At 39.0% G+C, this 54374-nt stretch overlaps 1 protein-coding gene across 1 annotated transcript; it reads left to right on the forward strand.

Annotated features, from left to right (window-relative positions):
• The first annotated feature begins 407 nt into the window (after nt 1-407).
• On the forward strand, nt 408-47745 carry Blmh (bleomycin hydrolase). Its single transcript, XM_027924509.2, has 12 exons — nt 408-573; nt 874-1071; nt 3386-3495; nt 4596-4737; nt 5317-5405; nt 7896-7988; nt 19054-19209; nt 20030-20188; nt 20305-20372; nt 21597-21714; nt 26528-26597; nt 46684-47745. Exons 1-12 carry the CDS (start codon nt 561-563, stop codon nt 46833-46835), a joined length of 1368 nt encoding a protein of 455 aa, XP_027780310.1. The 5' UTR covers nt 408-560; the 3' UTR covers nt 46836-47745.
• The last annotated feature ends 6629 nt before the right edge of the window (nt 47746-54374 follow it).

Raw genomic sequence — 54374 nt, forward strand, 5'->3', positions numbered from 1 at the left:
CTTCCCACCGCCTCCAGCGCCCGTTCTGGCTTCTCAAAAGGCTTAATGAGGTCATTCCTCGGTGGTAGAATATTCAGGGTGTGGGCGCAGGGTGGAAGCCCTCAGCCTCCCTCCTCCGACTGGGACCGATCCCGGGAGGGAGCCCCTGTGGCCAGGAAGGGGAGACCTCAGATGGCCGTTTGTGCTGGCGCCGCCAGGCCTGACGGTGGGCAGTGCCGGCGACTGCGAGGCTGCAAGCAGGGGCCGCAGTAGCCTCTGGACCCGCCCGGGTGGGGGCGCCAGCCGCACCGCACGCGTCAGCGAGGCGGCCCCGTCGGCCCTCCCCCGGGCGGGGCCAGCCCCCGAAGGCGCTGACTCAGCAACGCGAGGGGGGAGTTTTGTCCCTCCGCGGACCCCGTTTCTCTGGGCCTCAGCCGCTACCGAGCGGGTTTCCTTTTTCCGGCGCTCCGGGTACAAGAGCCAGGTTGGGCCACCTAAGCAGCTGACCGTGGTGCAGTCCCAGTGCTCACCTGAAGACCCCTCCGAAAACTAACGTTACCCTGCTGGGCAGCGTGGGCACCATGAACAACGCGGGTGAGGCGCAGCTCTTCTCCGCCGAGTGCCTGGCGGAGTCCTCCCTGGGGGTTCCGCTGGACCCGTGAGGCCCGGCGGCGCGTAGGGCCAGAGGGCTGGGACCCGGGGCGATGCAGGGGATGGAGCTTTCCGGGCGGCCCCGAGCGGCCCGGAGAGAGACAGCATCTTGGAGGAGCATTGGGTAAAAGGCTTCCAGGCTTCAGTGGTCACCTCAGGATGCGCTTACAAAGTTAGACCCGGGACGTGGGAGCCTTGGATCAGCCCGTTTGGTGCTAAAAATCCCGTTTGGTCTCCCAACAGGACTGAATTCGGAGAAGGTAGCTGCTCTGATTCAGAAACTGAATTCTGACCCTCAGTTCGTACTCGCCCAAAATGTCGGGACCACCCACGACCTGCTGGACATCTGTCTGAAGAGGGCCACCGTACAGGGGGCTCAGCATGTGTTCCAGCACGTTGTGCCTCAGGAAGGCAAGCCGGTCACCAACCAGAAGAGCTCAGGTAAGGCTTTGAACTTCTTGCATACTTGACTTGACTTTTTTGACAGTGTCCCAATTTGGTGTCTTACTTCAGAATGGTCTTAGGAGGAGAGAAGTTTGCATTGAAAGAACATGAAAGTCCCTAGAGAATAGACACAGGTAAAAGGAGGCCTAACAATTACCTGTGAGACTTATTTTGGTGATCTGTGACTTCTTCCGTATATTTAGTTTCAGCACTAGAGTGACAAGTTTGGGGTCATCTGTTTGAGCACAGGTCACACTCTATTTTGATATTACCTGATTGCAGCTCCATGTCTTGCAGATGCCTCTGTGCCTTGGTCACAAAACAGACCATGCAAAAATGTTCATGTCCACAATTGCCTAAAAGTGTATATAAATACATGAAATAGAAAACACATAGAAATAGATTTTTAAATAAATTCCTCATAGTTAATGTGCTAATAGGGTCAGTTCTCACCAATAGGTGAGTTCGTAATACAGAAAAAAAAAATTCAGTTCTTCTGCTTTGCTTGTTAAAAAAAAATCTTGTTTTACAATCCCACACCACTCAGAAATAATAGCTCCAGTGAAATATTGGTTATCAAGGGATCTACATATGAACATTCTGACAACAAATGGAGAAAATTCTTTTCTCCATCCAGAAAACACTTTTTCTATCTATATTGACGTAAAGCATATTACTGCTTATCTAGAGTCAGTCAAAACTCATAAAATGCACATTTAACTAATACGGGTGTATTTTATTGTATGTAAATTATACCTCAGTAACACTGACTTTTTAATTTTAAGGGAAAAAAATCATGACCTTACAATAATTAATGTTTTGCTGTGGTAGAAAGTGTGTTAGGGTGATGTGTGCTGTCAGGCTACAAATGATCCAGTTAAATGTCACAGTAATCTTACATAGTTTAGCAGAAAGCCTGAAAATATTAATCTGGAACAAGTCAACAGGTCAGGTTTTATACATTGTGTCACTTTTACTTACAAATAGCACATGAACTATGTACTTTGTTTTCACATTGAATAGTTCATCTAGATTCTCTCTACTTGAAACGTGTATATTTTTATATATATATATATATATATTTATATTTATATATATATGGATATATAAGACATTCATGACTTTTGGAAATATGATTTAAATTTTTTCTTACAAAATTATTCTTGTTCAACATAGAAAATTTGCAAAATACCAACAGGAATTTTTTTTTCTTTTTTTTTTTCTCTGTAAATTTATCAGATCTTTATCCTATGTGTATTTTTAGTATGAGTTGATACCTCACACATTTTTAGATAACCTACCTGTTTTTCTCACTTATCCATATAATGTGAATATGGTTTCATATCTGTAAAAAGTTACAACCAAATAGAAGTCAAAGTTTTTTTCCCTCCAAATTTTCCTTTAGAAAAGAGTGTTAGCTGGGTACAGTGGTGCACACCTGTAATCTCAGAAACTTAGGAGGCTAAGAAAGGAGAATCGAAAGTTCTAAGCCATCCCAGGCAACTTAGCAAGACCTTGTCCCAAAATAAAAAATAAAAGGAGCTGGGATTATAGCTTAGTGGCAGAGTACTTCTAGGTTCAATGCCCAGTATCTCTCTCTCTCTCTCTCTCTTTTTCTCTCACACACACACATACACACACACACACACACACACACACACACACACACACAAAGAGAATTACCCTATATTCAAGTATTCAAAGACTTTCAGGATGTGCACACTATTAATTTATCTTTAAGTGAAGATATTACTCTCATTCCATGCCAGTTTGGGATGCTTAAATAGATCATTTGATTGAATCAGGTTTGGGGTTTCTTTTGTGTGTGTGGTACTGGGGATTGAACCCAGGGGTGCTCTACCACTGATCTACATCCTCATCCCTTTTTGTTTCTTCTTTTGAGACAGGTTTCACTAAGTTGTTTAAGGTTTCACTGCATTTCTAAGGCTGACCTCAAGCTTGCTGTTCTCCTGCTTCAGCCTCCCATGTCACTGAGATTACAGGCATGTGCCACTGTGCTTGGCTCTAGTGGTGTTTCTTTTAGGTGATTTGTAATAGTTTTTTTTTTCCAATTTTTTTTTTAGTTGTAGAACACAATACCTATGTATTTTTAAAAGATATTAAACCTTTACACACTTTGACATACGGTAATTGCTACCTGTCTTTTTGTTTTTAGTGTTTCTGCTCTTTGTGATTTAGTCTTAATTGTCCAAATCTTGTCATGGGTGCAGTGTAGTATTGGGAGATATATTTGAAGCAATATAATCTGTGAGCACTCATCATAATTTCTAGTTTTGCTTTCTTGTTTCAGGGCGATGCTGGATCTTTTCTTGTCTGAATGTTATGAGACTTCCATTCATGAAAAAATTTAATATTGAAGAATTTGAGTTTAGTCAATCTTACCTATTTTTCTGGGACAAGGTATGGGACTGATCTTGGAAGATTCTTTTTGTTTTGTTATCAACCTAGGTAGGGACTTTCTCTTCATTTCTTCCTTTTCCAGTTATAGTCTACCCTTTAATTATAGGTGAAACACCATTTATTCTGATTTCCAAAGAATAAAAGTTGACTCTTATTGAAGGGAGAAGTGTGTATGTGTGTGTGTATGTGTGTGTGTGTGTGTGTGTGTGTGTGTAGATATGGTTGGTGCTGTATATCAAATCCAGGACCTCACACATGCTAGGCAAGAGCTGTACTACTGAGCTATACCCCATCCCCCAGAACTGCTTTGGTTGGTAGGTGCCTTCTTATTGCCATGAAATGATAAATTCACTGGCTTATCTTACTACTTCCTATTTCTTTAAGATTTAAAATTGTGTTTTCCATCATTTCTCTTTTTGACTTCTTTAAGTTACTTGATCTTTTTAGGACCTCATTCTCCTTCTTTGGGTAGTACTGAAAAACAATCACGTTATTCCATTTAAAAATCTTTAAATTGTGTATTATATGTGTACATCAGATGTGTTTTGATTGAAGACTCTAAATTTCAGGTTTTATTTTAATATGAGAATGTATGCACAAACATACAATATGTTGGAATAATTATACAAGTATAAGAAGAGACTTCAAAAAAAAAAAAAGAAGAGACTTCATATATTCTTATGAAACTAGATGCTGATATTTAATTACCAAGTTTAGTGGGGTTTTTTTTCCCCCCTTATTTTTCTATTGGTGCATTATAGTTGTACATAATAGGGACTTTGTTGTTACCTATTCATATATACACAATATAACAATAGAATTTGACAAATATCATTCCCCCAGTATTTCCCCTTCTGTCCCCATCTCCCTCCCTGGATCCCTTTCCTCTACTCTACTGATCTCCCTTCAGTTGTCAACAGACACTACCCCCTACCCTGCCCCAATCTTTTTCTTCCTTTTTCTTCTCTAGCCCAACTTTAGTTTTAAAATACCTATTATGTTGGATCTGTGATAGTTCCATGATTCTTATTGTGTTGATAATGCCAATAAAGTTATTGCTTCTCTCTTTTTAAAATTTTATTTATCTTTCCTTACTCTAGGTTGAACGTTGTTATTTCTTCTTGAATGCTTTTGTGGACACAGCCCAGAAAAAAGAGCCTGAGGATGGGAGGCTAGTGCAGTATTTGCTTATGAATCCTACAAATGATGGTGGGCAATGGGATATGCTTGTCAATATTGTTGGTAAGAGCCTTTCTGTAATGAAACTAAACTAAAACTCAGCCTGATTGAGCTGAGTTGAGCTGAGTTTTAGTGTAGTAAGGAATAGACTGTTTCTTTGATGGTTATATACAAAGAAGAATTCATCTTTAAGAAGAGTATGTAGTTAGATATAAGAATCTTTATTTCACGTTCTCATCTATAAAGTGCCTTTCTTAAATGAGTGATAAGGAGATGGGAATGGTGCGTCAGGAAGAAAAAGGAAATGTTAAATAGAACTAACTTTGCATTAAAAATCTTTTGTCCATTGACATAATAAAAAAAAACACACACACACATTAAGCTGCAACTGTTTGACAGTGTCAAATGGATAAATCTCTTTGAGCTGGGCATTTTGCAAAGTATGATAGGCAAAAAGAATTAATTCTAAAACAGGTAGATGAATATGTACGTGGAAAATATGATTAATAATAAGCACTAGATTTTCTAGATTAGAACAGCAAAATATAGCCTGTTTTTAAAAGCAATAGAGAGTTTTGACAGAATGTCTAACACTAGAGTATACTTTTACTTTATTGAACACTAAAATTTGTTTACTTTTAGAAAAATATGGCGTTGTCCCTAAGAAATGCTTCCCTGAGTCTCATACAACAGAGGCAAGCAGACGCATGAATGATATTCTGAATCACAAGGTATGACATGTGGAGCAGGGTAGGATTGAGTTTAGTGTACTTACCTTAAAACTTTTCTACCTTACACACACATGTAATCTGAATTACTTGGGAGGCTAGGGCAGATGATGGCAAGTTGGAGACCATACCAAGCAATGGAGCACTTGTCTAGCCTGGGATCAGTCCCAAAAACAAAAACAAAAATATCTGGTCATGATGGTGCACACCTGAATCCCACAATTCGGGATACTAAGGCAGGAGGATGACAAGTTCAAGGCTAGCCTGGGCAACTAAGTGAGAACCTGTCTCAAATTTTTTAAAATTACTGCCCCCAACTTTGCCCCTTTTCAGCAGGAAGCAGTTTGGAGATATTGTCATCCCTTTTTCCATGGAAATGGAATGTAGAAATTGACAGTGGGGAAATGTGACAGTGGTCCACTTTATGCTTTGAATATAACCCTTGCTGTTCTGCCACTTCAACTTATTTTTAAAGTGGACATATCTTTCTCTTCCTCTCTCCCAGCTCCTGTCTAATCTCTCCCCCTCCTTAATCTCAGGGGAAATAGGATTACCTTTCTTCCCCATCCTAGGCAAGTTATCTGTCCCTGAGTACACCCTCACCATAGGAATGAAGTAATCCAGATGTTGGGATGCTACCAGAAGATCCCAGAAATAACTATCTCCCAAATTAACAGAGAACATGTGGAATGTAGCCTTTGAGTCACCTCTTTAAAAGCCCCCTGTTCTGTTCTCCTGCCTGTAATCCCAGAGGCTCTGGAGCCTGAGGCAGGAGGATCGCAAGTTCAAAGCCAGCCTCAGTAACTTAGCAAGGTGCTAAGCAACTCAGTAAGACTGTCTCTAAATAAAATACAAAACAGGGCTGGGGATGTGGCTCAGTGGTCGAGTGCCCCTGAGTTCAATCCCCAATACCTCCCGCCCCCCAAAAAAAGTCCCTATTCCTGCTGACAGGCAAGGCAGGAGTCCCTTGTGTTTCTCCTTTGCTGACAAAGCAATACACCTTTTTCCTTTTCCCTGCCAACAAAACAAAACAAAACTTTTTTTTTAAAGGGCTGGGGATGTGGTTCAGTGATTAAGCACTACTGGCTTCAATCCCTCATACCAAAAGAAAAAAATAAAGCCCCTAACTCATTTTTAAAAAGAGTTCTGGTTATTTCAGTGTACACAGTTTTTAAAAATAATTGAGATTTGGAAAAAAAATTTATATCTTTTATTTCTGTTGATTTTAATATTTTCTTATGGATATTCAGGGGGGAAAGTCTCATGCTCAATATGTGCCTCTTGCTTAGTTCTTATACAGATGGGTTGGGACAGCTTTATTTGCTAGTAAAACCAAAGAGAACTATTTGCAAGACTTCCTTAAAGAGTATGCTGAGTTCTTAGGCTTCCCCAGACCACATTAATATGATTTATCTGCCCACTAAAGATTTGATATAATCACAGTACTTTTTTTTTCTTTTAGTACTGGGAATTAGAGCCTCGCACATGTTAGGCAAATGCTCCACTACTGAGCTACATTCTCGTACCTTTTATCGTTTTATTTTGAGACAGGGTCTTGCGAAATTGCCCAGGCTGGCCTTAAACTTATAATCCTTCTCCCTCAGTCTCCAAAGTAGCTGAGATTAAAGATGTGTGCCACCACACCCAGCTTAAGCTGTTTTTTATTGTGTCGGTTATCTTAATGAATCATTTTTTTCTTCACATAACTCATTTTACAAAGAAAGGTTATAAATCCTATAAGGATGCTGCTCTGCTAGCCAGACATCTTTTTTGAGAATTGGGAATTAAGAGAATCTACTATCCTTGTCTCTGAGGCTAAAATTGGATCTGTCATGGGAAAAAGATGACATTTTAAAATAAATACAGATATTCCCCAATATTAGAAGTAAGCTATTTTCTACTGAGGAAACTGGAAATTCTTATCTAAAGGCTAAATGATCATTAGTAGCATAACTTTGGATTTCATTTTGAGTGTGAGGAAGATCCTCCTTAGCATGCTGTTAAATCTCAGACTCTCCTTTATTTTGGGCATCTCTCAAAATTTAAAGCAACAAAATTGAAAATTATATTGGAAGTTGACACAGCCATTTCATAGTGATTTGACAGAGAAGGTGATTTGAACAACTAATAAAATTCCAAATAAAAATATGTAAGTCTAGTGCCATAATCATTTGTTTCTTGCTTTTTCTAAGGGTGAAAGGCATTATGGAATCATGTTTTTCCCAAGTCCATACAAAGAGTACTGTCAATTATAGTGCAGAAACATCTAGTAGTCTTTGGGAATAATCCATGTCTTATGCAAAGTATTTTTTTGTTTGTTCGTTTGTTTTTGTTGTGTGTTTAAGTAGACTCATTGGGGAAAAACATTTGCTTCTGTACTTTTGCTCTGGTCTTGACCAAGTTATACTTAAAAATAGAACTAGCATTGGTCTTACATTAGGCTTATTCACAGTTTGGGTAACTATTGGAGTACTGAATAAGTTTCTATCATAGATGAGAGAATTCTGTATTCGACTACGGAACCTGGTACACAGTGGAGCAACCAAGGGAGAAATCTCAGCTACACAGGACGTCATGATGGAGGAGGTAATAATAATTATCTGGATTTTTATGATTCTTCTAAAGAACTCAGAACATTTGTTAAACTGATTAGAAAGTATAGTCATTACAGTAAATATTTAATTAAATGGAAACTACTTATTTTACACTAAAAAAAATTTGAGATTTAAACTTGATTTTATTTTAGTACAGCTCTTCATTCTTCATTTTTTAAATATTGAACACCTCTGTGAGTTTGGAATTGAGGAAACAAAGATGAGAAAGCCCATTTCTGCTCTTAAGGAGCTCAGTCTCTTGGGGGAAAAAAACCACATGAATTATTATAATAAATCCTGTGCTATAAATAAGTCCTATGCTGAAATATGTGAAAAAGGAATTGGTGGTCTTAGAGGAGGAGTGAATAATTCCTTGAGCTCAAGGTACCTAGGGAGATTTTGAAAGAGCAGTAAGAATTTACTAGGTAAATAATAGGGAAGACCATCTCAGGTAAAGGGAATTGTATACCCAGTGGCATGAGATGTGGGGAATCTTGGGTAGGTGCCAGAACTTTTGGGGTTTTGTAGGAATAAAGATGAGGAACTGTTGATGGTTATATCAGTTAAAATAATGTATTTGAAAACTTTTTGAAAAACTTAAAAAGCATCAAATATAAGGTAGTCAAAGTATTTATTGTCAAAGCAGTAAAGAAATTTTATTACTTAACACTGTCCATATCCAGAATGAATATACATGAAACTGAAATTGCTTTGAGAAAAGAACCTTTTTCAGCCATTGGGCCCATTAGTAGACCTCCTTTTAAGACTGTGAAGTTAAAATGGGTTAATTTTTTTTTTCACTGCAATGGAAAAAAAACTTATCCTTCACTAATGTTTTCCTTTAAATTTTAGAAGAGTAGTTGAAAGCATAGTCTCTGGAGTCAGACTGTGTGAATTTTAGTCTTCTCTTTACCTAAGAGCCATGTCTCCTGGGACTAGTTTCTTAAGCTCTCAGATCTCTGTTCAAGTGTAGTATGTTTAGCCCAGTACTTGACACAATAGCTTTTTCTTCTTACATTGTCTTTCAATTGAATGAATATGAGGTTTAATTTACCACAAGCATTTAAATTATCTCATATTTGCCTTTCTTCTTAAATGTTCCTATTACAGAAAGATGTCTTCGTGTAGCAAGAAAAAAACAGGCTTTGGAGTTAGATGTACGTGGATTTTAACTCTGATTCTATTATTTAACAGCCTATGCCCCATCAAAACACCTCTTCTGGTACCCTAGCCCCTCAGTCCCAGTTGATGACCTCTTTGTGCCCAGTGGCACGGGGCTGCCATGGTGCTTGGCAGGATCTGGGTACAGATTCACCCTCCCTCTCTATGATCTTGGGTAGCTCAGTTAATGTGAGATTGAATTTGAGATTTAAGATAGTTTCCTAATTGGGTTTTATGAGGTCGTATAAGGAATTAAATATAAGTATGCAAGGCACACAGCAGGAGTCTAGTAAATACTAGTTCTCTTCTCTTCACTGCTTGGAATGGTATCTCTTGCATAGGGCATATCTCTTACATAATCTTCCATCATTTATGCTTTAAGATAATGGGAGTACAGCAGGCATGAAAGTTCTGCAAACAGTTAGGGAAAGATCCAAGATAATACTTTTTATAGAACATAAGCTTTCTATTGGCTTGGGATATTTGTTTCAATGATCTTTGGACTAATAATGTATTTAAGATTCACGTCCTAATCGTAGGACTAGTGGAAGAGCAAGTGACTGATAAGAATTAAGGCAGATATATTTTACATTTTTTTCTCCTACTACCAAGTCCTGAGCATAGATGTTTTATAGGATTGTTTACATAATGATTCTCCCCAAACTGTTCACTACAGAATTCTGTGTGGTCGGTTTTTAAATCTTTACAGTTCCCCAAATGACTCTTCTTTATTGAGCCTGACTCTCTGGTAATGAAGAGTCTAGCTTCATTTAAAGCCACAAATTAGTACCTTTGATTTGTTTAGCCTTGTGGGCAAGTCAAAATGATGACTAAATGAACAACCATGAAGCTCAGATTGCTTTGAATGGAATGTTTATGCTGAAGGCATTCTTTCTGAGAGAAGGGCAGATTCTCTGTAGAGGTGATAGACAAGGCAGATCTGTTTTAGAAAAGTGTAGTCACCTCTATTGCAGTATTTTCTCAGTGTGTTCCTTTCCATCTCCAGATCCCTTTAGGATTATTAATGTATACTGTACCAAAACTCCATCTGTTAAAAACAAATCATAAAACAGAGACCAAAAATAATATTTGTCAGTGCTATGAAGGGTCATTTTGATTTGCTTAGGAAATTGTATAGTAGTGGCTCTTAGCTCTTAAAACAATATTTAGGCCTGACGGTAGTGCACACCTGTAATCCCAGCAACTTGGGAGGCTGAAGCGGGAGGAAGTTCAAGGCAAACCCTTGCAAGTTAGCAAGACTTTCTCAAAATAAAAAATTAGCTGTGTGTGGTGGCACATGCCTCAGAAGGCTGAGGCAGGAGGATTACAAATTCAAATCTGCATTTTATTCTAAATTTTTATTTCTAAATGAGGTAAGCATTGTGGGTTTTAAGCTAAGGTTTAATTTTTGCTTCAAGAATATTCACTCTGGGGCTAAGGTTGTGGCTCAGTGGCAGAGAGCTTGCCTAGCATGTATGAGGTGCTGTGTTTGATTCTCAGCACCACATATCAATAAGTAAAATAAAGGTCCATTGACAACTAAAAAAATATTTTAAAAAGAGAAAAAAAATGTTCACTCTGGGGGCCGGGGCTTAAGCTCAGCAGTAGAGTGCTTGCCTTGCACATGTGAGGCACTGGGTTTGATCCTCAGCACCACATAAAAATAAATAAACAAAATAAAGGAATTGTGTCCAACTACAACTAAAAAAAAAGTATGTTCATTCTGAATGTTTTGAGAATAGATGGTATAACAGCAGGATAGGAAGCGGGGAGACCAGATAGGAAGTTAATTCTAGTCACATAGATAAGAGGTTATAGTAGTTTGGGTAGGGTTGGTGAGAGTGAGAATGGAGAGAAGTGAATCAATTTCAGGGTGTATTTTGGAAATGAAACTGTCAAGACTTGCTGATGTGTTGAATGTGGAGGACAAGGAAGGTGGAATATCTGGGTAATGTGGCATGGGGATGTCTTGAATATGTGAAAGAATGCTGCTAGGCAGTTAGGGCAGTAGGGAACCAGTGTGTGGAAAAAATAACAAATGTGAATGAGAGAAATAATATTGAAGAGGAAGATTTCGGAGGAGGGAAAGAACGGATATGGTCTATTAAGTAGTGCTTTCAAACTTCAAGGTGCATATGAATCACCTGGGGATCTTATTAAAATGCAGATTGATAGAATAGGTCTGGAGTAGGGGCAGGATAGTGTGCACTTCTGTATCTTTGATTCAAATACTACTCTAGAAGCACTCTCAGGATCATTATTGAACTATTAATTTTCCACATGAGCACATTGCCTTTACCATCACAGAAAGGCATATACCATCTGGGTGTACCTTTACATGTCATTCTCTGTCAAAAATATATTTAATGCCCCAGAAAGTATCTACTTCTCTGTCTTCCTTTATGGGCTTAGGTGGTTTTTGTTTCATTTGTTTTTAAACAGATCCTTGCCCTTTTTTCATTCTCCACCAGGAAGCAGTAGAGAGCAGCCATTTCTTCACCCCTCATTCTCAGTGTTATCAGTCATCAAGGTCACTTACTCCTCTCCTGTAGCTGGTTCATTAACCATAGCATTTGATTGAATTGCCTTCAAAATTCTTCGATTTTCTGTGACCACTGTAGTGTCTTTGTGACTACTCTGTGATCAGTAAGTCATTTCACCTTTAAGCCTAGTCCCTCCATCAGTTTAAAAAAAAATTGGAATAAATGACTTAAGAGCTTTGTAGCTTTGCATTTTATAATAGAAAAACCTAGTATTTTTACAGTGCATCAGACTTTATTGAACTCTCTTAATAACCCAATATTGCCAGTAAAATGAATATTCTAAGATTCTGCACTTCTGTAGTGTTTCTAGCCACTGAAATCTTTTAGTTTTTCCAGTTTTGCTCCCTTATGGGTAGTTTGGTTATTTTTTAAAAATTATTGTTGTTATTATTATTATTTTTATTATTATTATTTTGTAGGCAGATACAATACCATTATTCTAGGTATTTATTTTTATGTGGCTCTAAGGTTCAAACCCAGTGCCTCATATGTGTTAGGCAAGCACTCAACCACTGAGCCATATCCCTAGCCCCTAGTTTGTTTTTTTTGTTATTTTGTTATTTTTTTTTTTTTTGGCACCAGGGATTGAACTCAGGGACACTGAACTACCAGCCACGTCTCCAGTCCTATTTTGTGTTTTATTTAGAGACAGGGTCTCACTGAGTTGCTCAGTGCCACACTTTTGCTGAGTCTGGCTTTGAATTTATAATCCTCCTGCCTCAGGCTCCTAAGCCACTTGGATTATAGGCATGTGCCACCTTGCCCAGCTAGTTTGTTTGGGCTATTTTTTTTAATATTTATTTTTTAATTTTAGGTGGACACAATACATTTATATTACTTGTTTATTGTTTATTTATTTATTTTTATTTATATATGACAGTGGAATGCATTACAAATTTTTCATATCTCTGGTTGTATATTCAGTATATTCACACCAATTCATGTCTTCATACATGTACTTTGTATAATAATGATGATCACATCCTACCATCATTAATAACCCCATGCTCCCTTCCTTCCCCTCCAACCCCTCTGCTCTATCTAGAGTTTGTCTATTCCTCCCATGTTCCCGTTTCCTATCCCACTATGAATCAGCCTCCTTATATCAAAGAAAACATTCAGCATTGATTTTTTGGGATTGGCTAATTTCGCTTAGCATTATCTTCTCTAACTCCATCCATGATTTTATTCTCTTTTATTGCTGAGTAATATTCCATTGTGTATATATGCCATATTTTTTTTTATCCATTCATCTATTGAGGGGCGTCTAGGTTGGTTCCACAGTTTAGGTATTATAAATTGTGCTGCTATTAACATTGATGTGGCTGTGTCCCTGTAGTATGCTGTTTTTAAGTCCTTTGGGTATAGACCAAGGAGAGGGATAGCTAGGTCAAACGGTGGTTCCATTCCCAATTTTCCAAAAAATCTCCATACTGCTTTCCATATTGGCTGCACCAATTTGCAGTCCCACCAGCAATGTATGAGTGTACCTCTTTCCCCACATCCTCGCCAACACTTATTGTTGTTTGTATGCCTAATAGCTGCCATTCTTACTGGAGTGAGATGAAATCTTAGAGTGGTTTTGATTTGCATTTCTCTAATTGCTAATGATGATGAACACTTTTTCACGTACTTGTTTATTTTTATGTGGTGCTGAGGATCAAACCCAGGGCCTCGCACATGCTAGGCAAGCACTCTATTGCTGAGCCACAACCCCAGCCCCATAGTTTGGTTATTTTGAAACTAACTTTCAACCTTTCCTCCTTTCTGATCTGCCTAACAAAATAACTCTTAAAGGTTCTCACACTTCTAAGTAGTGGTGACGGACTTTCACCTATTGCATCTTTTTCTTCTCACTTGACTCTCTTGTTTGTCTCCCGGATTTAGTCATGAGTATGGGAATTGACTCAGTCCCAGATTGCAAATTTATTTGTCTTTTTAAATTGGGATCGGTATATCCCCCCAACCCCGCCCCCGTGTTCTATGTCTTGTGCTTTGCCCTTTCCCTATCCTGATTCAGTTATTTATCATCTTAGACTTCCACGAATCATTTAAAATAAATCTCTCTGCTGGAGGAAAATATTTTTAGAGACCATTTCAGTATGGCTCCTTTATAAAATTAGATTTGAGAGTTAAGGCCTTTTTCTCTTATTTATATTCTGCCTTCTACAAGATGTATTTAAATAGAAACAGGAATTGCGTTTTTTTCGATACCAAGGGCAGCTTTTCTGATTGGTTTTAAGTTGGTAGAGATTGTTTTTAAATTGATTGTAATTCCTTGATAGAAAGGGATTACATATGCTTAGCTACATAGGACGATTAGTTTAAATTTCCAGTTAAATTAGCAAGAATATAAAATCTTAAAATCAGAAGCCATATGGCCCTAACAGGCAGGTATAGATGCAGTGTATCTCAGCATGGCTTTTCTTGAACCTACCTCCAGTCAAAAGTGCAAGAGAAGGATCTCAGTGAGTCAAAAAAATTAGAAGTTTTTCCAGTAATCTGTATTTAAAGGAATAATTACAAACATTGACTTCTTCTGTTTTAATTTTTTAAAAAAATTCAAAATCAGTAAGACCACATTTATAAGCTATATAAATAGATTGGGGAGTTGGGGGGAAAACAGTCAGTTCCCATTTGTCACCGTGCCATATATCTCTCTGCCTTCAGTATTTCAGCATTTTGGAAAGTTCATATTCCCTTAGTCTGCCCACTTTACTCTGTTTTAATACCTTTTTATTAGGTTGGGATTGACACTTTTGATCTGAAATCACAAGTCATACATTCAGTAAATATTCCACATGTACCTGGCACCGTTCTAGGCATTAGGGATTCAATACTGAACAAAACATTAAAATCCCCACCTTTGTGTAATTTACTTCCTAGTAGAGAGAGACAAAATATATAGGAAGAATAATATGCTCATATACTTTCATAAGTGTTATGGAAAAAAACAAAGTAAAGAGCTGGACACTGAGGCACATACTTGTAATCTCAGCACTTGGGAGGCTGAAGCAGGAGGATCACGAATTCGAGGGTAGACTTGGTAATTTGGCAAGGCCCTGACTCAAAATTTAAAAAGAAAGGGGTAACTGGGGATGTACCTCAGTAGTAAAGCATCACTTCACCAAAAAATAAAATTACAAATAAAGGAGAGGAAGATCAAAAGTATTCTGAGATTATGGTCATTCTGTTATTTTATTCAGTTCTCTATATTGACTTGTGTTCAATAGCCAGTATCTTTTGTTTTGTCCTGAATGCCAAGTGCATTTTGTGAGAAGCAGATGACATTCCTGTGTTACCCACTAGAGAGCAGACTTGTATATCTAAAGTGCACTGATGGTTTGTACCATTGAGAATAAGCAATGTTATTTCAGAACAGCAGTTTCTTTTCAAGAAAATGTAGTGCCAGGACCTTGGAGATTCTACTTTAGGAGATTTTTAATCAGAGTTTAGTTAACTAACTATATTTGAGGGTTGGGGATGTCATTCAATGGGGTGGAGTGCTTGCCTAGCATAAGTGAGGCTGTGGGTTCAATCCCTAGAGGGAAAAAAAAGAGTATTATTATTTGATTCATAGTTAAATATTCCTTCCAACGTGTTATACAAACTGATTTAAATATGAATGTTTGGATAATTTACAGTTATGGTAAACAAATAATATAAAACAAAGCCACATATTTCAAGTTACAGAGTTTTACCAGAATCTAAGAGGAAGGAATGTCACTCTTATCTTCACGTATATCTTAAATGTATATTTGATAAAATTCAGATTTATAAAGCATATGCAGTAGGGCTAAATGTTGTTTTGCAAAAGGATTCACCATAAAATTCATTAAATAGCAGAAACAAAATGTGAATTCCTCTAATGCTTTTTTTTTCTTTTTTCTTTTTTTTTTTATTAATGGTGCTAGAGCTAGAACCCAGGGCCTTGTGTACACTAGGCAAGCACTGTACTTCTGAGCTGCTTCCCCAGCCCCTCTGATGCTTTTTTTGAGAGAAGAAGGGGGTAACTTAATACTTTTTACCTAAAGCAGGGAGTCAAATACACAATAAGATACTATGAAAACTATAGTAGAAAACATTCATATCTATCTTTAAAGTATATTTAAAAGTAAACAGATAGATATTCACTTAGTTCTCTTAATCGTCATTGGGCCTGGCCTTAGATTCCCCCTTCTTTTGGTCAGGTCCTTGATTTACCATCCTTGGATAACTGAGAATTTATCAAAATGGTTTCATGAACAAATATACACATATGTATGTGACAATAATTAATAGTTGAAAAATACTATTAGTAGTATATAGTATTAGTCTATAAAACCTTCCTACTCTAAATATATTCTAACTATACACCTTCATTGTCACTGACCATAGTTACCAGAGTCAATGTCTTTCTCATAATAGCAGATTCCTAAAGTTCCCATTTGTAGCTTTGGTGCTAAGCAAATACAAAATGACTCTCTGGCCCAAGAGTAACTCAGTCACAGATGCTTATGTGCTACCTTGCCTCTTTCTGTATTAGCAACCAATCTGACAGTACAACATTAAAAGAGGTGATTTGTGGACCAGCTGTTCAGGCTTATAAAGCACATAGTAAATCCTAATAAAGGTTCTGTCTTAGAAAACAGAAGATGAAAGGCAAACATAACATCTTTTCTAAGTTAGTAAACATTTAGAATCATAGCCATAAAGTACAAATTGCTGGGCTGGGGTTGTGGCTCAGTGGCAGAGCGCTTGCCTTGCACATGTGAGGTACTGGGTTCAATCCTCAGCACCACATAAAAATGAATAAACAAAATAAAGATATTGTGTTCATGTATAACTAAAAAAAAAAAAAAAAAAGAACAAATTGCTGCACTAGGGGGCTGGGGATGTGGCTCAAATGGTAGTATGCTCGTCTGGCATGCGTAAGGCACTGGGTTCTATCCTCAGCACCACATAAAAAATAAAAAAATAAAGATATTGTGTCCACCTAAAACTAAAAAATTAAAAAATTGCTGCACTGGGGTTGTGGCTCAGTGGTAGAGCGCTTGCCTGGCATGTGTGAGGCCCTCGGTTCGATCCTCAGCACCACATAAAAATTAAAAAAGAAAAAAAAAGGCATTGTGTCCAACTACAACTAAAAAATAAAAAAGAACAAATTGCTAGCCAGGTACTTTAGTACACACCTGTAATCCCAGCAACTCAGAAGGCTGAGGCAGGAGGCTCTTCAAGTTCGAGGCTAGCCTCAACAACTAAGCAAGACCCTGTCTTAAAATAAAAAATAAGCAGGACTGAGCATATAGCTTAGTGTTAAAGTGTCCCTGGGATTAATCCCCAGTACCAACAAAACATATTGCTTAAACCCACAGCAACGTTGAGTGAATATCACAGATATGTCAGCCAACCAATTGAAGCCAGACACCAAAGAAACTATATGCTCTGTGATTCCATGTATACAAAGTTAAAGAATATGCAAAACTGATTCATGGTTAGCTGGGCATAGTGGTACCTGTAATCCCAGCTGCTATTTGCCCATCCTGGGGAACTTAGTGAGACCCTGTTTAAAAAAAAAGAAAAAAAAGGCTGGAGATATAGAGTATACCTATGTTCAATTTCCAGTACTGAGGGAAAACCTGATCCATGGTTATAGAAACCAAAGTGGGGTTTTTGGGAAAGTTGTGGATTATTTACTGCAAAGGAACCAAGAAGCCCTTTCCTATCTGTTCCATATATTGATTTGAATGATGGTTATAGGGTATATATGTACATTAAAGTTGAATTGAGGGCTGGGGTTGTAGCTCAGTGGTAGAGCTCTTGCCTAGCATGTGTGAGGCACTGGGTTTGATCCTCAGCACCACATAAAAATAAATAAAATGTCTAACAACAACTAAAAAAATTTTTTTAAAAATCAAATTGAGCTGTACACTTAAGATTAGTGCACTTTACATAACTACTGAAGATACATTGAAGGAAAAATGTAAGAAATTAAGTCATGGAGTTTGGATTTGTGGGAGATAATGGAGAAGTATTATGGGATTTTTCAATAGGGAAGTGACTTGAAGCAAGTGATGCTTCTAAAATTATTTATCATTATATGTAGAGAATAAACCAGACCTGCTGGGTTTTTTGGGGTTTTTTAGTTGTAATTGGACACAATACCTTTATTTTATTTTATTTTTTTAATGTGGTGCAGAGGATCGAACCTAGGGCCTTGTACATGGTAGGTGAGCACTCTATTGCTGAGCCATAACCCCAGCCCCCAGATTTGCTTATTTTATCCAGGTCATATATATAGCACTGTGCTAGATGCTAAAAGGAACACAAAATATCCATGATGGGTCTTTATTCTTAAGAAGTTTATATTCTTTTATAGGAGATAAGTTGTATGAAGCCCAGAAAACTATAGTAAGTGGTAAATTCATAGTTTTTTGGGGTTTTTTTTTTTTTTTTTTGAAACATCATTGAAATCCAACCTAAAGTTCAAATCCTAATTCTGCCATTTATTGGCTTTGTGACTTCAGGAAAGTTATTTATGTCCCTGAACCTTAGTTTTCTTATCTGTAAAATGGGGATATATTTATTACCTTGGTTGAAAGATGAAACAGCATCATACTACTAGACTGTTTTTTTGGTAGCAGGGATTGAACCCAGAGGTGCTTAACTGCTGAGTCATATCCCCAACATTTTAGTTTTTGTTTTTTGTTTGAGACAGGGTCTTGTTAAGTTTCTTAGGTCAAAAAAGTCACAATCAGAGGAAAGCCTCAATGCATAAAGAGAAGGAAATCCGGGCTGGGGATGTGGCTCAAGCAGTAGCGCGCTCGCCTGGCATGCGTGCGGCCTGGGTTCGATCCTCAGCACCACATACAAACAAAGATGTTGTGTCCGCCGAGAACTAAATAAATAAATACTAAAGTTTCTCTCTCTCTCTCTCTCTCTCTCTCTCTCTCTCTCTCGACTCTCTGTTTAAAAAAAAAAATGAGAAGGAAATCCATTATAAATTATTTTGTCACTTAAATTAATCAGTAGAAGAACTACTGAGATCCTATTGGGTATCAATGGTGGGCAGTTTCTTAGCTAAGGAAGTTTAATTTACAGGGCAAGTACTAAGCTCTAAATATTAACATTTCAAAGTTATATTGTTCAGAGTGTTTATTTGAGAACTTACTTGTTGGCTGATATCAAATCCAGAATATCAACTTAACAAATTTTGGAGCAGTATTAGATTTCTGGGAAATTTCTGACTTGAATTTAGCCAATTTCTCATGTTTTCCAGGCTTGAGAAAAATGAAAAGGTTAAAAAGTTCTTCCTCTTAGGTTAAAAAAACTTCCTCATAGCCATTGCTCATTTATTTTCCATCCCTCTTCCAGATATTCCGTGTGGTGTGCATCTGTTTGGGTAATCCACCAGAGACATTCACCTGGGAGTATCGAGACAAAGATAAAAATTATCACAAGATTGGCCCCATAACACCCTTGGAGTTTTACAGAGAACATGTCAAGCCGCTCTTCAATATGGAAGATAAGGTTGGATGCTGGCACTGGCAGCCACTGGCTGTTTACTTTCAAATGCCTGTTGACTATATAGAAAGCTTATAAGATTCTCGAGTAAACATGCATGGTCATCAAACTAGATACTAAATAAACTTTTTATTTCCCTTCCTCTGAAGTATTATATGTGCCTAATAAAGTCGGTCATGCTACAGTCTCTCACCTTTCCCCGGTGTTCATCTTCAGAGACTTTTTTGACTGTAGTTCAGCAGTTTAACTCTCACATGCTCCCCTGATTTGGGCTGGGAGTCTTTCTCAGAGGCAAAGACAAAAGGAAAGTGTATTGGATGTTTCTTATGGATTCAGAGCATCTCCATACTGCAAGCCCCTATGGGAACTTCCTTGTTGGAGGAACAATTGTCCCTTCCTGTCTTCTTGATCTGCCTAGTAACATGACTTAACAGAACCTCCTTGCTTTTTTTGCCTTCTTCGCCTTCTTCCAAGCAAATAACATTGCTGGGTATTGAGCCTGCTTTATAACTGGAAAGCAGGGACCTTAGAGTGATGGACTCGAGTGCATATGGTTTTTCAAATTAGTTTTGGGGCAGTAATTGCCAATAGGAAAAACTAGGAGATGCAGCTCCCAAATGTGTCCCTCACACTAATTAGAATATGTAAGGACTTTTCTCACATGTATTTTGCCATTCTTTTGTTTCTCTTCTACAGTGTGACTGTAGTGCTTATTCTTATAAGTAGAGGTGATGAACTTGATGTACACATGAGTCAAAAGGAGAGATTTATGTTGCTTTACATTCTTGGTTTTGTGCTCTAATCAACGTGTTCTTGATCTCAAAAGATATGTTTCGTGAATGACCCACGGCCCCAGCACAAGTACAACAAACTCTACACGGTAGACTACTTAAGCAATATGGTTGGAGGGAGAAAAACTCTATATAACAACCAGCCTATTGACTTCTTGAAAAAGATGGTTGCTGCTTCCATCAAAGATGGAGAGGTTGGTATTGTTTTTTTTGTCTTCCACATTGGAGTTAAAATGCCTTCTTTTACTACTTTGGTATAATAGGAAAATAGGATCTATGTTGACTTATTTTCTTCCTCTTTTATTTCTAGGCTGTGTGGTTTGGCTGTGATGTTGGAAAACACTTCAATGGCAAGCTGGGCCTCAGTGACATGAATGTGTGAGTGCAGGAAATTTAAAATAGAAAGTTATTTGTGGGTTGTTGCTATTGGAGTCATTCTTGGTACAAAATGACTCTGCTGAGGTTATCCAAAGATTAAGGTTACTCTAAGGGTAGGTCTCTTTCTTTGCATCCTGTACATTTGAGGTCTCATAGCAGAAACTTCATACACTTAACTGGACTATCCCAGGAAATCAAGATCATATTTTAGCAGAAGCCACTGGTCTTTCTAAAAAGTTATTTCATGTAAGAAAGACTTTTGAGAAAAAGTGAACAATTGATTACTGTGTATATCTGCTCAGTGCACTTGGGAATGTAATGAAAGGTTTTTCAGAGCTCTTGGGTGCTAATTGTACCTTTTAAACTGCTTTTCTTATTTTGATGCTTTGTGTATTTTGTTTTTTGACAAGTAGGACTAATTCATGTACATACCTTAAAGCATTTCTTCTGTCCTTTATGAAATTGAAGGCTCATTTGCAGACTAACTCATACAAGATTCCTTGACTGCTAAAATATACCATTTTAGAGTTATTACTTACAAGTAATTGTTACAAGGAAGTTGAGTAAATATCTTGAGGGTTAACAAGAGAAAAGAAATTACTTAAAGAGAAAATTAATGAGGTTTTTTTTGTTTTACTTTTGAAAACGGTCTCCAATATATTTGGCATTGTTTATTTAAATTTAACAGTCAACAGTGGTTTAAATGAATTCATAAATTGGGTGGTTCTGTGAGCCCAAAAGAGAACACTTTGTTAAGAAGTTTCTTCAAAAGCTTTTTTTACTTTAAAAAAAATTTTTTTTTCTTGCCAAAATGACATACAAACTGATCTTGTTAACATTTGATATAGGGAATTTATCTTTTTTTTTTGGTAGTTTTTAGTTGCCAGTGGACCTTTATTTTATTTATTTATATGTGGTGCTGAGACTCTAACCCAGTGTCTCAAAAATGCTAGGCAAGCGCTCTACCACTCAGTCACAATCCCAGCACCGGGAATTTATCTTTAATTATTGCATATTTTTCTTCATACTCTTGTGATACATTAAGAAGAGAATCCCTTTGAGAGACTAAATTTTGCATATGCCATACTTTGTGTGAAAAACTACAACTTGATAATCCTGTATTTGTTTGGAGCTGTTGAGCCTCTTTGGTTTCTATTTTATTCCCTTTATAGTTGGAAGCCATCATTGTAGTACCTTTATTTTATACTATTATTCTTTTTACAGCTATGACCATGAGTTAGTGTTTGGCGTCTCCTTGAAGAACATGAATAAAGCCGAGAGATTGGTTTTTGGTGAGTCACTTATGACCCACGCCATGGCCTTCACTGCTTTCTCAGAGAAGGTAGGACCCTCAGCATGCCCACTGCAGTGTTTGCACAGATGGAGCCACATTCTTCTGCAGACTGCTTATCCAGCAGAGCTTCATTCATGGTGTATATGATTTCTGTTAAGTTAGCTTCCAAGTAAGACATTGTACCTGTGTCACTTGGGGTTTGTAATAAAAATAGGAACTTTCCATGAGAGCAGAATTTGGGTCAGTAGCGAGTAAGAAAGTAACTGCTTTTCTGTAACTTTGAAAGGTCTTGGTGTGAAGAAAGGTCATCAGAGGAACTTAGGAGAAGATAACTGATCTTTTTATAAGGATTTATTTTTATAAACTATTTATTTATATGCAGTGCTGAGACTAACCCAGTGCCTCACTGAATATCCCCTGAATGTGTTCATATCTTCCTTGCATTTGTTAGTCAGTTTTTCTTGTGGTAAGATGTTAATAATAATAATTTGTGGATTCCATGCATATTACTGGATTTATGCAGATCTTGAGGAAATTGGAGTTCAAAATTGGAGTTCAAATTTCAAATAAAGTAGTTCAAATTTGTTATGAAATATTTTGAATAGTAATATTACTATTTCTAGGATACAGTGTTGGAAAAAAACAACCAAAATTTTATCTTTCACAAATAAGCTCCTTACTTTCAGGCTATAGAATCAATGTTTTACTCCTATACCCAGTGACTGTTTGTTTGTTTGTTTAATCTTTGAGTTATTTTAATTCTTCTAGCCTACCTAGAGTTCTGATTTATTTTGTGTAATCTGTAGGCAAAATTGTGAGTGGGATGGAGTTTTCTCTCTGTAACTTCCTCCCACCTCTTCCAGTTATTTCACTTAATGGTATCCTGCTGACTTCATAGAATGTAGATCCTTGACTCTCTCCCATTTAAAACCTGATCTTAAGGAAATCTTAATTATATTTGTACAAAATAGGGCTTTAACTATTAGAATTCTGAGATAGTCTCAGTTTTACATGAGATTTCACATAGTATGATTTATAAAGTATCCTGAACTAATTAGGCAAATCCTGTGCTGATATTTCCTAATTGTCCTGTAGTTTTCATAAATAAATATAAGGGCTGGCGTTGTGGCTCAGTGGTAGAGTGCTCACCTAGCATGCATGAGGCACTGGGTTTGATCCTCAGCACCACACAAATGTAAAATAAAAATATTGAAAATAAATAAATAAATATGAAAGTTGAGATCTTAATAAACCATGGAGCTTTCTCTTCATCATTACATTCTTTTCAGCTCTGGTTAGTGATATTCTCATACCATGAAACAGAAAAATGTGGGGAGCATAATTGGTATTATCTTTGTAGATCATGAAAAGTCATTTCAGAAGAACAGAAGGTGATTTAAAAATCTTATTACCTCAACTTCATAAAATTCTCACATTTTAATAATAAACAAAATAAAAAGTACAAATTATTGAACCCAGGGATACTTTACCACTGAGGTATACCTTTTTATTTTACATTACTTTGGGGGAGGAGGATAGTGGGCATTGAACCCAGGGGTACTTAACCACTAAGTCACGTCCCTAGCCCTTTTTATTTTTTATTTTGAGACAGGGTCTCCCTGAGTTGCTTAGGATCTTACTGAATTGCTGAGGCTGACTTTGAACTTGGGATCCTCCTGCCTCAGCTTCCAAAGTTACTGGAATGTGCCACCATACCCAGGCATTTTAATTAATTAATTAATTATTTTTTTAATTTATTTTTGGTACCAGGGATTGAACCCAAGGGTGCTGAACCACTGAGCCACATCTCCAACCCTTTTTTATATTCTTTTTTTTAATGTGTTTGGTGGTCACATTTTATTATTATAGTAATTATTATTATTAGTTGTAGACGGATGCAATACCTTTATTTATTTATTTTTATTTGGCACTAAGGATCAGACCTAGTGCTTCACACATGCTAGTGCTCTACCACTGAGCTACAATCCCAACCCCCTTTTATATATTCTTATTTAGAGATAGGATCTCACTGAGTTGCTTAGGACCTCCCTAAGTTGCTGAGGCCCTAATTATGGCTTTGAACTCACAATCCTCCTGCCTCAAGCCTCCCAAGCCACTAGAATTACAGGCATGTGCTATTACATCTGTGCCTGACTTTATTTTTTAATTTGAGACAAAATCTTGCTAAGTTGCTTAGAGCCTCCCTGAGTTGCAGAGACTCCCTCCAACTTGAAGACCTTTTGCCTCATCTTCCTAAGTCGCTGGAATTACAGGGGTGCACCACTAGAAGGTCTTTTACTAGCTTTTCCCCATTTTATTCCAACTTTTTGGGTTTTGTTTGTTATTTTTGTTTTTTGAGGTGATGTCTCACTGTGTTGCCCAGGCTGATCTCAAACCTTGGATTCAACTCGTGGGCTTAAGCAATCCTCCTGCCTTAGCCTCCCAAGTGCTTGGACTAAAGGCATGTGTCATCATGCCAAGCAAAAGGGATTTTAAATAAGGGTGCCATTTTGGCATTAGAAGCAAACAGTGGGAGGAATTTTTCATGAATTAATTATTATAGATAATTTGTTCATATTTATGTTCAGATCTGCTGTATTATAAAATTCAGTAGATTTGTAATTAAACTTTAAAAAGTCCCTTAAGTTAAAATTTTACATTATATAGGGGGCTGATTTTTAAAAAGACAAAGAGGGGCTGGGGGTGTGTCTCAGAGGTAGACCGCTCTCCTAGCATGCATGAGGCACTATGTTCAATCCTCAGCACTTTATTTTAAAAATAAAATAAAGATGTTGTGTCCACCTATAACTAAAAAATAAATATTTTTTAAAAAGGCAAAGAAACCTGTTGTAATTTCCAAGATAATTTCAATTTTCTGTATTTTCTATCCCTGATATTTATATTTTTATTCAGAAATAAAAATCATTAATACTCCACATCATTTTCTTTGAAATTTCTGTTATTTGGTATGGTTCATACTAGTAGTATAAAGTAGAATTTATATGATAACTGAAATTTTATATTGCAATATTTCTTTTCCCCCCACTAAGAGTTTTGACCACTAAAACTAATTTGAAATACATTTTAATAGCAGGCATGGTGGTGCATGCCTATAATCCCAGCAACTTTGCTGGCTGAGGCAGGAGGATCGTAAGTTTAAGGCCAGCCTCAGCAATTTAGCTGGGGGCTAAGCAACTTGGCGAGACCTTGACTCAAAATAAAAAATAAAAAGGGCTAGGGATGTAAATCAGTGGTAAAGTGCACTTGGTTTCAATCCCTGGTGCAACAACAAAAGTAATACAGTAATGCACTTATCTCTAGCTTTACTTCTGCAATATTCTTTCTTGGTTTCTAATTTCATAGAATCCCTATGTAGGAGATGCAGGTATTATCATTCTTGATTTGCAGATCCAAAGAACAACTTAATCTAGGTCATATAAAAATTCATTGGCTAAGTAAAGAATAATAAGCATTTTCAGACTTATGATAACAAATAAATGACTTTAGGTGATATAGATTTTTTTAAAAATATTTTTTTTAGTTGTAGTTGGACACAATACCTTTATTTTATTTATTTTTATGTGGTACTGAGGATTGAACCCAGCGTCTTGCATGTGCTGGCGAGCACTCTACTGCTGAGCCACAACTCCAGCCCCTAGGTGAGATAGATTTTAATGGTGATATTTAAAAGGAAAGTGAAGATGGACTACAATGAGTAAAATTAAAAGCCAAAACAGACATTTAGTATGCCAGCCTCAGAATATATAGTTTAATGCTGTTAGTGTACTGATAAGAGTGTGTGAAACTTGTGGGTTTCTTTGTTGGCTAAATCTGAGACTGAAAATAATGAAATCTAAGAAAATTGCTAAGAGTAGAGAGTTCAGGTCAGCAAAGCCAAAGGAAACCAAATTCCAGGTAGATAAGACTCATCATGCAGTGATATGCAAGTGGGAGTTGACAGATGAAATCATTAGGAGGTAATACAAGGCTCAGCACTCTTCTTGTGCTATGAAGATTTAAGTTGTTTTGACATTAGCAAATGTCCTGGGTAAACATGACAGAGAAAAGTCTTTTCCCAAATGGAGCCTTCCTTTTGTCCTTTTCTCTGTCATTATAATAAAAGCTATAAATATAAGTTATCATGATAAGTATCGCTGTCCCTTTAAGAAGATGAAAACTGAGCTTATTTTATTAAGAAAGATAGAAGAGGGATAACAGTAGAACCACCTGGGTTTTGTTTATGAAAATGATCTTTTTATTTCTGCCTTGCCATTCAATCTCTGTTATATTAAATTCAATATATGTATAACTGAATCAGTAAAAGAACACACTTAAGAGAGTATCATTACTTGGTTTCTCTAAATAGAAAATCAGGTATTATGATGAGAATATGTTTATTTTGTTTTTTTAAAAACTCTGAACAAGTCTTAGAATTTTTTCTAAAATAAATGCAATGGGATGCCTTTTCAGGGAATTCTGATTGATTAAAAGCAAGAGTCCTTGGCTTCAAATGGTGTTCATTGCTTATAGTATTTTAATAAAAGTAATTTTTATTTTCCTAGCCAAGCAGCATTTTTACATTTATTTTCCGTATAGAATAGAATGTAAATGAGAAGATAGTATTTATTGCCTTATTAGTTTTATTGTATCTTTATCCCAAGAGATTCAAACTCTACTCTATTGGAGTATCCTTTTAGTGATAGTACAAGAAATGTGGCTCTGATCATGTACATTATAGCTGTGTAGAGCAGGCTGTTTTATTCTGAGTGGCCGCAAAAGAGCTAAAATTGCATGACACTCCCCATCCCTAGGAAGGGAAATCTAGTTTCAGATTTTATACTGTCATCTGCTTTTTTTACAGGATGATCAGGATGGTGTATTCGTGAAATGGAGAGTGGAAAATTCATGGGGTGAAGACCATGGCCACAAAGGTGAGCGTAATATTGAAATACTAACTTCCTGTGATTGAGGTCTGCTCTACTCCACCTATCTGGGTGTAAAGCTACTGTAGTATAGTGGATTTTTTGGTAATTACTCCCATTTGCTAAACTATTATACAGAAAAATAAGAGGATCTGGTTTGCCCCAGGGTTCCTATGACCAAGATGGCATGCTGAACTCCCAGGTTGTCTATGAGACCAGTCTGTAATAGCATTTGTTCCAGACATGCTGACTGTGCTAGACTGCTTTGTTACAGAATCTCCTTGGCTGATGAGGAGGCTGAGTGCTCTTTGCTAGGATGCTGGCCATATGGCATTTGGTGCATTTTCATATACTGCACCAGCACTTCAGGAAGAAGCCTTCAAGTGGGAGAATGGGATTATCAGGAAACTTTCTTCAGGCATTTTTTAGGACTCCTTAAAACTTGTAAAGCATAAAGAAGAGAAAACACTTCAGCTACCATATGCAACTTTTTAAAAAAATATGTATTTTTTTTTATGGGCACAATATCTTTATTTATTTATGTGATACTGAGGAGGATCGAACCCAGTGCCTCATACATGCAAGGCAGGTGTTCTACCACTGAGCTACAGCCCCAGCCCCAGTCTGCAACTTTTTGATATTGAGAAATCAAAACTGTGGTAGAAGTCATAAATAAAGTATAATAACTAAGCTAAACAAAAAAGGTAATGTATGAGTTGTAGAAAATTTTTAAATATAAATAATAAAAAGAAAAAAATCTTGCCAGGCATGGTAGTGTGCATGTGTATAATCTCAGCCACTTAGGAGACTGAGGCAGGAGGATCATAAATTTGAGGCCAACTGCTGCAACTTAATATCTGTCTCAAAAAAAATAGAAGTGGAAATGTAGCCCATTGATAAAATGGCACTGGGTTTAATCCCCAGTACCATGGGGGAAAAAAAAATTTGGTTTACAGTCTGGCCACTCAGAGATCACTATTGATTAACAGTTTAGGGCATCTACTTTTAAAGATTGTTTTTTAATAGATAAAAGCTTTTTAAAGGAAGTTTTATGCTTTAGTGTTTAGGGTTTCAAACCCGAAGTGGCGGCTACAGTAGTGTATGCACTTGAGCTATTTACTGGTGGTGTTTTATAGCCAGCTCTTCCCCAGAGTCCATATTTCTTATTCTTAGTTGATGGATTCTAGCTGGGAAAGCCACATTAACCACGGTTTACTAGACTAATTAGAAGATTGGGAGGAAATGGGTAGGGAAACCAGAGAAGTGAGATACACAGACACTTGGAAGCAAACTCCAGCATGTATCTTACCCAAGAGAAATCAGCCAGACATTTTCTTTAAAATAAAAGAAAAAGAAAAAAAAAAATAAGAGATCTTAACTCTGCTTTGCTGTTTTTCTCCTCTGTGTTTAGTATAGTGATTTTCCAACCATGTTCTTCAGATCCCTAGGATTTCAAGGTTAAAGGTGGAAGAGGGTGCTTGGAAGTGAGCAGTTGAGGTTTCTGTTGCTCATGTTTGAAACTGCTGTCTTAGAATAGCCTGTTAGCCTGAGTTGTGAACTTGACAGGACTTTATTGTGCTGATTGAGCAGCACAGCACTGATATGATGGCCAAAATCTAAAGGTCATTTAATCTGTCATTCCAAATCTTTTCATCTCCCCATGAAAAGATCATTGGTAGATTTTAGCTAACTGTCCCTGGGAGCTGCTATGAAACTCAGCAGCTCAGTGTTTATGTAAACAAATATAAGTGCTGTTCATGCATTTCTCTTAAGCATCATCAAATAGTTGCATTTACCCCTTCGGTGACTTCTGTAATTGTTCTGTGATTATAGTGGTGCTTATTAAATTCACTATTATGAATTAGAGGTGCATTTTTAAAAATATTTTTTAGTTGTAAATGGACACAGTATCATTATATGTATTATATGAATTTATTTTATGTGTTACTGAGGATTGAACACAGAGATTCACATGTGTGAGGCAAGTGCTGTACCTCTGAGCTACAACCCCAGCCCAGAATGCAGCATTCTTTTTTTAATTTAAATTTTTTTTTAGTTGTAGATAGGCACAATATCTTTATTTTTATTTATTTATTTTTATGTGGTGTTGAGTATAGAACCCAGGGCTCCATGCATGCAAGATAAGCACTCCACCACTGAGCTACAAATTCAGCCCCAGAATGCAGTATTTTTAAAAGTGTGATTTCATATAAGGTGAATTTCATTTTGAGACAAGTACACATTGGTGTATCAGGTAGAGAGGCATTCTAAATCTTTAGCAAAAAAAAAAATTAAAAGTAACTCATAGTTAGTGATATCTGTAAATTAATGGTAGTTAAGAAATGAGAAATGAATGCTTATCTTAAATTGGAAAGATTTGATTACTTGTAGTAAACATAAGATACAAGGGAAAGTTGTTTTTCTCTTGCTCCAGATGAACCTCTGTAGCTCCTGTCTCATCTCTGGTCTGATTTGGTACCTATAATTGGGATTGTTTTTGTATAGGTAAGCATCTAGGAAAAGGACTAAAGTTATGGCTTGTTTAGATGAGCCTGGATCTGTCCAGTTGCTTTTTGGGTATTTTCCATCTCTAACAGTCATTGGGTTATAGATAGTAGTAGTACTTATTTAAGAGAAGATGAATACTTTCATAAAGTCAGGAAAGTGCTCTGTGTTTTTTATAATAGAGATGATTCTGGGTGACTTTGTTGATTTTCTTTTTCTTTACACTTTTTTTGTTTGTTTATTTGGTACTGAGGATTGAACCCAGGGCCACTGAGGCACATCCTGAGCTCTTTTTATTTTTTACTTTGAGACAGGGTCTTGCTTAATTGTTTAGGTCTTGCTAAGTTGCTGAGGGTGGCCTTGATCTTGCCGATCTCCTGCCTTAGCTTCTCAAGTCACTATAATTACAGACATACACCACCACACCTATCTTATCAATACTTCTTTACTCCTACTCAATGCAAGTTTTGCTTCTTCTGTTGAGAGAACTGGGGTCTTGACCATATACTTCATCTCTAATCCTTCCTAGTGAAATGTGCATTGATCTAGTAAAAATTAAATTAATTTTGTTGTTGTTCTCAAATAACTGAAATACCTGAGATTATACAGAGTAAAGCCAAAAGATAAAAATACCTGAGATTATACAGAGCAAAGCCAAAAGATAAAAAGTTGAACTGAGGTTGGGGGTAGGGATAGTTCATTCAAAGCCAAAATAAATTATCCTCATGTATTTCTTGGTAATGTTCTTTCTGATTTAACAGGAAGGAAGGAAGGAAGGAAAACATGATCTAATTTAATTGGCACACTTGGCCTGACTTTTGGAGAGTGCCTAGTGTGTTATTCTGTTGGTGATGTTTGTTTACCCCAGCAGGGCCCTCCTGTCTGTCATCCTGGTGGGCATTGCCTGGCACAGCTGAGGAGGACCTCTGTTTGTCCTCTCTTAGGAGACATGGCATAAGATTGTCATGCTGGGGTTTTTGTTTCTGTAGATAACATTGTTAACAGTTTGTTACTGTTCTCTTTGGGGTTTCTGCCTGGTAAGATTGATATTTCTGGAAAAAAGCAATGTTGATAATATAAGCTAGAGGTAAATAGAGCGGAGATACCTGAAAAAGTTGCCCTTGCTCTCTGCCTAGTTCTGTCTTGGTTATCCCCATTGGTCATGCTTATGGCCTTTCCTGCCTAGAGACTTATGTAAGTTAAATAATCTGTTTCATAAAATGATGAGAGATCTTTCTGACCAGGAGGGACATTAAAGGAGAAATTAGTTCTTGCCTTGCTATAGCATTTTGGTTAATTTGTGTTGGTAAATTAGAGTATTCATAGTCAGGTGTACCGAAAATTGAATGCTTATTAAGCATGTATGCCAGTGAGGTTTTCATTTCTCCCCTTCTTGATATTTGACTATGCTTTTTTTGTTTGTGTGTGTGTGTGGGGGGGGTGTACTGGGGATTGAACCCAGGGCCTTGTGCATGCAAGGCAAGCACTCTACCAAATGAGCTATATCCCCAGCCCTTGACTATGCACTTTGCACGTTAGTTATGGGTCTTATCAGATATGGATTTCATAGTTAGTTGAGGGAACAAACCTTGGGGTTTATTTTTTATTTGTATTATCTTTCATTTTAAAAAGTTGATACAGGCCAGGCATGGTCATGCATACCTGTATCCCAGCAACTCAGGAAGCTAAGACAGGAAGATCAAAAATTGGAAGCCAACCTTGGTAACTTAGACCCTGTCTTAAAATAAAAAGAGTTAGGAATGTGGCTTAGTGGTAAGCACCTCTGGGTTCAATCCCCAATACCACAAAAAAAGAAAAGAGAAAAAGTTGAATATTTGTAAAAATCTAAGAATTTAAATTAGAGGAAATAACTATTGATTTTTCTCATTCTTAGTCTGAAATTCATCTGAGAAGAATCTTTAGCCAAAATGACCTGCAGGTTCCCTAGCTAATCAGTGGTAGAACTAGAACTATAACTCAGATAGTCTGACACCAGAGCCAGTTTTCTTAATTACAGAACTGTGTTTTCTTTCACCTTGTCTGTTCAAGTCACCCCTAGTCCACTTGTAAGTAAGAAGTCTAATTCATGATATGGGGGGTTAGAAATTCTAAGGGGACGTAAAACTCTGTAAAGGGTGTAGAGACATCATTTGATGATCTGATGTTGGGAGAAAAGGCTCATAGTCCAGCATTCATGGCTGAGAATCTAAATTAGGAGCAGAAAGCATCTTGTGAAGGTCTGTGTCCAACATTATTTGCTCATTATGAGTTAGGCAAGTAAGAAACTGTACGGAGTCACCCAAGACCTCCCCAGTTTTGTTCATGCTCCTTTTAAACAAATTTTTGATGTTTCTGAACTTTCTGTCATGGTCAATTTCAAACATATTCAAAGTAAACAGAAGAGTATTAAGGAGCCCACCCCATGTCCCTATCACCCAGCTTCGGTATTTTTCAACATTCTAGTATATATACGTCAAACTTGTCAATAGTTAACAGATTCTTTGTTGGTCTCTCTAATGACCAGTTTTATTAGGAAATTTTTCTTTTGGGATTGGTTTATTAGTCCTGAGATTATATTCCTGTGGTTAGCCTGATAACAGCAGAATCCGAGTGTGGAATTATCATAACATAATTCATAATGCTTGTTCAGTCTAGTCTCTCTATATGGTGAGTAATAGAACTTTTAAGTGAGAGTAATGTGATAGTATTTTCTAACTCTGTAATGTTCATTAAAAGAGAAATCTTTATCTTTTTAAAATTCTATTCTTAGTTTTCATTTGGAACCAAAATGAATTAATTATTTTACAGCCTAAGAATGTATTTCAGTGGTAGAGCACTTACCTAGCATGTTCAAGGCCCTGGTTTCTATGCCCAACACATTACTTTTGTGTCTTTTAGATGCTTAAACACTTGAAATTATTTCTTTTTTGGGGGGGTCGGGGGTACCGGGGATTGAACTCAGGGGCACTTGACAACTGAGCCACATCCCTAGCCCTATTTTGTATTTAGAAATAGGATCTCACTGAGTTGCTCAGCACCTCGCTTTTGCTGAGGCTGGCTTTGAATTTGTGTTCCTTCTGCCTCAGCCTCCCAAACTGCTGGGATTACAGGTGTGTGTCACCACACCTGGCTTGAAAGTATTTCTAATTCATATTTTTCATCTTATAAATGTGTGTCTCTGTTCCCAATTTCATTTTAGCAAAATTTCCAGTCTTACTCCTAAAAAGGAATCTCTTGATGATTTTGTTTAGAGACTTTGGCATGTTAGATATTAATCTAGAAAGAAACTTATGTGGCAAATTCATAGTATATCTGAATAAACCAACATATGGCTTTTAATTGCCTCATCAGACAAACTACCACTTGGAAACAGTATGCCCAATGCTTAGCACAAAATTCACCATATTCTTCCTGTAATCTTACACTGTGAAACCAGGCAAATTATGGAGAGAATTAATATTTAATTCTTGATCATAGATCCTGAATAGTAATTTAACCTTAGTTTCACATTTCTCTATTAGTAACATGGATAGTTACTGTTTCCTTATGAAATCCTACATTTTGTCTCTCTGTAGCCATCAAATGGCATCAAATGTGTAAAAGCATTTTTCAGACTGTAGACTGTCAGACAAATCTTTGGTTTTTCTTTTTCTTTTTTTTTTTCCTTTTCTTTTTTCCATACTGGGGATTGAACCAGGGGGACTTTACCACTGAGCTACAACCCCAGTCCATTTTTTTTTCTTTTGGTACTGAGGATTACACCCAGGGGTACTTAACCACTGAGCCACATCCCCAGCCCTTTTTTAACATTTTATTTAGATACAGGGTCTGGCCGAGTTGCTAAGTGCCTCAATAAGTTGTTGGGGCTGGCTTTGAACTCATGATCCTCCTGTAATCTTGAGCTGCTTGGATTACAGGTATTCACCACTGTGCCCAGACCAGCCCTTTTTATTTTTAATTTTGAGACAGAGTTTCACTAAGTTGCCCAGGCTGGTCTCAGATTTGTGATCCTCCTGCCTTAGCCTCCCAGAGTCACTGGGGTTACAGGGATGCACCATCTTTTCTCACACAAATCTAAAGAGTTAAATGAATATTCTTTATTTCTATCCAAGGTACTCAAGACATACCATTATATAGCATCTTACTTTATAAGAAGATAAAGTTTGCTAATGTAATTGTATTTATTTTTCTGCATGGCATCAAGGTAATCAACATGTGAATGCAGGTGGTTATATCCATGCTTTATGTGAGGAGACTTGAAACATATTGAGAGGTTTTGGCTTATTTAGGTTGTGCAGGGTCAGGGATCGAATTGGAATTCAGAACTTGCAGCATCCCTAATAGTGTATATGACTTGCAGGTGCAGTTTTGCAGGCCTGTGACCCAGTGACTCCAGAGCTAAGGCAGGAGGTTCATGAATTTGAGGTCAACCTGGATAACTTAGCAAGACCCTGTTTCAAAATGAAATTTTAAAGAAGGACTGGGGATGTAGCTCAATGGTAGAGCACTCCTGGGTTTAATCCCCAGTATCCCCCCACCACCACACACACACACGTATATATGACTTATGAAAGATAATCATTTGCTGATCTGCTTGAGGTTCCCTTCTGGCTTCAAGGGCAAGTAATATAAATTATAGGCAATGTTGAGCTGAACTTCCTGAAACAAGTATGAACTGAAAACAGAGATTTTAATATCCTGTAAAGGAGCAATATACAAATTTGTTATGTTGCCTTAGAGAGTTTTCATGTCCCTCCAGGTTTAGGGAAAGTGCTACTACCATTAAACCTGGATAACTGAGTTCTTTGAAATGGATTTTTCATCATCTGTCTTTATTAACCAAGTAGCCTACATGCCTCAGGCTAAAAAAAAAGTACCTATGACTGGGAATGCATCCCTGCTATCCCATATTGGCTATATAATTTTGGTCATGGTCTTTAATCTGTCAGCTTTCTCATTTATAAAACAGGGATAATAATTCTGTCTACTTCAGAGGATTGTGGTGAGTACTATGCCAGGCACATAAGAAGTACTAAAAAATATTAGCTAACATTGCTATTGTTGTTACTATTAGCCATAGGCTAATGAAAGCAAGAGAACAAGAACATCAGGCCCCCTCACCTTTCCCATCTAGAGGAAGGCTTTCTAACTTGTCCTATGGTTCCAGCTTCAGATCTCTAGAAGTCAGGTGCCATTGTGACTGTTGTGCTATATCACCACTCACTGGATGCATACCCTGATACCCTGTAGTGTGTACTTAGTTTCGTGAGAGAAAGTGGTAGAGGTGAATAAACCTGATGCTGAGGAAAAACCATTAGCAGTAGCATCAGCTCATATTTATTGATGGGATTCAGGGAAGCGTGCACAGGCCGTGGTGGAATGAATGTCTTTGGCCCTCAGAGGAGTTTATACTTAATCCCTTGGGACATGGGAAGGAAATTTGAAGAGGGCTGTGATGTGACAGAAGTGGCATTCATGGTGTGCTCCTCAGACTGTAAGATATAGGATAAATAGACCGAGAAAAGCAAAGAAGAAGATGATTTCTCCAAGAAGGCAAATGTCAGAGAAAGAGGAAGAACCAGGGAGGGCCCCTCAGTGGGGAGAAAAGTAGAAAGACATTGAAGCTAAGGTTTTTGGAAGGGTGAGGGATGGAGAGAGCACCTTAGAAGCTAGGAGACTTGGTGGTGTCAGGGAAAATGTGGAGAGTGCTGGGACAGAAAGAAACTGAGTCAAGGGAAAAGGGCTTTGGGATTGGATTAGAAAGTGGTTTAAGAAGCTTTGGGAGGGATGGGGGTGCAAGCCCATGTCCTGTTATGCCACATCAGCAGCATTTTAGTACTAAATTCCTTCAAATGCCAAGTAAAGCAGGATCAGGGGAAATTGAGGAGGGGACCATTGAAGCTGTAATCTTGATCCGTGTATGTGAAACATAAGCAGCAGGCATAGGTGTAGAGTAATAGGGGATGAACTGCAGGGAGAGGGTGAGTGACTGGAACCTACGAGTTCTTCAAGGGCGAATTAGCGTTAGAAAGATTAGGGCTTCCAGGTAGGGCTGTGATGTGTTTTGGAAAAGGGTGAGGGAAGGCCAGCCAGAAATATTATAGCAGAAAAGGGCAGTCTTGGCATTTGGAACATGCTTTAGATAGACCAAAGAAGTAAGGCCAAGAAATAATGTGGCATGCCTATAATCGCAGTGGCTTGGGAAGCTGAGACAGGAGGATCGCGAGTTCAAAGCCAGCCTCAGCAACTTAGCTTGGCACTTAATAACTCAGAGAGACCCTCTCTCTAAATAAAATATAAAAAAGGGATGTGGCTCAGTGGTTAAACACTCCAGGGCTCAATCCTTAGTACAAAAAAGAAAAGAAAAAGACATAATATGGCCTGCCATCCATGGAGCTTTTGAATAATGACCAAAAAGCAGGCTTTGCCTGAAACAAATAGGAGTAGTGGTAGTTTGGGGGTCAGAGAGAAGTCATTGAAATTTGGTGGGAAGAAAGACCCTTGGATGACATCTGAATTTGTGCTTTCCTCACCCTGTCCAATGTCAGAGAGCCTGGCTGAGTCGTGTGAGCTCTCAAATTTGTCTGACTCAAGTTCACTGTCCAGAGAACAAAGAAGAAACCAGCCCTGTGATGAACAGGCTTCTTCTGGGCTCCTTAGTAGGGTGCACTTCTCAGGATGGGTACACTTCTGCTGATTGAACTTTGTTGTGGATGATTTTTAAAAATGCAAAACACAGACCAAACAGCCCATTTTCCCTACTGCATTTTCCACTCCATGTTTTTTCTGATGTCTTTACCAGGCAGATAGGACCTTCTCTAGCCTTTGTTTCTGAGAGGGGCCACCAGTAATATCCGGCTCTATGGATATCTCCTCTTTTTATCAGCAAAAGGTTCGAGAACATTAATGTGTCCTCACTCCCGAGCCAGACTTCTGTGTTTACTCTGGAGGAAGAAGCCTCCTCTGAGATCACTGTCCAAATGGCAGTCATAATTGGAAGTGGTTGTTTTGGTTCCCTTCCTCTGGCCATCCTGTTATCCATCCTTCTAAATGCACACACTTAAAACACATGGCATCTCTGATTTAAAGACTAATACCTATAAACAGACCCTATAGAAACTGGGTTTCTGGCTATTGTTTTGTGATTTGTGAGCAGATCGGGTTGGTTCCAAACTATTAGTGCTTATGCTAGATTAAATGCTGTCACCGCAGCCATAACTACCTGACAAGGCTAAGAGCTCTGTTGGAGGAATCTGAGCCCTGTAAAGATTCTAAATTGAAAATTAAGACCTGCGTTGATATGGGCTTTGCTTACTAGCTGTGTGATTTTTAGACAACTAAAACCCACCATGCCTGCCTTAGAGTATTATTGTGAGGATTAAAATCAAAGCAGGGGTGGTATATGTGACATTGCGTTGTGAAATGAAAGCTCCCTACAGGGTTTTTTTTTTTTTCTTTTTTAATGTGTGTGTTTTTTATTTTGTTTCCTGAAGTATAATTATTTTAATAGCTAATACAATTAACATTGTTCTAAAATCAAAATAACAAAGTTTATAGAGGGGAATCTTTTTTCCCTCTGTCACTCTCCTTTCCATTTCCCCACCCCTTCTTTAAGGTTACCATTTCTGTTAGTTTCTGGTGTATCTTTCCTTTTTTTTTTTTGTAAGTGTAAATATATTTTAAAATGTATTATTGCTTTCTTTTCTTCCATGGGGGTAGGATACTTTCTACCCTGCTCTGCATTTTTTTTTTCTCACTTCATTTAACAGTATGTCTTGGAGGCATCTCCTTATCAGTATATTTCCACATTAATACGCTTCCTTGTCTTCCATTGTCTGGATATACCACAGTTTATCTAACCAGTTCCCTTACTATTGGGTTATTTCTGGTCTTTTACTATTACAAACAATATTGCAGTGAGTTATTATGTGTACAATGTTTAAACAGTGTCTGGCCCATTTGAGTGCTGAGGACTTACAGGACGTACAGCTGTCATTGCACATGGATACATCTTGTGTGCATGCAAGAACTTTGTAACTATAGGACATTGTCCTAGAAATGGCATTGGCACATAATTTAAAAAAAAAAAAAATTAGGTATTGGAGATTGAACTCAGGGGCACTCAACCACTGAGCCACATCCCCAGCCCTATATTGTGTTATTTCTTCCACAGATATAGCATACTTTCTATCCTGCTCTGCATTTTTTTTCTCACTTCTTTTAACAGTGTGTCTTGGAGGCATCTCCTTATCAGTATATTTCCACATCAATAAACTTCATTGTCTTCCATTGTCTGTATATACCACAGTTTATCTAAGCAGTTCCCTTACTATTGGGTTGTTTCTGGTCTTTAACTATTACAAACAATATTGCAGTGAGTTAATACGTGTACAGTGTTTAAATAGTGCCTTGTCCAGTTAAGTGCTGAGTATGTACAGCTGTTATTGCACATATTGTAAAGACTCACTGAGTTGCTTAGCGCCTCACTTTTTCAGAGGCTGGCTTTGAATTCATGATTCTCCTGCCTCAGCTTCCAAGCCACTGGGATTACAGGTGTGCACCACCACGCCCTGTGGCATTTAATTTTATATTGAAATTGTCTGTGTTCATAGGTGGGGACTAGACAATGCCAAGGCCTTAGTGAGCCTGTGGGGTTTTTTACTGAGACTATGTTTCACCAGTCGTGGTGGCATATGCCTGTATTTTCAATGACTTGGGAGGCTGAGACAGGAGAATCACAAATTTGAGGCCAGCCTTGGCAACATAGTGAGACCCTATATCAAAATAAAAAGGGCTGGGGGTGTGGCTCAATGGTAGAAGATCTCTGGGTTCAGACCCAGAAGACCACTCATCCCCCTGCACCCCTGCCACCAAAAAAAAAAAAAAAAAGACTTTTTAATGATTTTTTTTTACTACTTTTTTTCTTATATTTATATTTTCATAATAATAGTAGAAAAATTGTAAGCATAAAATCAAAGTTGTAAACCAAAAAAGAAGATTGATAAATATGACTTCATAAAAACAATAACCCTTAGTAGGCTAGAAAATGTAAACTAAATTAGAAGGCAGATTATACAGTAGGAAAAAGTGTTTAGCCAATATAAATATATAGTGTGCTCTTACTGATCACTGAAAAAGCAAACTCTTCAATTAAAAAGGGGGAGAGATCTCAGACACTTTATAAAAGAAAATTATAGATAGCATACAAAAAAATTTTTTTAATGTGGAGGAAGAGTTAATTACAAAAATAGTACCCATTTACTTAACCCTAAAATTTTAATTGGTGCTGCACATGGTGGGACATGCCTGTAATCCCAGCAACTGGGAAGGCTGAGACAGGAGGATTCAAAATGTTAGGCCAGCCTGAACAACAGTGAAACCCTGTCTCAAAATAAAAAATTAAAAGGGCCAGGGATATGGCTCCATGGTAGGATATGAAGCAGGAGGACTTGTGGTTCTTTGTCTTCATGAATTCAGATGAGATCCATGGACACAAAGGGTGAGAGCAAAAGTAACAGGATTTATTAAAGTAATAGAAAGCAGAGCTCTTGCAAAGGGAGGAGTCATCCCAAGGAGGGTTTCTGAGGGGTGGCTATTGTCTAGGGGTTTATGTTAAAGGTGAGTTAGGTGGCCTTGAAGATCATAAGCTAGAAATTTTAAAAGCAGTAGGTTTTTGAGTCCAATCACATCAGGGCACCTGGTGTCCATGGTGCTTCCTGTCCAATCTGGGTGTTGATCATGTACCACTTCACCTTAGGGATAGGCTTAGGGTTCTGGCCCACACCATCAGACTCCAGTGGAGTCTCTGGTCACAAGCTCACTAGTAAACTCCTTTTTTTTTTTTTTGCAGGAGTTGGGTAGATGGGGGAGCTACCAGGTATTAAACCCAGAGGCGTTTAACCACTGAGCCACATCCCTAGCTGATTTCATTTTGAGACAGGGTCTTGCTAAGTTGCTCAGGGCCTTGTTAAATTGCTGAGGCTGGCTTCAAGTTTGCAGTCCTCCTGCCTCAGCCTCCTGTTTTGCTGAGATTACAGGCTTGCACCACTGCACCAAGTCTAGTAAACACCAGAGAGTGGCCCTTAATCCTGTCTGCTAACATACATGTTTCTATCTCCTGCTTTCAATATCCTTGAGTTCAAGTCCCAGTACCGCAAAAAAAAAAAAAGAAAAGAATGTGAGATAATTGCCAGTGAGGTTGCCTTGTTTTCCTTTCTGAGACCTTTACTTCAGCCTTGAGTTAGGGCCATGAGGAAGGATTGGCAGTGACTTAATGAAGTAAGTCCATGCTGCTGGACAGATCCACCAGAACAGATCAGATAACTTGGTTTTGTTGCCCTTTTTTAAAATAGCAAAATAATAGTTTGTTAGTGAAGTAAAATACTTCACAAAGTCAACAGAAAATGTAAAATATTTCCAATTAATATATTCATAAATGAAATTTGTAAATTATTTGTCACCTTAATTTAGTCTGAGAGGTTTTTGTGGGGTTTTTTTGGTGGGAAACTAGGGATCAAACCCAAGGGTGCTCTACCACCAATCTACATCTCCAGGCCTTTTTACTTTTTATTTTGAGACAGGGTCTTGCTAAGTTGCCAAGACCTCAAACTTGTGATCCTCCTACTTCAGCCTCCTGAGTCACTGGGATTACTGGTGTGTTGTAGGGGACAGAGGAGGCAGGGCACCGAAGATAGCAGGAAGCAGTTTTATTTGGCTGCAGCCATGTTCAGAAGACACAGCTTTCGCTGTAATCAATAAATCCTCTGAACCGGGAGTTCAGGTAGTTTCAGAACTTTATACCCAGCATGTAAGGGAAGGGGCTCAGAAGTTCATATAAAAGTAGCTTTTTCTTTCACTCTTCTGGGCAAGTTAACCCTTCAAGGACAGCACCTGAGAAGGGAGAGCTTCTTCACTTTCTTTCTTTCCTCCCTCTGCCAGCTGTTACCATGGAGCCCAGTTGGTAACTTCTTTTATTTTAGAAAGTAGTCATCTCTGTGAAGCTCCAGCTCAAGGCCAGAGGCCGTGTTAAAGGACCTGTCTTTTTTATAACATTTTGCATTTGCAAACACACTTCTACAAACTACTATACTGGATAAATGCTTGTGAAAAACTAGTAAAGGGGAATTCAGCACCTGGAGTGCTGATTTCTTCCAGGCCAGCCACCAAGTAAAACAAAGCAACAGGAAAATAGGAAGTTTACCTACATTGAACTCTTTTGTAGAGACTCTTTTGCTGATAGTCCTAAAATCAATTATGGTGAAGATTTCTGGGGAAGCTTAGTTAAGATTTTCTGTGGAGAAGGAGGTGCCATTACAGGTGTGCACCACGACAGCTGGCTAATCTCAGGTCCCTGGCAGAATTTCAGATAACTTTCCTGGGTAAACTCTTCCTTGCCTTAAGTGAGTCCTTTGGATCTCTTCTTAGTGCACTCACCAGTCCACAGCTTTATCCACAGACACTATTTTCTAACCTTTGTAGATGGATCCTCCTCTTTCTCTTACAAAATACAAAAACATTGCTAGTTTCTTTGAAAGATTGCTCACTTATTTTATTTCTTTCTTATTGCATGTAATAAGACATTGAAGTTTAAATACAATTTAATTTCACGTTAGTTTCTTTCTTTTTTATTAATTTTTTTAGTTGTAGATGGACACAATATCTTTATTTATTGATTGGTACTGAGTATCAAACCCAGGGCCTTACACCTGCGAGGCAAGCACTTTGTCCACTAAGCTACAGCCCCAGTCCCTAATTTCACCTTAGTTTCTGAAGTTGACCTTCTTTTTTATTTATTTATTTATTTATTTGTAGTTGTAGATGGACAGAATACCTTTATTTTATTTGCTTATTTTTATGTGGTGCTGAGGATCGAACCCAGTGCCTCACGCATGCTAGGCAATTTCTCTGCCGCTGAGCCACAACCCCAGTGCCTGAAGTTGACCTTCTTTATCCATTATTTATTTGTTTTCCTAAATGTTAACCTGGAGTCTCCCATTTTGCTTTCTTTTCCTTCTTCCTTGTGGAGTTCTTGTTTCTTTTCTTTTCTTTCTTTTTTTTTTTTTTTGATAAATTCTTTTTTTTTTTATTTAATTTATTTTTTTTATTGGTTGTTCAAAACATTATAAAGCTATTGACATATCATATTTCATACAATAGATTCAAGTTGGTTATGAACTCCCAATTTTACCCCAAATACAGATTGTAGAATCACATCGGTTACACATCCACATTTTTACATAATGCCCTATTAGTAACTGTTGTATTCTGCTACCTTTACTATCCTCTACTATCCCCCCTCCCTCCCCTCCCATCTTCTCTCACTACCCCATCCACTGTAATTCATTTCTCTCCTTGTTTATTTTCCCATTCCCCTCACAACCTCTTATATGTAATTTTGTATAACAATGAGGGTCTCCCTCCATTACCATGCAATTTCCCTTTCTCTCCCTTTCCATCCCACCTCATGTATCTGTTTAATGTTAATCTTTTCTTCCTGCTCTTCCTCCCTGCTCTGTTCTTAGTTGCTCTCATTATATCAAAGAAGACATTTGGTATTTGTTTTTTAGGGATTGGCTAGCTTCACTAAGCATGATCTGCTCTAGTGCCATCCATTTCCCTGCAAATTCTATGATTTTGTCATTTTTTAGTGCTGCGTAGTACTCCATGGTGTATAAGTGCCACATTTTTTTTATCCATTCATCTATTGAAGGGCATCTGGGTTGGTTCCACAGTCTAGCAATTGTGAATTGTGCTGCTATGAACATCGATGTAGCAGTATCCCTGTAGTACGCTCTTTTAAGGTCTTCAGGGAATAGTCCAAGAAGGGCAATAGCTGGGTCAAATGGTGGTTCCATTCCCAGCTTTCCCAGGAATCTCCATACTGCTTTCCAGATTGGCCGCACCAGTTTGCAGTCCCACCAGCAATGTACAAGAGTACCCTTTTCCCCACATCCTCTCCAGCACTTGTTGTTGTTTGACTTCATAATGGCTGCCAATCTTACTGGAGTGAGATGGTATCTTAGGGTGGTTTTGATTTGCATTTCTCTGACTGCTAGAGATGGTGAGCATTTTTTCATGTACTTGTTGATTGATTGTATGTCCTCCTCTGAGAAGTGTATGTTCAGGTCTTTGGCCCATTTGTTGATTGGGTTATTTGTTTTCTTATTGTTTAATTTTTTGAGTTCTTTGTATACTCTGGATATTAGGGCTCTATCTGAAGTGTGAGGAGTAAAAATTAGTTCCCATGATGTAGGCTCCCTATTTACCTCTTTTATTGTTTCTGTTGCTGAGAGAAAACTTTTCAGTTTAAGTAAGTCCCATTTGTTGATTCTTGTTATCAACTTTTGTGCTATGGGTGTCCTATTAAGGAATTTGGAGCCCGACCCTACAATATGTAGATCGGCGCCAACTTTTTCTTCTATCAGACGCAGAGTCTCTGATTTGATATCTAGGTCCTTGATCCATTTTGAGTTAACTTTTGTGCATGGCGAGAGGAGGGGATTCAGTTTCATTTTGTTGCATATGGATTTCCAGTTTTCCCAGCACCATTTGTTGAAGATGCTATCCTCCCTCCATTGCATGCTTTTAGCTCCTTTATCAAATATAAGATAGTTGTAGCTTTGTGGATTAGTCTCTGTGTCCTCTATTCTGTACCATTGGTCCACCCTCCTGTTTTGGTGCCAGTACCATGCTGTTTTTGTTACTATTGCTCTGTAATATAGTTTTAAGTCTGGTATCGCTATACCGCCTGATTCGCACTTCCTGCTTAGAATTGCTTTTGCTATTCTGGGTCTTTTATTTTTCCATATGAATTTCATGATTGCTTTATCCATTTCTACAAGAAATGCCGTTGGGATTTTGATTGGCATTGCATTAAACCTATAGAGAACTTTTGGTAATATCGCCATTTTGATGATGTTAGTTCTGCCTATCCATGAACAGGGTACATTTTTCCACCTTCTAAGATCTTCTTCTATCTCTCTCTTTAGGGTTTTGTAGTTTTCATTGTATAAATCTTTCACCTCTTTTGTTAGGTTGATTCCCAAGTATTTTATTTTTTTTGAGGATATTGTGAATGGAGTGTTTTTCCTCATTTCCGTTTCAGAGGTTTTGTCGCTGATATACAGAAATGCCTTTGATTTATGCGTGTTGATAAGAACCATATGATCATCTCAATAGACGCAGAAAAAGCATTCGACAAAGTACAGCATCCCTTTATGTTCAAAACATTAGAAAAACTAGGGATAACAGGAACTTACCTCGACATTGTAAAAGCTATCTATGCTAAGCCTCAGGCTAGCATCATTCTCAATGGAGAAAAATTGAAGGCATTCCCCCTAAAATCTGGAACAAGACAGGGATGCCCTCTATCACCACTTCTATTCAATATAGTTCTCGAAACACTGGCCAGAGCAATTAGACAGACGAAAGAAATTAAAGGCATAAAAATAGGAAAGGAAGAACTTAAATTATCACTATTTGCAGATGACATGATTCTATACCTAGAAGACCCAAAAGGGTCTACAAAAAAACTACTAGAACTAATAAATGAATTCAGCAAAGTGGCAGGATATAAAATCAACATGCATAAATCAAAGGCATTTCTGTATATCAGCGAGTTCCTGTTTCTAATGGCTAGAGAGCTCAAGGGCTGGGGCTGCAGCCTTTCTGAAATCAGAATGACCACCAGCACCCTGCCTGATCAGCTGGTCTGCTGCTCTTCCACAGCATTCCTGGCTTTCAGACACATCGATCTTAATCTTCTCAGTCAAACTCGGAGACGCACAGTGTCAACAGTTACAGCAGCCACAGTCCATTATCTACTCAGGGTGCAATTACTTGGCAGCCACCTAGACTGTGAGGGTTTTGTGGGCCCCCAAAGAACTCATATCCTGAAGAGAGACACTAATCAAGGCAGGTCCTCTTGGCAGGGACATTAAAAGGGTGGATTACAAATGATAGGAGTTTTAATTTGTGAGGACTTAATCTGATCTGCTTTGGGACAAGATAGTGTAGATGTACTTATTGTCCATTTTCTCTGGGTATTCTTGAAGATTCATTTGATCTTATGATGATAGTATTGTTATAAAGACACAGAACTTTATTACATGAATCTGCCTGTCCCTTACCTTTCTCACTGCCCAGAGCTACTCTAAAATGTGTTTAGCCTGCAGTGCCATAAGAGGAGGGATGGCCGATGTGTCAGATGGTATAGTGTGGTATTGCACATTCTGGTCTCTTGCTCACTCACAGCCCCTTTTGAGAAGGGAGATGCTGAGTCTCTGAGGAAGCATGCACTTAGGATACAACAAAAAGTCAGATTGGCCCTTCATCTGACAAAGTGTTGGTTGCTAGAACTGCTTGGCACTGATAGAGGTGATGTTAAGATTCTGACTGACTGATACCAGCAATGCCAGGGACTTTGGGTATATAATCAGGACAAATGACAAGCATTTCTCTCAGACTTCCTGTCTTGCCTGTTGAGAGAAAGAGCACTATATAAGGAGTCTGCTCAGCAGGAATAAGGATGTATTCCCTAAGACTTGGTCAGAGCCCTTGAGCAGTTTTTCTTTTTCTTTTTTTTGGTTCTGGGGATTGAACTCAGGGGCACTCAACTTCAGTCACATCCCCAGCCCTATTTTGTATTTCACTTAGAGACAGGATCTCACTGAGTTGCTTAGGGCCTCGCTTTTGCTGAGGCTAGCTTTGAATTCATGAGCCTCCCTCCTGCCTCAGCCTCCCAAGGCGCTGGGATTACAGGTTGCAGCACCCCACCCGGCTCTTTCTCTTTTCTTTATTGAGGTGCTTGGAATGGAAACCCAAGGCCTCACACTAGCTAGGCCAAGTGCTTTGCCACTGAGCTGTGTCTCAACCCCCTGGCCCCTTGAGCGCTTCTTCGGGGCATTTTCTTTTAAGGGTGAATACATGTGCTAGTCAGGATGAGCTGACTTTGACTTGTGTCGGAGGTTTTTAATTAAAAAAAAAAAAAAAACCTGAACTGGGAAGTGGACCTAGATGACCTTACCAGATTTAAGAGCAACAGTTCCCAAAAGTATATGTTTTTGTTCAGGGAATGTGATTTTTTTTCTAAAAATTATTTATATTAATAGTTTAAAATTATTTTTAAAAATGAATTAATTTTTTTAGTCTTCTAATTTCTGACATGATAAATATTAATAGAAACAACTCACATAAGTAAGTTTTTGGGGTTCTTAATTTTTTTTTCAATATTTATTTTTTAGGTGTAGATGGACACAACATAATACCTTTATTTTTATGTGGTGCTGAGGATTGAACTGGGTCCCGCCCTTGCTAGGCGAGCGCTCTACTGCTGAGCCACAATCCCAGCCCTGGAGTCCTTAATTTAAGAGTATAAAGGGGTCTGAGGCCAAGAAGTTTGAGAATTGCTGCACTTCTCCTGGGAGAGACATTCGTGTCTTTTCTCTTGGTCTTGTGTAGTAGGAAATGAATAGCACAGACCCAGGATTATACAAACACTTTAGAGAAATAAAAATGGTTCTAATGGCTGTAAAGTGTCTACTATAGAGAGATGCCAGATATAGGATGATCGTGGTGGTGGTGGTGGTGGTGACAACAGCGATGATTTCTAGCTCCTGTGAGTCCTTTGATGTGTGTGTACTTGCTTCTGCCGAAGTACATATTTGGGGGGCTCTGTAATTCCCTCCCTGGCCCAGTAGCCCTGTCTTGTTTTCAATATATATACTTTATTCTCACATTAATTTTGCTCTTCACCTTAGCAATGGTGTAGGCAAAGCATTTTTCTGATGCAAGTTTGTTGGAAGTATGTTCCTGGGAGGACTTTGTGTTGTCCTAGTGGAGCCTGAGATACAGGTTAATCTTCCTAATGGGAAGAAGCAGGTTGCTAGGACAGGTACCTGATGATAGCACTTTCTCTCAGGTGAGTTCTCAACTTGGGTGGTTAGTACGGGAACCTCTGTAAAGTGCTGCCCCCACAGAGAAATTCATAAATCCTAGGCCGTTACTCAGGAGGGCAGGATCAACAGCTGTCCTGAGTCTTTGAGCACTGCCTGGTTCTCACAGCAGATTTCTTCCCACAAAAGCAAGGACTGGTGATCACTTGACCCACACCCTATCATCTGCAAAAGAATGGCTGCCTGGGGGAACGTGGCCCATCAGGGTGCCAGGAGCAGCTTATTTGGCTGCTCTAGGAGTGTGTGATCAGAGCACAACCAGTGATGCTGAGAGGGCAGGCAGGAACCGAGGTGCTGCCTCCTATGTGAACAAGATGCTTTTCCACCTCCCTCCCAGCCTTCACCATCAGCAAGGCAGCTGAGCAGTGAGTGTCACAGCCCAAGGTCCAAGGCCCCTACCTCACCCGTGTGACCTGGGCACATGATTGAGTTCCCCTGAGCCTCCGTTTCTAATTAGTAAACAGCCATGGCTATTATGTGTACTTCACAAATTGCTAATGAGAAGCTTTTGAATAAAGATTGCAGATGGGAAAGCTGAAAAACATATAGTATTTTGGAAGAGGTGTCTTTGTGGTACCAAAGTGTTTCTGCTCTTTGTCCCACTCTCTGGACTCATGAGCTTCTGTTCTCTTCTCCAGGTTACCTGTGCATGACCGATGAGTGGTTCTCTGAGTATGTCTATGAGGTGGTGGTGGACAGGAAGCACGTCCCTGAAGAGGTGCTGGCTGTGCTAGAGCAGGAGCCCATCATCCTGCCGGCGTGGGACCCTATGGGGGCCTTGGCTGAGTGATACTGCCTTGGTTTTTTCCTCCTCCCTTGGGACCTGCAGTAGCTGCAAAGGACAGATCCAGGGACTGAAGCCAAAGTTACACAGGTGACTGTGTATTCCCACAGGACACAGACTCTTGGATTTCCAGTCTCCTCCAGGAACCTCTTCGGGAAGTGTGCTTTATGCTGAAACAAAATATTCATAAAGAAAAAAAAAAAGGGAAAGATCAGGTCATATTATCTACTCCTCATCTCCAACAGCTCAGGATCTCTTAGCATTTTAATCAGATGTAATTGTCTTAACTCTGTCAAAAAGGTCTTCGGTGGGGCTGGGATATAGCTCAATGGCAGAGCGCTTGCTCAGCATGAGGCAGGCCCTGGATTCAGTCTCTGGTGCTGGAAGAAGAAAAAAGCCTTCAGTGTCTGTTGTAATAAGACAGGAGATCAGGAGAGGATGAGCAACTGAGGTGTACGGAGAGAAAATGGACCTAATGCTCCTTGATCCTAGCGTAGATTGGGGGAGGGTCACCTAAGATTTGAGCTCTCTAAACTGCATGCTGCCTCACAGATCGCTGTCCTTCCTAGATGGCAGTCACTGAATTCAGTTTCTTCAAGGTGATTTTATGTGCCTCTGATAGCTCAAGAATGGGAGGTTGATCAGGTCCGACATGATTCCTTCCTGTTATTGTGAACTGTGGGGGCGCAGCTCTGCTTGAGTCAGGTTAACCAGAGGCCTGGAGAAAGTGGGTGAGGAACAACCAGTACCTATCATGATCTCAGCTCCCATCATTAGGGGGAGCTCCAGCCAAATGGTTTAGCCTCTGCCTCTGAGTTGGGGGTTGGGTGGGCAGGAAAAGGTGATATTCATTCTTTCTGACAACTAGATGGTGCTGAGAAGCTTTTGAATAAAACACTTTGCTAAATGAGAATAAGTTGGCTTTTTTGATCTAAGAAGTGTTTATTTAGCTACAGTGATAGCAACCAGGTGGCTTATGTTCCTCAAAGTGAAAAAACAGCAGGAGTGCTCAGTGCTTTCCTACTTTAGCTCTTCTACAGGATATTTGATCCTTCCCGGCCTCACTGGCTTCTACAAAGGGCTTCCCCTTTTTCCAGATCTGGGGTCCCTACAAGGGGGTGCAGTGAGGCTCTGTTGAGCCCAGCCTTAGAGTAGGCTAGACGGCCACTAGCTTCCACTTCTCTTAAGCAAATGAGCAGAGCCCTCAGGTCAGGACTTCCATCAGTACTTGAGCCTCCTACTATTCTGGCTTCCCAAGAATCTTCCCACCCCAGCAAAGGATATTGTTTGTCATAGCACTTTCCAAGATAAAATTAGATAAAAGCTCAAGGATGGTTTTAGAAAAAAAAAAAAAAATCTTGAGTTTGCCCCTTCAAAAGGGAAATGATCTAATGTAGAAAGTTGGAAATGCATCAAAGAAGGGATGTGGCTCAGTGGTAGAGCCCTGGAATGCACAAGGCAGTGAGTTCAAGCCCTAGTATGGGGGTGGGAGGTGGGGGAAAAGCCACATAAGACTCAGGAGGCTGAAGCAGGAAGAGTGCAAGTTTGATGCCAGCCTCAACAACTTCACAAGACCCTGTCTCAAAATATAACAGACTGGGGATGTAGCTCAGTAGAGCACCCCTGGGTTCAGTCCCCAATACCACAAAAAAATTCATCAAAGAACGTAAATAAAGAAAGTGATAAATGTATGGATCGACAAAAAGTGACTGTTAGATAAGTCTTATAGGGTTCAATAAAAGATAAAATTAAAGTAGCAGATAGGGAGTGATAGGCTTAACATAAGGCCCTTATGTAATTCAGGAAAATAAATGTTTATTAACTTTAGACTTCTATATGTTAATGTGCATGCTAAAAATGTCTAGATTACTAAGAAGTATGCAGAGGATAACAGCTTCCAAGCAAGAATAGGCAGAATGAAAAAATGTAATCCTTAAGAAGACAGGATAGGGGAAAGAAAAGGCAGGGCAAATAGAATATTCAAAATAAGTCAGAAATAGATCGATGCCAACTACAATATGGATAAACAGATTTTTTTAAAAGACAAATAAACTGGACTTTTAAAAGAAATGTAGCCATATGCTAATAACAAGAGACGTAGACAACCTAGGATATAAAAAAGGATGGAAAAGATCTATCATGCTGGTACTAAAATAAATCTGGTGAAGTGATACTAATAAGCCACAAAATCAGTGCTACTCTGAATAACCAAACAGACTATATGACTCCAGGATATGGCACTTACATGAACTGTAATGTGCATGGCCTCCCTGGAGTTGTACGACTCAGTGGCCCTGGAAAGGCTCTGAAACAAAAGCATTACTGGAGAGAGAATCACTACATAATGATAAGTTTACTTGACTCTCCAGGAAAATGTAAAGATTCTAAATCAGTATACCCCTAATAACAGAGTCTCAAATTATATAAAAAAGACTGACAGCTACATGTAAAAATAAGTAATCCAACATCATAATGGGAGATTTTAACTATTTTACAATTACCAATAGCTCAACCAACCAAACCATCAGATGAGTATGTAATAAAAGATTTAAGCATTTAATAAGTTTTGACATAATGGACATGTGTAGAACACTACATCTAACAATTGCGCATTCTTTTTGAGCACTTGGGGAACTTTTTGAAAAATTGACCACACACTGGACAGTGAAATCAACTTCAACAAATGTCAAAGGGTCATCATGTGGCTCATACTCCAAACACAGTACCAGTCAGGTGAGAAACCAACATTAAAAACTAGAGTGACTTCTAGCTCCAGGCCCCTTCTCTTCAGAGAAGTCTGTTACAGGCACTTTTGCAATAAAACTGCTGCTTGCTTGCTAAGAAAGTAGAATAAAAGTTAACTAGAGCCAGGCATGATGGCACATGCCTGTAAGGCATGAGGCAGGAGCATTACAAGTTTGAGACCAGCCTCAGCAATTTAGCAAGGCCATAAGCGACTTAGCGAGACCCTGTCTCAAATTTAAAAACTAAAAAGGGCTGGGGATGTGGCTCAGTCTTTAAGTGCCTTGGGGTTCAGTCCATCCTAGTTTAAATGGACTGACTGGAAGTGAGTCTCTGGGTGTGTGCCCTGGAAGGGTGCATCTGCCCTGCGGGTCTCTCTGGGCTCTGCTTCCTGACCCCGTCAGGAGCTGAGCAGCTTTCTTCCGCTGCTGCCTCACTTTGGGCCCAGAGTAACTGAGACCTCTGAAACCATGAATCCCGAATAAACTTTTCCTCCTAAGTTGTTCTAGTCAGGTTAATGAGTCACAGCAACAGCAAAGCTAGATAAAATTCCCCTGTATGTTTAGAAATTAACTTATGGTGCTGGGCATGGTGGTGCACACCTCAGAATCCCAGCTACTCAGGAGGCTGAGATAGGAGGATCCCAAGTTTGAAGCTAGCTTTGGCATTTTAGTGAGACCCTATTCCAATATAAAAAATAAAGACTGGGAGTGTTGTTCAGTGGTAAAACACCCAATGGATTCAATCCCCAGTACAAAGAAAGGAATTAGAATAGCAAAATAAACCTAAAGAAAGATGTGCAGAAATTAAACCCAGAATCAAGAAAGCCAGAATTTGGTTCTAAAAAAAAAAAAAAAGCAAACTAACAAATCTTTGGGGGAAAGCAAACACAAGGATTGGAAATGAGGCTACCAGAGATGCTGCAGATACCAGAAAAATAGAAGACAGCTGGGGGTGCAGCTCAGTGGTGGAGCACTTGCCTGGCATTCGTGAGACCCTGGGGTTGATCCCCAGCACTGCGGGGGGGGGGGGGGGGGGGGAACAGAAGAAAAGAAAACTCAAACTTTGTCAAAAGTAACAGCAAAGGGAATTTGTTTACAAGACAAATCCACAATCTCATAAAGAACAGGACAGGAGAGCACAAGATTTGAAGGTGAAAAGCAGATGTGGGTGTTGAAAGATTTTACCAGAGCTGAAAAGTTGAGTCCTGAGCCAGTGGTGAAGAAAACCAGTGATAAGCTAATTTACATTGTGTAACCGCCCCCCACAAAGCTCAGATGTGACCGCATCAGATAGCTTTACCCCTGGAATTGTGAGGCGGAGGGTTACTGAAGGGCTCCATGTCAGATCCCTCCCCACTCCAGGCAGCTGGGAGACCCCCTTTTCTCCACTCATCCGAACCTTAAAGATTTCTCTGGGGAGAGAAATACTTTTTGGAGATCAGGAGCAGAGGCAAGGGTGTAAGGACCATGAGGGCATTAAGTGAGCATTTACATCCTGAATGTCTGGCCATTTAGAGCTGCTAGAACTGTAACAGGCAAGAAATTGCAAGTCTCTGAGGAATCTTGATGAGCCCAAGAGGAAAGATGTTTAAAAAAGAAAGAAAGAAAAATAACTTAGTGGCTTATAAGCCTGACATAACCTTGATAAAGATAAGTGAAAAAAAAAAAAAAAAGACTGCATACAAATCTCACCCATAAACATAGGTACAAAGCCCTAAACGGAATCTAGCAATATATAAAAGGTCGTTTTTATAACCAAATACTTAATAGAAGTCATCTTACAAACAAATTTGGGATCCAGTAGGGAGAAACAAAGAACAGTGGGAAAGGATTCTTCCTGAAGATAAAGGGAAAGGAGCCCGAGTTTTGCTGGAGAGCTGTCCTAGAAGTCCTTGCTGGTTTGTGGGTGACAGGTGAGGGGAAAGCCTGAACTTTTCTCCCCTACAGCATCGCCAGGGAGCAGAGTTGATGACTGACATCCAGAAGGTCGGGTCACCTCAGGTCTCCTCTTGAGATGTGGAGAGTCATGCTGACCCTGTGTATCCAGAAGCGAAGAACTGATAATGGGACATGCCTTCAGGATGTGGTTGTGGCCATCTGCTTCCACTGGCCAGTCCTCGATGACCAGCTTCATTCTAGCTTGCTGTCGCAGCACCGGGGCGGCTGCTCTGGAATCCCATTCCTCCTGCAGGGTGTGCTCCATGCTGGCCATGGCGGTGGTCAGTCATTGGTTAAGACAGATTTTTTTAAGGTAATTCCAGATGAGGACTCGCATTTAGGACAAGTTGTTCAGTACTTCAGTTGCTTCTCATGAAGATGACTCTTCTCCTGGGAGTCTGTGGTATAGATGGATTGAAACTAGCCAGGGTGTTTTTTTTGTTGTTGTTGTTTTTTGTATGTGTGTGTGTGTCTGTGTGTTTTATTTTGTTTTGTTTTTGCCCTCCCCACCCTGATTTCAAATTCCAAGTCCTTTACACATTACTGAAGGAGGAAAATGGGGAAGGAAGGAATGCTCATTGCCTACCAGCTGTAGTATTTGGGACTAGGGTTGTATGAAGGTGGGCAGCCCTCTGCACTCTTCCTGGTACCCATTAATGCTCCTTGCTCTTCCTCTTGTTCGCTCCTCTAGGAAACCTGGTTCAGTAGCACAGTTTGATGGGGATGGGGTGGGCTCTGACAGTTGGTTTTTTGTTTTTGCAGGACTGGGGATTGAACCTATGGCCTCGCTCATGCTAGAAAAGTGTTTCATCACTGAGCTACGTCCCCAGCTTGGTTTTCACTTTTTTAAAATCAGCTGGCAAGCCTGGTGCAATGGTGCATCCCTATATTCCCCTTGACTCTGTGGGCTGAGGCAGGAGGTTCAAAAGTTCAAGGCCAGGGCTGGGGCTCAGTGGTACAGTGCTCGCCTAGCATGAATGAGGCACTGAGTTCGAGCCTCGGCATCACATAAAAACAAAATAATGTATCCATCTAAAACTAAATAAATAAATATTAAAAAAAAAAAAGTTCAAGACTAGGGCAGGGGCTGGGGCTTAGGGGTAGCGCACTTGCCTGGCATGTGTGAGGCACTGGGTTCGATTCTCAGCACGGCATATAAGTAAATAAAATAAATGTCTATCAACAACTAAAAAAAAAAAAATTTATAAGTTCAAGGTCAGCCTCAGCAACTTAGCGAGGCTCTAAGCAACTTAGTGAGCCTGTCTTGAAATAAAAAATAAAAAGGGCTGGGGTGTGAGCACCCCTGGGCTGAATCCCCAAGTGTCCCAAACAAACAAACAAATAAACTTTCTGGCATGTAGAAGGATAGGACAGCTGTAGCAGAGTGCAGAAAGAGTAGGAAGTGACTTGGAACGGGAGCATCCTGAGCTCAGGGATGTTGCTCAGTAGCAGATTCCTTGCCCGGCACAAAACAAACTACAAAAATCAACTGAGGTATCCCTGTGCCTCACAAGGCAGGGGCCTAATGGGTCACCTGGTCCAAACTTCAAAATTCTGCAAAACCGAAGTCCTGCAAGTTCTACTCCAATATACTCAATGAAGAGCTGCACATCCCCCCACCTGCCCACCTCTCCAGACTCAGCTTACCTCCCCCCTTATTCTCTCTGCCCTGGACAACCACTGTTCTGGCACTTTGCCCTTCACATGTACCAGCCTCACTCTGCCTCCTTGCTGTCTCCTCTATCCAGAGCTCTTTCCTCTGGCTTTCTTTGTTATTTTCAGATGGTTCAGGTCACCCCAGGTACACTTTACCACTGAACTACTTCTCTACCTCTTTTATTTTTCTATTTTAGTTTTGAGACAGTATCTTACTAATTTGCCCGGGCTGGTTTCAAACGTGCAATCCTCCTGCCTCAGCCTCACAAGTAGCTGGGATTCCAAGCATGCACTACCACACCCAGTTTATCTTTTATCCTCAGGTCTTCATTAAGTTGCTGAGTGTCTCATTAAATTGCCAAGGCTAGCCTCAAACTTGTGATCCTCCTATCTCAGCCTCCCAACCAGCTGGGATTCTGGTAATGCGCCACCATGCCTGGACACACCTGTCATTCTCTATCCTGTTACTAGAGTCTGTTTTCTTCACAGCACTTACCGTTTCCTGAAGTTATTGTATTTATTTATTTATATGCTTATTGTCTGTTTTCTCCAAAATCAATACTCCCTGTCAGCTTCCCAAGGGCAGGAACTCTGTCTTGCCCACCAGTGTATTCTCGGTGCCTGGCTTGTAGTAAACACGGGGAGGCTGGCTGAGTGAATGTGCCCTACATTCTGACAGCTGTAATCATTTAAAAGTTTATACATAGATCTGAAGACTGCTTCTCTGTAACTGGCTCAGTGGGGACAAGTAGAAGGAGAACAAAGCCCCCGTGGATCTTCACATTTGAATGCCTAACATAAAGGTCTAGATTCCTAGAAGGGAGCTTTGCTCAAGGGGAGTAGAAGAGATGGGGAGAAAAGCCTCCTTGATTTTCTCACTGCATGAGCCCTTCTGGCTTCAAATTGGCTCAACCTGGTGGGAAGAGCACTCCACCTCTCTGAGTCTCAGTCTCCTCTCTACCAGTATTGAAAACCTATTTTTACATCATACTAAGTGAAAACTCATGGCTTAAAAAGGAGGAAAACTAAGTCATTTTTAGTAACATATATAATAAAATACAGCACATAATTCATACAGTAGAGAAAGGACATAAGATCATGCAAATAACTAGGTGTGATGGTGCAGGCCTATAAACTGGGACTCAGGAGGCTGAGGCAGGAGGGTCACAGGTTTGAGGCTAGCCTTAGCAACTTAGTGAGACCTTGT

The sequence above is a fragment of the Marmota flaviventris genome, chromosome 17 (assembly GCF_047511675.1).
Source record: "Marmota flaviventris isolate mMarFla1 chromosome 17, mMarFla1.hap1, whole genome shotgun sequence".
Taxonomy (NCBI): domain Eukaryota; kingdom Metazoa; phylum Chordata; class Mammalia; order Rodentia; family Sciuridae; genus Marmota; species Marmota flaviventris.

Bases quoted from the DNA above. Each gene is read 5' to 3' on its own strand.
- Blmh (XM_027924509.2), top strand. The intron at 19,210-20,029 runs GTTGGATGCTGG...TGATCTCAAAAG, and splicing joins TCTTCAATATGGAAGATAAG to ATATGTTTCGTGAATGACCC. The intron at 20,189-20,304 runs GTTGGTATTGTT...TTTTATTTCTAG, and splicing joins CTTCCATCAAAGATGGAGAG to GCTGTGTGGTTTGGCTGTGA.